A 70371-nucleotide genomic window follows, 5' to 3' on the forward strand; every position below is an offset into this window, starting at 1 on the left:
GGGGCATTTTGACTAGCTAGCTAGTGCACTAAGGGCATCTGTTGAGGCTATCTCTCTCGAGGTAGTTTTGGTGATTGATGACAACATGTTTGCGGACTAATCATGTGCTTTGAGTAGTTCACAGATTCATCCTTGGCACGAGATGTTTTCTTCCCTTCGGAGTGTCATTCAAGACGGTGTAGCTCTTTCGTTTCTCTTTCGGTGGACTAGTTGCGTAGAGGGCACCGTACTATCAAGAGGGGGTCCGCTGGGGTATTGCTTGGGTGGAATCAACACGTACACATCAGCTTCTCACCCTCAGAGCTCTTCCACTTCATTGCAGAGATCTCTTCTCTTTCTGTGTCCTGTCTGGGTTCCAGCGGTAGTACCGCGCAACCCAACGGTAGTACCGTCGAGGAGCCACAAGCGGCAGTACCGCTCCGCAGCGGTAGTACCGCCGGTGACTCCACAGCAGTACTACCGCTGGCCTGCCTGGCACCACCGCCTCGTCCTCAGCCTCGACGGAGAGATCTTCTCTCTCTCTTGACTGTGTCCCAGCGGTAGTACCGCCGAAGGGTCACAAGCGGCAGTACCGCTCCCCAGCGGTAGTACCGCCGGTGACCCCGCAATTGTACTACCGCTGGGCTGTCTGGCCCCTACCGCCTCGACTCGAGGGCTCTTTTTCTCGTGTCGGGTTTTGCGGCACTAGTTGCGGCAGTAGTACCGCTTTGGAGCGGTAGTACCGCCCTTACCACCGCGGTAGTACCGCGCTGGGTCCAGATCCCTGCTGCTCTTCTCTGCGCGGCAGTACCGCTAGCTGAAGCGGCAGTACCGCTGGCTCAGCGGTAGTATCGCCCCCCCCCTTAGCGGTACTACCGCCCTGTGCGGGGCTGCTTGGTGGGGCAAGGGTTGGGTTGTTGCCCCCACTATAAAGGGGGTCCCCTTCTTTTCCTTTGACTTACCCCTTCCCCCTCAAGCTCCATTAATGCTCCAAGCTCCATTTTCGCCCGATCTATCTCTCTAGCCAATCAAACTTGTTGATTTGCTCGGGAGTGGTTGAGAAGGCCCCGATCTACATTTCCACCAAGGGATTTTCGATTCCCCCACTCATCCCTAGCGGATCTTGTTACTCTTGGGTGTTTGAGCACCCTAGACGGTTGAGGTCACCACGGAGCCATAGTCCATTGTGGTGAAGCTTCGTGGTATTGTTGGGAGCCTCCAATTAAGTTGTAGAGATTGCCCCAACCTTGTTTGTAAATGTCCGGTTGCCGCCTTCAAGGGCACCAATAGTGGAATCACAGCATCTCGCATTGTGTGAGGGCGTGATGAGAATACGGTGGCCCTAGTGGCTTCTTGGGGAGCATTGTGCCTCCACACCGCTCTAACGGAGACGTACTTCCCCTCAAAAGGAAGGAACTTCAGTAACACATCCTCGTCTTCACCGGATCCACTCTTGGTTATCTCTTACCTTTACTTGTGCAAACTCTTTAGTGTTACTTCTCTTGCTTGCTTGTATGCTTGTTGTTATTGCATCATATAGGTTACTCACCTAGTTGCACATCTAGACAACCTACTTTGATGCAAAGTTTAATTTGGTAAAGAAAAGTTAAAAATTGGTAGTTGCCTATTCACCCCCCCTCTAGTCATCCATATCGATCCTTTCAATTGGTATCAGAGCCCCATCTCTTTATTAAAGACTTTACCATCCAAAGAGTATGGTTGATACCGTAGACGGTGTGGAGGAACACTCCGATGTGAATCCGACCTCGTCTACGGGCGATGGGGGAATCTCGGTCTCTCGTGAGGAGTTCAATGTGGCCTTGGAGACATTGAAAACCTCCATGACCACCGAGGTTGAAAGCATGTTTACTAAATTTCTTGAGGGCTTTAAACTATCCACCACACCGTTGAAAGTGGGTGACCCCACCGACAAGGTGACGGATGCTATCCCCGACAAGGGGGAAGCTAGTAGTGAAAAGGCTCCTTCTTCTAGTGGTAAAAATGGCATCGACATCTTTGCTCATGTGGAACCACCACTTGTTTATGGTGGACCGGTTCCTTCTACTCATTTGAATCATGCCGGTCCTCCCCCTAAGATTGTGAAAAATGAGGACTTTGATTCTTGGGTTTACCGCTTTAAATGTCATTTAAATCATGTGAACGCTAACCTTTGGAGAATCATTGAAGAAGGTTTCTATCCACATGATCCAAGCAACTTCACTCCTCGAGAAGCCGCAGATAATCAATTCAATGAGAATGCTCTCTTCATCATTCAAGATGCAATCTCACCCGAAGACCTACCTCATCTTCGGCCCTTCGCCTTGGCCAAAGACGTGTGGATTTGTGTTGTCTCCCTCTACCGGGGAAGCGCAAGCATTCAACGCTCCAACTATGAAGTGGTGCAAGATGAGGCCGATGAGTTTGCAATGAAAGAAGATGAAGAACCTCGTGAGCTTTATGAGAGGGTAACCAAACTCGCGGTCTCACTCCGAGATCACGGGAGCAAGGACACGGATGACAATTGGATCAAGCGCAAATTCCTCAAGGCAATGATGCCCTACCACAAGACCATGTCCTCCGTCATTCGTCAAAGACCGGACTTCCACACTTTGACCTCAAGCGAAGTGTTGGATGAGTTTGTGGCCATGAACATTTTGAACAAGACCGCCGACAATGCGGTGCTTCGTTCTCAAAGGGCAAAGAATCCCAACCTTGCATTGAAGGCCAAGCTCTCCGTTGAAGAAGAATAAGAGGAAGAAGAGGAGAGCAACCCCGAGGATACGAAGTATGCATATCATGAACACATGGCACTCGCTTCGAGGCAATTTTGGAGCAAGAAAAACTCAAGGCCAAACTTTAACAAGAACAACTCAAGTGGCACGAAGAGCAAGCAACGTTTATGGACTTGCTAAAATTATGGCAACGTGAGTCATTTTGTTGCGGAGTGCCCGTATGAGAAGAGGGAAGACAATGGTGGCAAGCTCATCCGAAAGGACAAGGCCAAGTCGTTCCCCAACAAGAGCAACTTCACCAAGAAGACTCCTCCCAAGGCATTGGTGGTACAAGAAGAGTACAATGAGGATGACGACAATGATGAAGGTGATGAGTCGGTTGCCATGGCCTCCGTTGCCATTGCGATGACTCCACGGGTGTCCCTCTTCGACTCACCCAATGAGAGCATCACCGCCAAATGCCTCATGGCTAAAGCCACCAACAAGGTAACCCCCAACATCAAAACTACCATCATTAATCATCCTTCTCCGATGGATAGCATTAATGAACTTGAGGGAGCGAATGTGGAGACAAATGAGTTTGAGGCCTTTATGGGCAAACTTAAGGGAAAAATCCAAGAAGCACTTTGTTGCTCTATTGGAACAACTTGGTGAAGTCAATGACATGATCGAGGCTCACGAAGACACCATCACTAAGATGGAAGAGCATAGTCGTGACTATGCCGATGAGATTTCGGATCTTTCCAATGCTCTTGAGGAAGAGTGTGGTCTTCGTTTGGCTTTTGAGGAGTCACACAATGTTGATCATGCTAAGTTAAAGAAAGATTATGATCATGTCCTTATTGTTTCTCATGTGCTAAACTCCGAGAAGGCCGAACTTGAGGTTGATCTTGCTAGACTCAAAGAGGAGTTTGATCTACTTGACAATGCTCACAAGGTCTTGAAGGGTGCTCATGCTAGCCTCAAAGAGTCTCATGATCAACTTCAAGTAAAGCTAACCAAGGAAAAAGCCACTTTTCCTCGTATGATGTTAATTGATAATGCAAATGCTACTAACCCGTGTTGTGAGCATGTGCATCTCGTTGAGGAGAACGCTAAGCTAAAGGGGCAACTTGAGAGAGGTCTTGAGACTTGCATACAAGGCAAGAAGAACCTCAACGACCTCTTGATCAACCAAAAGGGAGTGGTGGCCAAGGAAGGGGTTGGGTACGTGCCCGACTCCAAGAATAAGAAGAAGAATGACAAGACCAAACGACCTCCTCCTCTCATGCAAACCTTTGTGAAGGAGGGATAGAGTGCCTCCGAGGAGAAGAAGAATAAGAACAATGAGAAGGGTGGCGTTGTCAAAAAGGGCAATGCCACTCCTCGCATCAAAGCCGGCGACTTTAATCCTTCATATGTGTTATGCCGTGCTAGTGATGGGCATGTCTATGCCAAATTCGTTGGTTCTCCTCATGAATACATTGAATGGTCTATTTGGGTTCCAAAGATCCTTGTTACTAACATCAAAGGACCCATTACAAAATGGGTACCTAAAACCAAGCATTAATCTCTTGTAGGTGTTTGCTTCCGGTGGGGGATCATGGTTGCTCGATAGCGGAGCTACAAATCATTTAACCGAAAGCAAGGACTTGGTGGTGGATGTGCACAAGATTCCATCTATGCCCACCAATGTCGAGTGGGGTGATGCCTCATCCTCTAAGGTATTGGGACTTGGCAAGGTGGTCATCTCTCATGATCTCACGATCGAGAAGGTCATGCTTGTTGAGTCCCTTGCATACAATTTACTTTTCGTTTGTCAACTTGCAATCATGGGCTTTGCCACTTTCTTTGATATCGATACCATGGCCCTCTTGTGGAGCAAGACTCTTAAAGTAGCCTTTGTTGGGCATGTCGAGAACGGTCTATATGTGATTAAATTTTCGGAGCGACCCACTAAGACCGCGACATGCCTAATGGTAAAGTTGATGTGGGATGGCTTTGGCATCGCCGTCTAGCCCATGTCAATATGAGATCTTTGCAAAGTCTTCTCAAGGGGGACCATGTCCGTGGACTAACGAATGTTAGTTTTGCTAAAGATCGTGCTTACAGTGCTTGTATCGAAGGAAAGCTACATGAGAAGGCTCACCCTCCCACGACTATCATTTACTCAAAGAGGCCTTTGGAGCTCCTTCACATGGATCTCTTTGGTCCTCCATCTTTCGATAGTCTTGGAGGTAGGAAGTATTGCTTGGTGATTGTGGGTGACTACTCAAGATACACGTGGGTGTATTTCTTCAAGAGGAAGAGCGAGACCCAACAAACCGTCATTGAATTTGCAAATGAAGCACCACGTCAACACAATGCAAAGATCTTGACAATAAGAAGTGACAACGGCACCGAGTTCAAGAACTACACCTTGGATGAGTTTCTTAGTGATGAGGGGATCAAGCATCAATATTCCGCACCTTACACCCCTCAACAAAACGGTGTTGCGGAGAGGAAGAACCGGACGTTGATGGATGCGGCAAGGACCATGATGGCGGAGTTCAAGTCTCCGTACAACTTTTGGGCCGAAGCCATCAACACCCCGTGTCATGCATCCAATCGGCTCTACCTCCGCAAGGGCTTGAACAAGACTCCATATGAGATACTCACCAGTAACAAGCCCAATCTCAAGTACTTTCGGGTGTTCGGGTGTAAGTGTTTCATTCTCAAGAAAGGTGTTCGGTTGTCTAAATTTGAGGCTAGAGCTTATGAGGGCATACTTGTTGGTTATGCTACAAACTCTCATGCTTACCGTGTCCTCAATAAATCCACGAGACTTATTGAGGAGACATGTAACGTGGAGTTTGATGAGAATAACGGCTCCCAAGTGGAGCAAAGTGGCACTTGTGATGTAGGTGATGAAATTCCTCCTCAAGCCATAAGAAGAATGGGTGTTGGTTTTATCCTACCCATTGAGGAACCCCTTGTGGCCGAAGGAGAAGGACAATGCTCCACTCAAGTGGAGCCATCACCAACCCAAGGCCCACACGCTTCCAAAGAACAACATGAAGGCCCTCGTCCTCGAGAACATGACCAAGGGCAAGATCATGTTCAAGACATTGTTGACACATCAAGTGATGCACAAGGTCAAGTTCTCTCCTCCGAGCAAGTTCAAGAACAAGAACAAGCTAAAGACGACGCTCAAGATAATCAAGTGATCACTCCTCGTCTCACCCCGAGGAGGATTTGGAGCGTCGTGCCGCCAAGGTTGCTTCCAAGCTCTCCACCAAGGATCATCTCATGACGAATGTGCTTGGAAGCTTAAGAAAGGGGGTAAGCACTCGTAGACAATTAGCAAACTATTGTGAGCATCACGCATTTGTCTCTTGTGTCGAACCCCACAAGGTCTATGAGGCGCTAGAAGATCCGGATTGGCTCAATGCCATGCATGAAGAACTCAACAACTTCGAGCTCAACAAAGTGTGGAGATTGGTGCCAAGACCGATGGGGAACCACAATGTCATTGGAACCAAGTGGATATTTAAGAACAAGCAAGATGCCCATGGGATTATCATTCGCAACAAGACCCGTTTAGTAGCACAAGGCTACTCCCAAGTCGAGGGTATCGACTACGGTGAAACCTTTGCTCCCGTTGCTCGTCTTAAATCCATTCGCATGTTGATTGCATATGCTTCTCATCATAACTTTAAGTTACAACAAATGGATGTGAAGAGTGCTTTTCTTAATGGTCCTATTAATGAATTGGTTTACGTCAAGCAACCCCCCGGGTTCGAGGATCCCTACTTTCCCGATCATGTGTATCGACTCGATAAGGCACTCTATGGCCTTAAACAAGCCCCACGTGCATGGTATGACCACCTTACCGAGTTGTTACAAGACCGTGGTTTTGAAGTTGGGCTAATCGACCCCACTCTTTTTACTAAGAAGGTCAAAGGGGAGTTGTTTGTGTGCCAATTATATGTTGATCATATTATCTTTGGTTCACCTAACAAAGCTTTCAATGAGGAATTTGCCGCTCTCATGACCTCAAAGTTCGATATGTCTTCCATGGGAGAGTTGAAGTTCTTTCTAGGGTTCGAAGTGAAGCAAAAAAGAGAAGGAACCTTCATCAACCAATCCAAATACACTCAAGACATGCTCAAGAGATTCAAGCTAAGTGACGTCAAGCCGGCTTCCACTCCAATGCCCACCAAGTGCCAACTTGACATAGATCCCAATGGTAAAGTGGTGGATCAAAAGGTATATCGCTCCATGATTGGATCCTTGCTTTACCTTTGTGCATCTAGACCGGATATCATGTTGAGTGTGGGAATTTGTGCACGGTTTCAAGCCGCACCTAAGGAAAGTCACTATGTGGCGGTCAAACGAATCTTTCGATATTTGGCTCATACCCCAAACTTTGGCTTATGGTACCCAAGAGGATCAAACTTCAAGCTTGTAGGGTACTCGGATTTCGATTGGGCGGGAGAAAAAGTGGATAGGAAGTCCACTTCCGGAGGGTGCCAATTCCTTGGTTGCTCTTTGGTAAGTTGGTCTTCCAAAAAGCAAAGTTGTGTGTCTCTCTCGTCCACCGAAGCGGAGTATGTAGCAGCCGGTAGTTGTTGTGCACAACTCCTATGGATGAGGCAAACTTTAAAGGATTACGGTGTCACTTGTGACAAAGTGCCTCTTTGGTGTGACAATGAAAGTGCCATCAAGATCTCTCTCAACCCGGTGCAACACTTCAAGACGAAGCATATTGAGATTCGGTATCACTTCATCCGGGATCACATTAGGCGAGGAGAGATTGAGCTCAACTATGTCAACACTCATGATAACCTTGCAGATATTTTCACGAAGCCCTTGGATGAAGCAAGATTTCGTGAGTTAAGGCATGAGCTAAATATCATTGATTCGAGCAATGTGGCTTGAACCCTTGCACACCCCACCACGCTCAATTTGTTGTCTAGTTTAGGTGTAGGCATGGACATAGGGGGAGTGTTGTTCTCTAAATGAACTCTTCCTCCCCCCATTATGCATAAATTGATCGAGTCTTTCACTTTAGCCATTGTTGATGGTACTTGTGTTTCAAAGACGAGTTTTGGTCATGGGCCCAAGGTTAAAATTTTCGTGGCGCCGTACCTCTTGACTCAAACATAGGTGGCCTCGGCCACCGCCCTCTCTTGAAGAGGTGTGTCTTGGCCGTTTGCTGGTGTGCTCTCTCTTCTTGCCTTTTTGTTTTTTTGAGCTAAGCCTTGTTGTTTGGTTGCCGTGGCGTCCTGGGCGGTACTACCGCTTATAAGCGGTACTACCGCCCCAGCGCGGTACTACCGCTGAGGGACGGGACCAGGGGGTTATATCGGGGCAGGGGGAGGTTTCTTCTCCCCCATACCCATTCACTTTGCCCCCTCGTTCCTCTTCCTCTCTCTCCAGCCTCGCCACGCCGCGGGAGGGCTCCGACGGATCTTCGTCTCCGGGGCATCCCTCTCCATTTCCTTCGGTGGAGTTGATCCCCACCTCGTTCTCTTGCCATGGATGCCGGTATTGCCCCCGTTCCTTCTCTCCCTTTGTCTTGTTTTCAGATCTTGCTTCTTAGGGGGAATGGTGATTGCATCTCTAGATTTTTGGCTAAATCTAGGCTTGAGTAGGTTGGAGAAGGCAACTAGACTATCTAGATTAGAGTTTGGTAGGAATATTTTTGAATTTGGCAGGCCGGTAGTGTCGGAACTGACCACGGTAGTAGGAAACCGCTGTTTCCCCGCCTCGAGCGGTACTACCGCTCTCGTTGGAGCGGTACTACCGCTTGAACTCGAGCGGTACTACCGCTCTCTTTGGAGCGGTACTACCGCTTGGGCGATACTGCCGCGGGCATGTCACAGTACTACCGCTGCCTGCCAAGTTCCATCATGTTCTTGCCTTACCTTGATCCTTTTGTTGTGTTTGTTGGCTTATGCTCGTTCTTTCTGGTTGTTTTGCGTGTTCTTGTGTTTGGCTCCAGGTGATGAACATCATGAGCATCAAGCTCGCCGTATCAACCCCGGGCGTGCAACATCAAAGCGCTACCGCACCTCTGAGCCAGCCGGTGGTTCCTCTAGCACCCAACCGCCACCAGCAGGTGCATCCGCAAGTGTTCCTCCACCTCCTCAGCAGTCGAAGAGATCCGCCAACAAGCCAAAAGGAAAGACTGTGACTGAGATGACTGCCAAGGAGTTTTGGGAAAGGCGTTGCCGCAATCCCTATGAGGTGGACCAAGATCCCACTTTGGTCAACTGCCCGTTCTGGAACCGATTTCAGTTTGCCATCTATTTTGATGTGATCAAGTCCAAGAAGAATCTCTATGTTGATGTTCGCTCCATTGACACTGATGCCATGGAGAAGGACCCTGAGTACTTTGGCGAAGCCCTTCAGATGTGCACTCAGCTGAACATTCTCAGGATCATGCAGTTCAACAAGGATTTCGATGCAGATTTGGTGGCTCAATTCTATGCTACCGTTCATCTTGGAACGGATGCCGACAGGACTCTGACTTGGATGACCAATGGCAAGTTGCTTTCCGTCAAGTGGAAGGCCTTCATAGAGTTACTTGATGTGGAAGATCGCGGGCCTGATACTTCAGTAGGTTTCTGCCCTCACCGCAATACTACATCCACTCACAAGCAAGCCCTTTGGCCCTACTGCACTGTGAAGGTTCACCCAGTGACTAAGAAGGAAACCTATGAGCTGTCTACGTATCTGGACATTCTTCATCGTGTCTTCCGTGAGACTCTCTTCCCTCGCATCGGGAATCTGGATATGATCCACTCATATCTCGTAGACATGCTTCTTTTCTGTCAGCATGAGAAGGAAGCAAACACTGGAGAGAGCCTGGATATTTCTCATGTTATGTGGTCTGAACTTCTCTCTGCCGTTTCTGAGCACAAGTGCCCGATATATGGTCCATTCATCATGAGGCTCATTGAGAGGGCCTGGGCATAGATCTATCCCAGAGTGATGCTGGAAACTGGAGACTTGGTTTCCCATGAGATCAAGCGTCTGAGGAAGAAGGACAATTGGGTCACCCCAGCGCCTAAACTCGGGGGTCCGTCTGCTGCTGCTGCCATGGAGACCGAGGGTGGGGCTGCCACTGATGATCACAAGGAGGACTTTGGGCCCTCTAGTGCAGAACCTTCATGGGCGAAGAAGCTTAAACGCAAGATGAAGAAGCTTTTCTGCATGGAGTCTCATGGTCAGTACATGACTCATGTGACGGAGAAGCATGCCAGGGTGCGCCACAAGGAGCTCATGCGTCACCTGGGAGGGACAGTTGCCAGTGGTTCTGAGGGACAGGTCACTGAAGAGGAGGAATGGATTCATCAGCATTGCCCTTGGACCGACTTCGACGCTGAGCAGTTTCCGACCAACGACGAAGATGTAGACGATCACGCTGAGATGTGATGTTCGAGATCCTCAGCTTGCCATCACCTGAAATCGTAGCGTCGCTCTTTCCCCTTTTGGTGTCTCGATGCCAAAGGGGGAGAGAGTGTAGGGATTTGTGTTGTTGTCGTGCTTCGAGTGTGTCTTTGTGTCGTCTTGTGTTTTCTTGTGTGTTCTCTCGGTGTCTTTATTTGGTTTGGTTTGGTGCCTGTGAGACCTAAGTTCTAGACATATGTGTGAGACATATGCTCCCTATCGCTACCTTATTACTTATGTCTATTCAGTACTGTAGTATATTATGAGTTGCATGCTTGTCCTGTTTTATACTCTTCTCTCATATATCATGTGCTTAGAATTGTTGGACTATAAAATATAGCGGGAGTGTTGATCCGGATGTGTGTGTCTTGCTTTCCTTCTGCTCCTCTAACTAGGTGCACACATTCAGGGGGAGCCCGTCTATATTTTGTAATTCTTAGTTTTCTTACTTTTATATCTTTTCCTTGTGCAAATCCCTAGTTGTCATCAATCCACCAAAAAGGGGGAGATTGTTGAGGCATCTCTCTCGAGGTAGTTTTGGTGATTGATGACAACATGTTTGCGGACTAATCATGTGCTTTGACTAGTTCACAGATTCATTCTTGGCACGAGACGTTTTCTTCCCTTCGGAGTGTCATTCAAGACGGTGTAGCTCTTTCGTTTCTCTTTCGGTGGACTAGTTGCGTAGAGGGCACCGTACTATCAAGAGGGGGTCCGCTGGGGTATTGCTTGGGTGGAATCAACACGTACACATCAGCTTCTCACCCTTAGAGCTCTTCCACTTCATTGCAGAGTTCTATTCTCTTTCTGTGTCCTGTCTGGATTCCAGCGGTAGTACCGCGAAACCCAGCGGTAGTACCGTCGAGGAGCCACAAGCGGCAGTACCGCTCCGCAGTGGTAGTACCACCGGTGAATCCACAGCAGTACTACCGCTGGCCTGCCTGGCACCACCGCCTAGTCCTCAGCCTTGACGGAGAGATCTTCTCTCTCTCTTGACTGTGTCCCAGTGGTAGTATCGGACTACCAGCGGTAGTACCGCCGAAGGGTCACAAGCGGCAGTACCGCTCCCCAGCGGTAGTACCGCCGGTGACCCCGTAGCTGTACTACCGTTGGGCTGTCTGGCCCCTACCGCCTCGACTCGAGGGCTCTTTTTCTCGTGTTGGGTTTTGCGGCACTAGTTGCGGCAGTAGAGGTAGTAGTACCGCTTCAGAGCGGTAGTACCGCCCTTACCACCGCAGTAGTACCGCGCTTGGTCCAGATCCCTGCTGCTCTTCTCTGCGCGGCAGTACCGCTAGCTGGAGCGGCAGTACCGCTGGCTCAGCGGTAGTACCGCCCCCCCTAGCGGTACTACCGCCCTGTGCGGGGCTGGTTGGTGGGGCAACGGTTGGATTGTTGCCCCCACTATAAAAGGGGGTCCCCTTCTCCTTTGACTTACCTCTTCCCCCTCAAGCTCCATTAATGCTCAAGCTCCATTAATGCTCCAAGCTTCATTTTCGCCCGATCTATCTCTCTAGTGAATCAAACTTGTTGATTTGCTCGGGAGTGGTTGAGAAGGCCCCGATCTACACTTCCACCAAGGGATTTTCGATTCCCCCATGCATCCCTAGCGGATCTTATTACTCTTGGGTGTTTGAGCACCCTAGACGGTTGAGGTCACCACGGAGCCATAGTCCATTGTGGTGAAGCTTCATGGTATTGTTGGGAGCCTCCAATTAAGTTGTGGAGATTGCCCCACCCTTGTTTGTAAAGGTCCGGTTGTCGCCTTCAAGGGCACCAATAGTGGAATCACGACATCTCGCATTGTGTGAGGGCGTGAGGAGAATACGGTGGCCCTAGTGGCTTCTTGGGGAGCATTGTGCCTCCACACCGCTCTAACGGAGACGTACTTCCCCTCAAAAGGAAGGAACTTCGGTAACACATCCTCGTCTTCACCGGATCCACTCTTGGTTATCTCTTACCTTTACTTGTGCAAGATCTTTAGTGTTACTTCTCTTGCTTGCTTGTATACTTGTTGTTATTGCATCATATAGGTTGCTCACCTAGTTGCACATCTAGACAACCTACTTTCATGCAAAGTTTAATTTGGTAAAGAAAAGTTAAAAATTGGTAGTTGCCTATTCACCCCCCCCCCTCTAGTCAAGCATATCGATCCTTTCAGCATCTCTAGTTGATTCCTCAAAATCGGTTAGAGGAGTAGAAAAATTGGTTTTAAGGTGTTAAACCGGACCTAGCCGATCCCTTGACGGCTTTAGCCCCTCAAATTTTCACTCCTCGCATCTCTTGGTCCTCAAATATGCTCGGCCGAAGGAAGTTCTCAGGATAAATTTCATTTGCTCACTCGCCCATAGAGTAAATTTTTTGTTCTTGGGATATACAACCTCAAAGGAGGTCACAACATCTACAACTGGGTGCCCCAAAGCCCCCACAAACATCCGGGCGGGCCCTCCGGTCACTGATCGGTAAAAAAACCGACCCATGCTGGTGCCTCAAACCGGCCTCAATCGCCCGGATTGACTGGCACCCCTCATATTTAGCCTAAATCCGCGGAATACATGGAGATGCATGGGCACGGGCGCGTCCGCCACGTTGGACTGACGGCCAGGTCCCACACGGAATCGCCTGGAAACCCAACAGTAATGTGCTTCGATTCGAAGTAAGCTCTACACAAAAAAGATGCACATCAACGTTGTGGTTCCATTCTTCATGGATTGTATATATTGAATTTCATGCTAATTCAGAGGTTTTTAGACGAATTTTGGTAAAATCATTGCATCCGGTCGACCATATGAAATTTCCTTTGACCACTAGCTTCATATCACCATTTCACATGACTTTTTTGTTGCATGTTTTCTGTTTAGACGATCATAGACGAGTAGATCTATGGCTCCCTACTGATTATACAAACGTGTCACACCTGGGCGTCAGTCAGCTGAAAACATTTGCGCCTAGTTGATTTCGTGATCGTTGGATAAGCATCTAAGGGCTGCCACACCTTCTTCTACCTCTAGCCGGCCCTTCTCTTCTTCCTCCAACACCCCGTTTCTGCGTGAGGTAAGTTAACAACATGGATAAGATGTGAAATTAATCATCTGTGCGCATGTAACAAACATCAACACGTTGCATCTGAGAAGAAAATGCTTATAACCAAACAATCGTGTGTGTGTTTCTTCTCAGCCTAGCTGAGGAGGATGCAAGCTACCAAACTATCTACATAACATGGTTTCCTGGCATTCACTTAGCGAGGCCCAATTAAGCTAGGCTCATCGGAGACACGAAAATGCTCTAGGCTACCAAACAAGCCAAAAACACCCCTCCCCATTTGTATTCGTAGACCATCTAGCTCCACCATGCACTGCCCTAAATAAGTTTCAATAAGTCTATTGTGCATTTTCGTCCATTTTCCTTTTTATGTCGCTGAATTTCATAATTTACCTAAAGGTCAGCGTGAATAAAAACATATTAAGCTATAGCAACGGGTTGTCACAGGAGCACATGCTGAGTGTCCGTAATGCTAGTTGGTAATTATGCCCTGCAAAGATAATAGGTTTTCTAGACGATTCCGAGGACTATCCAGTTAACGAACTGTTGAATTGCTTCTTTATGTCTAAATTTGCTGAACTGCTTCTTAGTAGCTAAATTGCTAGGTGTTTATGTGCACATGTCACCGGTAAACTACTTTGTATTTGAATCGATGACGTCAGGAACTATGATACTATACCGTGCATAACATTTGATGCAAATATTTTACTAGTATGAATTGTTTAAGTCAAGAGTAAAATACTATGTCTAAATCAGAAAAAAAAATGTTCTCATTGTTTTCTAGAGGGTGGAGGAGGGGGGGGGGGGCAATTGTCCCCTCCCTTTTCTTCAACAATTATTTACACGAGTATTGCATAACTATTTTTGGTGGATGCAAAGCAAAAGGCTTGGAAGAGGAGGTTCCCTGGACTACCCTATGTCGTCCAGTGTGGCAGGGCAGTGGTGAAGATCATAGCTGGGACGCTGTCAAGCCAAGCAAAGACCGTCAATATCCCGCCGACCTTGAACCACCCGCAAGCCCCTCGGGGCAGTAGGCTGCAGTACCCGACGTCGTGCTCCAGAAGGTCTTGGACCGCACATATCATTGGAACGACGTAAAATGAAATATGTACCTAGTCAACGATGGCTATTGAGTCCAGTGCAGCAAGCCTGGGGTCCGATGTGGTAGAAAACAAGGGCTGCATCGTAACCGAGATGGAGGATGTCGATGATGATTTGTACTGGCAGTATGATCTTGAGGTACCTGCACTGTGAACATTTATAAAAAATTAAATGAGGTAATTTATGAAGTATGTATAATATATTTTGAAAAATATAAACAAATGTAAAAAATCACAAAAAGGGAAAGCAAAATGGACCAGCCCAGTAGCAATTGAATTGATGACGTCAAGAACTATGATACTATACTGTGCATAACATGTGATGCAAATATTTGTGTTTTTTTGTGGCGGCAGAATTGGGTTCCCATCCATCACAAATTTGGAGAGGCATTCTTGATGGGAGAGATGTGGTAGCACAAGGCATCATTCGTCGGATAGGAGATGGAGAAGATACGTACATCTGGGCTCATAACTAGATACCAAGGGAGAGTTACAAAAGGCCAATTACTTCACTGGTTCCGGACCCCCCTCGACGAGTTGCAGAACTAATAGAAACATCGATGACGGTGTGGTATGAACAGCTTGTCCGTACGGTGTTTACACCTTTTGATGCAGAGCCAATTCTACAGATCCCGTTATGCACTAGACGGTCTCAGACTTTTGGGCTTGGAGCGAGGAACCGCGGGGTCATTTTTCGGCAAGCTCGGCTTACTGTATGCTAGTCCGAACTAAACGGAACTGAGAGGCTTGGCTCGAAGGCAGGGAGGGCACATCAAATATAAAAGCAGAAGGAGCCGAATGGAAGTCTTTGTGGAAGGTGCAAGTTCCCTCGAAAATCAGGGTTTTTCTGTGGCGTTTGGCAAGAAATTTTGTCCCGTCGACTGCGGTATTACATGGGCGAAATATGGCTACATCATCATCCTGCAGATTATGTGGAGTACATGATTCATGGAGGCACGCGTTATTGGACTGTCCTGTGTCCCGGAGTACCTAGGCCCTATCAACTGACGCCATCCTGGATCAGCTAAGTGTCAACCAGCAGGACAGCTCCAAGGAGTGGATCTTTGCCATGGGAAAAGCTCTTTCGTCAGAGGAGTTCGTCAGATGTGTGACAACTCTATGGGCCATATGGGGGGCGAGGCGTAAGGCGTTATATGAAGATATTTTCAAAAGTCCGTATGCAATCCATGGTTTCGTCAACAGATATCGGGGGGAGATCCAGAATTCATCACAGGAGAAGGAAAATCATGGGACTACGTCCACTAGAAGCATGGGATGGCTTGCTCCACCGGAGCTTTATATAAAGATCAATGTGGATGCTGCAGTGAGCAGAGGAGGATGCCACAGAGCAGTTGGGGCAATTTGTAGAAGCAACGATGGCTCTTTCTCAGGCGCATCAATGATTGTCTTCACAAACCAAAGCGATCCGGCTACTCTTGAAGCAATGACGGTCAGGGAAGGTTTGGCGCTAGCCCAAGACTTGAATGTGCACCGAATACATCTAGCATCGGATTGCTAGGGAGTGGTGGCAGAAATCAAAGCTGGGAGCAGATCGGCTTATGGTGCTATCATAGAGGAGATTAAGTTGACTACCACTTCTTTTATTTCATGTAATATAGTTCATGAGCTTAGGAGCTCCAACAAGAAGGCTCACAATCTAGCGAAGCATGCATTAAGATTAGGGCCTGGGCGTCATGTATGGCTAGGCCATCCCGAAGGTCTTTCCTTTGTCCCTGTAAACATTGTGACGGGTTGAATAAAAGCTTCGTGAGATTGCCTCAAAAAAAATGTGAAGCAAATATTTTACCAATTTGAATTGTTTAACTCAAAAGTAAAATAACATGTCTAAATCAGAATAAAAAACGACCGTCCCTCTTTTTTCTTGAATAATTATTTACACGTGTATTGCATAACTATTTTTGGTGGATGCGAGGAAGATGCTTGGAAGACGAGGGAGCAGAGGATGTGTGTGCCTGCCATCCACCCGATCACCAAGTCCAGCTTTCCCTAACCAGGTTCCTACTGAACTCATAAAAATAAAAAGAAAATTGCAATCTTGTCCTCCAGATGTTCTATCTATCTAGAAAGAAAGGGAAGAAATCCATCTTTTCCGCCTCCGATCCTACTGATTATCGGAAAATAAAACCCTCAGATCCTACCGATCGAAGGAGGAGGAAGAGGAAAGGGATGATGACATATAATTAACCAGTAGGTTTTGGTGTTGATGTTGGTGTTGGGAGGAGGACCGGCCAGGGTGGATGCGATCGATCATGCCGTCCCGAACACCAAGACCAGCGCCTTGGCCTCCCCGCGTATAGTCCAAAGTGTACTATCACCAAGTCCGCGTACATCGCTTGTGGTGGAACGACGGAACCATTGGAACTATGACGTCGGCGATGAACGTGACGATCGATCTCTAATCTTGCACTACGGCGTCTACGAAGAACATGCAGCTTACGGCGGTACTACCGATCTTGTTGTTTAAACAGATGATGACATTTTTATTTTGAGATTTGAACACAGTACAACGCAAAAGCCCACATACACGCACATGCACTCTCACATGTGATGAACGCTTAGAATACAGGACTCGACGACAGGTGTAAAAGAGGCAGGTGATCTTACACATACGCGTTTAAGTGATGGTCTCCTCCTATCCCAATCATGGACACCGCCAGGACTGCGAGGGCTAGCTTCGTCGCCCTACACATGCCATCGCCTCGACCGCCAGCTTATGGCGTGCCACCATCATCGCTCCTCGCGCTACCTTCCTCTGCTCTTTCCTCGCTGAATCCGATCATGTCATGTGTCTGCTCTGCCTCCTAGTACCACTTGGCTAACGATCCTTTGACCTTCCTGCTCTGCTCGGTTCGCTCCCTTAATACAATTGTTGCTGCCCTTAACATCACTTGCGTGTTGATTAAACTGCTCTGGTCCCATAGTTCATATACGGAACTCAACCAACGACGCTGGTTCATTAGTCGGTGCGGGCAACATGCAGAGCATGGGATGCCAACAAACACACCGTAAAAGAAGATTACATCGGATAGAACTTTAAAAATATCGAGGAGAATATGGTATTGAATATCAAAGAGAGCGAAGAAGTCACCTAGCTACTAGCTATGGACCCGTAGATCTATGGTGAACTACTCACGCATTATCGGAAGACAGCAAGGATGATGTAGAAACCCTCTGTGATCGATTTCCCCTCTGACAGAGTATTGGAAAAGGCCTTCGGATGGGATCGCGGAAGAACAAAGACTTGCCGCGGCGAAAAAAGTGTTTCGGATAGCTCTCTGTTGGTTCCGGAATATTTGTGAATTTATAGAAGTAGAATTAGGTCAAACAAAATTGCATGAGGCCCACGAGCTCAGGGGCTGCATCTATCCCGAGGCGCGCCCTGTGAGCTCGTGGCTCTCTCGTAGCTCTTCTAGCCTCCTCCCAAACCTTCTAGATCTTCCAACGAGAAAAACAGTACATGCATCTGAACCGTGTGCTACTCTTCAGACTAGATAAGCCCAACGCCCCAACCTCAACCACCTTCACTTACGAGGACTCCCGACCCCCTCGTGTCGGCGGCACCACCTTGGGCAGCTGCAGATTCGCCCACCTGCGCCATACAAGACAATGATGGCTGCATCAACGCCGTGATGCAGATACACCAGCCGAGTAGTACCTTATAAGGAGGATGAGTTCTTCTGCTAAAGAATCTCCTATGATTAACACTGTCATCATAAGGTATTACAGACAACGATGCACACTGTCCTCTAGCCTCTATAACCTACTACCCGTTAAGTTGATTTCACTCATATGCATGTAGTTAGATTGGAGTTGTACGTTACTAAGTGCGCATTAAATTCATTAAGCTACGCGTGAAGGGCGGCCAATCAGCTATGCCAGGTGGCACAAGCTGGTTAACCGTGGTGAAAAAGCTTTTGGGATATTATTTTTAGATAGAGGCAAGGAATTTTTTAAATGTTTTTTCCTTTTTAGATGGAGGTGATGCCCCATATTTTTTTTAAATAAATGGAGGGCTACGCAAAGTAGCGCTAGCTGGTAGGCTGCGTTGATGATTTTTTATTTCTTTTGTACTTTTTTTCCTACATGGAGGTGAGGATTTTAATTTTTTTTCTAGATGGAGGTGAGGAGTACATGTATTTTTTTAAATGAAAACATGCGCACAACTTTCTCTCAAACGGCGTCACCGGGTGGCGCCCCAAACGCTAGTGTTCTTCATAGGTGTTCATTTGCATTAGTGCTTTCAACTATTGAGTCATGCTCCGTGTATCCTTCAAGTCAGTAGGTCTATTTTTGTATTCTTGATTCCTTCATATTCATTTGCTACACTTAAATACTTCTTTAGCTTTTTATACTAATCTTCGTCATTGTTCGATAATCTAAAAGGAGAACTTCTCGCAGACAGGAAAATTCTATTTCTTGCCAAGGTCAGTCGAATTATCAATGTATACACATTGTTTATATCAACCAATCTGTTTTAGCAGATTGCACATATTTGCTTCAATTGTTAAAAAGGCAATCTAAGCAAGTTTTCATTGTGTTGTGTTCAAACTTTCTAATATTATTGGAACAAATTTACTACTAATTGGTGCTAATCTCAGACAACTTTTAATTGGAGAATCTCATTTTTTGGGATAGACATGTTGGGAATTTAGGCGCAAAAATAATAATATGGTAAATGATCCTTAAGATTGTTTATTACTATTTTTCATATTTTCTCTCTCTATGCACATCTCTACTTATTTTGGAGCAAATTTTCACATATCTACATATTTTGGAGCAAATGTTCCGCAACAACGCGCAGGGAATTATCTAGTTTCCTTAGTGCTTAAGCCGGCTTTGCCCCCTTGTCCGATTAGGATAGTGAACACACGATGCCCGCGGTTCTAACTTTTATGTTTTTTTTTGCAACAACACTTGTAATGTTGTTTCTGATGTGGTAATGTGAAGGATATCAAGACGATGAAGTTTGGTGACCTCGTCAAGTGTGGGGTGGGAGGAGGGGAGGTGGGAGTCTTGACGAGTCATTGGGTTAGGGGCCGTGATTTTTTTCTTGCTATACTCCCTCCGTTTACAAATATAACATGTTTTTAATATCTTAATATATATGGATTACATACTGAATGAAACGAGTGAACAAATACACTAAACTATATATATATCCTATTCAAAAAGGATAGGACATTTTATATTTGTGAAAGGGAGGGAGTAGTATTTATTTATTATGCGTGTATTTCATGGTAGGGGTATCAAGCAAACACACGATGCGATGCAGGCATCAGGCAGATATCTACCTAGCTAGAACTGGGCCAAAGTCTGACTTGTGGAGGCTTCTTCTCCTAAAAAAGTCTCCGAATTTGCGTAGAACGGACCTCCTCTTCCTCTGCTTCATGGCATGCTCCAGGCCACCGTACTGTCTCCCGTCATCGAAGTGGTCGAACTCGTAGTAATCGTCCATGGCCGCCGCCGCCGCGGCGGACCTTAGCTCCGCGAGGTTGCTGATGGACGCGAACATCCGACGATCCTTCCGGCTCGCGGCGGCCATCACCCTGCCGGAGTCCAGGAACGCCGCCGCGCTAAGCTTCCCATGCGCATCGGTCTTCCACTCCTCCAACAGCAGCCCCGCAGCGCATGCCTTCTCCCCACTGCCGGCGCCACCATCGGCCGTCTTGGTTGCCTCTGTGAGCTGATTCTGCAGATCCGTGGCACGCCCCTGCGCGGCAGCCTCGCTGGCCTTGAGCGACTCGTTCTCCAGCCTCAGGGACTCCATGGCGTCCTCTTTCCCGGCGACGGCGTCGCGCAGCTTGGAGTTCTCGCCGCTGGCGAACTCGAGCGACTCGCTGGCCGCGTTGGCTTCCTCCGCCGCCCGCTCGAGCGCGCGCCGCAGGCCGTCGTTGTCGTGGTCGACCGCCCGGTGCATCTCGGCGAGCTCGGCGTTCTCACGCCGGGCGGCGGCGGCGTCCTCCTCGGCCGCGCGGGCGCGTGCGAGCAGCGCCTTCTCCCTGGCGCGCCAAGCGGCCGCGGCCTCCTTCCAGTCCGACATGACGCCGTCGAGCTGCTCGGTGGCCGACCACAGGTCCGCCTCGTTGGCGCGCAGCAGGCCCTCGAGCCGGCCGGCCTCGGCGTTGGCGCGCTCGAGGTCGGCCTGCGCGTCGGAGAGCCACGTCTTCACCTGCTTGGCCTCCATGGTGACGGCGGAGAGCGCGGCGGCGAGGTCGTCGGCGGCCTTCCGGGTCCTCTCCTCGGCGGCCAGCGCGGACCGCAGCCTGGCCCGCAGCCCGTTGATCTCCTCGTCGACGCCGCCGAACATGAGGTCCCTGACGCTCCACTGGCCCTGCTGCGCTGACCCCGCCTGCCGCAGCGTGGCGGCCTCGAGCTTGGCCTCCTCGAGCGCCATCTTGGCCTGCTCCAGCTCCTTGGTCTGGCTGATCAGCGACTCCAGCATCTTGGTCTCGGTCTGCTTCGCCGTGGCCACCTCTCGCTCCAGAAGCCACACCCGCGCCGACGCCGGCGACGTTGGCGTGGCGCCGTCGCTCCGCGGCTCCATGAGGTCCTGGAGTTGGAGTGCGTCTTCCTTCTCCAGTTGCGCTGCCACTATCTGCTCCGTCATGTCGCCACTGCTGCTGGCACGCTGCATGCAGTGAGCCCATATGTAAGTATTCAGAATGTTTATGCGGCATGCAACTCTGTGGGCATGCACCTCAGAAGATTGCATGGAGTACGTGGTGGTGCTGGTAGCAAGGACGTGCTGCGCTCGTGCGGAGGCGTGGCTTTGGAACTGGAAGCCGGAGGAGTCCTCGGCCCAGCGCCCCACGACCCGGATCTGCTGCACGGCGAATATATACCTAGTCGTCAGATCGATCGGGATGCTCTCCCGGCCGGGTTCAAAAATTTCTCCGGGGCCAAGAATTGTAATGATCTAAATACACTCATTCGAGTAACAAGTAACGGACGGAGACAGTAATACTGTGAGCAAATTGAAGAACTGACAGCCAAACCTGAAATGCAGCGCTGTCTAGCGATCCGGCAGCCCACCTCGGCCTGGATGGCAGCATCAGGCCGCGCTCGGAGCACCACTGGAGCTAGCCGGGAACTGCCAGTGCAGTGCTTCCTTGCACCTTTGTCAGAAACCGGTCTAGAGTACACCAGATTTATAGTGGATCACGCACGCACGCTAGACAAAAGAATACTGCTCGGGGTGTGGAGCAGGTGGAAGAAGGAAAGAGACGGCGGGCTTGATCTGCACCGTCGCGTGCGATCCCACGCCAATTTACAATGCCGTGCGCGCGTAGGGTGTGACGGGTGTACAATGACGAGTTTACTTTTTTAGCCGTCCGCAACTTCTTAACCGCCCATTATCATAACTACTACTCCCTCCATTCGGAATTACTTGTCTCGGATATAGATGTATCTAAAACTAAAATACATCTAGATACATCCATTTCTGCGACAAGTAATTCCGAACAAAGGAAGTACTACTCTAGATTATATCATAACTACTCTAGATATTCTACTCACATGAAAGAGCCAACGATCAAGGATCTGATGCCTATCGCCGCGGCAGTTTCAGGCGGTCCAGTAGCAAAGCAGTCAGCGTGTAAATTATTTCTCAGCCGACGTCGCTCCTAATGGTCACCATAACTGATGTGTCGGGCTGCCATTGATTGGATCGGCAACTCGTGAGTTGAAAAATAATTATATAGCTTATGGATTTCTTTTACTTTTGTCCCGGTATGCTTGTTTTATTTTACTATCATATCATGAGAATGCAGAACTAGTAAACACATTTCTTTTCCAAGAGAAAGGCTTAAACCAATCTCTCGAGGGAAAACACAACACACACACACGCAAAACCCCTGCCCCGGACCTTTGTGGCCGTGCCGCTCCTCGGGACAAGGCGACCTGGGTGGAACTCTTGCCCACTACCAATCGCCATCGAAGGGTGTCGCCAAGCAAAGCTCACACGACATCATCGGCGATGGGGCTGTTGTTTGGCTTTGTGGCGTAGGTCAGGTGCCATGATCCATATAGGGTTGCGGCGGCGTTCTCCAACGAGCTACTATGCAGGCTCGACACAGGGGCAATGGCAGGTGTCAGCGTTCAAGGCGGTTGCAGGAAGTGATACCAATATGTTGTAGATGTGTTGCACTCATGCTGAAGGCAGTGGAATGTGCCTTGGCGGTGATGGCTAGCATGCACACGTAGGAGCCCATAACCCGAGGCAATGGCCCCGGATGGGGCTGGTGGTGTACGACAGTGTAGACACGTCGACATTGTGGGCTACGCAAGGGGAAGACCGGAGTGGGCATCATCCTCGGGGCAAAGGTGATGCGGTCGCGCAAGGCTGTTGTGGTGGTGTCGGCCCCATGGTGTGACAATGCACCCTCACTCGGATCTAGCTAACGATTGAGGACTCATTTGGTTGGGGCACCGGCCCTGATTGTAGATAGTGGTGGAGGTAGTCGTGGGCATTGCCCTGCGACTATGTCGATCCAAATTTGCATGGGCTCCCGTGCAACATTGGGAGCTCGACGGTTGTCCATCGGCTATGACATGTCGTGTGCTAGGTGTGTGTATCGTGTTAGGCCGATTGGTTCAGCGCAGAGGCGGCTGGATGGTCTGGGCATGATGGCTCGAGCTATGGTAGGCTCCTCGATGGTTGTGACAGCGTTCTTAGAAAGAAAGGCGTCCCACCCATCCGCTAGTGTCACTACTACCTCCCTTAATACAAGCGGCGGGGGGACAATCCTCCCCCAGATGTGGTTGGTTGGGTTGGGTGGCTCCTTCAGGCATGTGCTTTATTGCTGCATGGTTGCGTAGAGTACCGGGAGAGGCATGCGGCCTCCTCCGGGGGGCACCATAGTGGTTATTCTCGGAGTATTGGCTGGTGCAACTATCAGACGGTCCGTTCGCAAATAGTGCTTGGAGCACACTTCATGTCCGGGGTAAAAGAACTCTTGTTCTGGCTTTCAGTAGTCATTCAGAGCATTGACGAATTTGCGTCGTTACCTTACTATAGGCGGCGTCCCCATGCCGATGTTCTAGCTTTCTTTGCTTGGTTTTCGCATCCACAATGAAAATTCTCGTCATGGATGTCTCTGGCCAGACACGGCGATGGTGAGGCAAGGGTGTTATCCCATCTTGAAGGTGTTGCTATGGACGAAGTCGACTTAGTTATAGGTATATTTTGTGGCTTGTACTATGCGTGTTGATATTTGTGGTCTCCTTGCGTTGCATCAATTTAAATAATTTATGATTGTGTGCATCTGAGGATGCAAAGTCCGGAAGGTTACCCATCTTTTTCAAAAAATAAATAAACCAGGAAAAGGGTAGTTTGAAATGAGCGAAACCAAGTTGAAGCTTGCAAATGTTGCCTTACTTTCATGGAAGTGGATTTAGACCTGCACTTCTTCAATGGATGGATATGGCTCTGCACTTACTTTAGCTTTCTTTTTTCTTCGGACAGCCGTGAAGAAAATGCAAGCAGGGTTCTGAAGAAACGAATAGAACAAGGACGTAGGGTCAGCCAAAAAGCGTCATCAAGCTGTGGCAGTTGTGTTTCCGTCATCCATTGAACTATTCAATCAACTTGCTGCGTCATTACACCAACTAAAAGTGATAAGCTTGGTTAAAGCAATGCGAACGTGACAGAGAGCAGAAACGCTATCGAACATGGTGGCTGATTTTATTTTATTTTCTGAAACGAGGCACAAGCTCTGCCTATTTCATTCAATAAGAAGATAAATGTTTAACAAATTCGGTAACCAAAGATACAAACGAGATAGTACAAAATAATTTCTCACCCATTATGATATTTCTCAAATGTGTGAGCTCCTGGATAGGGTCAGGTCTGAAGAAAGGTTATGGTCGATAGCCGGCAAGTTTAAAGGGAATATGGACCCCTTCTTCCTTAGACTAGAGCGGTGGACGAGTGGTGAGGAGTAGCGTTGTAAAGAGACCTTTGTAAATTGGTGGTGGAGGCATTTTTTGCCTTCTTTAATATATGATATGCACACTCGTGTATATTTGAGAAAAAAAATATGTGTCTCCCGCCTTCACCCATATATATAGCCGCCTCTTCTTTACCTTTTGGCATGATCACCGTTGAAATTTTTTTCATATTGTTTCGAAAAGAAGGTTACCCCCCGGCTTCTGCATTATTATGATGCAGACAACCATTTTTTAGTTATTAAACAAAGTACATAACAAAGACAATTACGGCTGAAACATCACAAGATATAAAATAAACACATATGACTAAGTCTACTTTTATCTTGAAAGACTCGCACTGCGCTCATGGGAAAAACAGTTGGTGTGGCATGCGGCCAATATCACCCGCACTAATAGAGAGAAAGACGACATGAAGGGGCGGGGGTGGACGAGATAATTCTAGAAAGAGATCAAGTGGTATATGGGGTTCGTGGAGACACGTGCCAATAGACGGAGGCGGCAGACGCAAGCGATCAAATCTGTCGGTTGAAGGGAAGTGTTTCCCGAAAAAACAAGGAAATCAACCTTGATCACTAGTTGGCATGGCGAAATTCTACAACTACGCATGTTATCACTTCTTTTTCGGTACAACCCCCCAGAAACACATTAACGGACGAGATCTGTCCACACCCCTTCATAATAAAGGGTAAGATGGTCTTTCTAGAAAATACGTCGGAGATCTGGCCTGTTCTGAGTCCGCCTTGGGCCGACCCATTAGTGATTGTGTACTGTCGCACGCACGGATCGAAAATCCAAAAAAACAGTGCTATTAGTAGGTATAGAACACAAGACCTCCAGGGTCGTGAAATTTCTACTAGCCACCAGAACCATCACGAGTTGGTGATAATTGTGTGGCGCAGTAATTTATCACCTAGAATTGACGTACTGTAGGTGTTTTTTTATGAGGAATACTGTAGAAGATCAAAACTGGTATACAACCGGACCGGACATTCTAGCAAAAGCGTCTTTTATAGCTAAAATAACTAATGTGTTTTTTCAACTTTTGGATTTTTAAAAAAATATGAAATTCTTTTGGAAACGTGATTTTTTTCAAATTTCTGATCCTTTTTTTGAAAAATACTTTGATATTGTGAATATTTTCCAAATCTTGAGAACAGTTTTTCAGAATTGTAAAAAAAATTCTGAAACTGTAGACATTTTTTAAAAAGATGAATAATTTATCAAATTTGTAAACATTTTCTTGAAAACATGACAAATTTTCAATTTTCGAAAATTAAAAAAAATGCAAACACTTTTTCAAATTGGCAAGCATTATTGGAAAACAAACCACAAACATTTTTTTCAAATTGGAAAAAAGTGTTCAAGTTAGTACAATTTTCATACACACTTTGAAATTCCAAAACTGTTGACAATTTTCTGGAAATTGTTAGGAAAAAATAAAAAAGTTTATGTTGAGTGATAATGACGGGAATTACAAATACACTCATCTAACTGGTATATTTTAGGCTATGGATAAATGATCCCAGCATCTTGTAAGAGCCTGGCATGGACATATGAGGCATCCATGTCAGGTTTGAACGACTTCCAATATCATTTACATGTTGCAACACGTCTGACCATTTATCACCCTATTTTCACGGAGAAAACTCTAGAAAATGCAAAACTTCTCAAAGATCTAAACAACTTGGCATTGTGTCTTGATTGGTCATAAAAGTTGGTGGAAAATATTGGAGGTTATTTGACGGATGTCGAAAAGCAACAAGCTTTCAAACGGACCCTTCTAGCCTATCCGAACACCCTCCATTGAACATAGTCTATTTTTGGACATCCTTAAAATGAATACCACTTTTGAAAGAAGGTAGGCATGCCTGGTTTGGATGATTTTCGACACCATATGCTAGTAGTGACACATCCGGTCATTTATCGGCCTTCTTAACCAAGAAAACTTCAAAAAAAATGCAAAATTAGGCGAAACCCCAAATAATTTGGCATGGTGCCTTGAATTGGTCATACAAGGCCATGAAAAATGGGGCAATTTAAGGGCAAGTCGGCATGTCCATTTTAGGCATCCATGCCTGGTTTGAACGACTTCCGACACTGTATGCACGTTTTGACACGTTTTGCCATTAATAGGACTTTTTCACTGAGAAACTCCAAAAAAGACAAAACTTGGCAAAAACCCATACCATTTGGCATGGTGCCTTGAATACAAGGCCATGAAAAAATGGGTTCATTTACGGGATGTCGAGAAATGAGTTGCTCCCAAACAGATCCTTCTGGCCTATTCGAACACTCTTCATTGAACATGATATTTCTTTGGAAATATCAAGACTGCCCCAACTTTTGCAAGCAAGTGGGCATGCCCATGTAAGGCATCCATACCTGGTTTGAATTATTTCCGACACTGTATGCACGTTGCGACATGTTCTGTCATTAATTGTCATTTTTTCACCGAGAAAACTCCAGTAAATGCACAACTTGTCGAAAACCCAAAAAACTTTTTATGATGCCTTGAATTGTTCATACGAGGCCCTTAAAATTTCAAGGATGTCGAAAAATAACATGCTCTTAGGCGGAGCCTTCTGGCCTCAGAACATACTTTGTCCAATGTAGTCTATTTTTGTTCATCCTTGAAATGATCCCAACTATTGCCACCAGGTGTGCATGCCCCTCATAGGCATCCATGCCATGTTTGAACAATTTCTGACACCGTATGCAAGTTGCGACACGTCCAACCTTTTTTTGCATTTTCTTACTGAGAAAACTCTAGAAAAATGCAAAACTTGTCGAACACCATGGAAGATTTGAACTACTTCCGACACCATATGCAAGTTGCGACACGTCTAGCCATTTATCGATCTTTTTTGACCGAGAAAACTTTAGAAAATGCAAAACTTGTCGAAAACCCATGCAACTTGGATTGGTGCCTTTAATTTGTCATACAAGGCCATGGAAAAAATATTAGAGGCATGGATGCCTACCATGGGCATACCACCTACTCGCAAATGTTTAGGTCATTTCAAGAATGTCCAAAAAATACACCATGTTCAACATAGCATGCCCAAGTAGTCATCCATGCCAGGTTTGAAGGAAAAATGTATTTAAAATCAATAATTTATATAGATAATTAAAACTGTCATTTTAAGTTTCTAACATAACTAGTAAATACAAAATGATAGAATTCAAAACAACAAATGTTTTTTAAAAACATTTAATAAATATATAAACAAAAAAAGAATTAAAATCATGATTTCAATTAGTTACTTTAAACTGTAACTTTGGTATTTCAAGTTTTGTACAGGTTTAAAAAGTTTAAAAAGGAAAAAAAGATAAATTAACAAAAAATGAGAAAAACAAAAAATAGAATAGAAAATAAAATCTTAGGCCTTGCCCAACTAAGTGGCGACATCGCTCCTGTTAAGCGACTATTGAAATTTGTTCGGAAATAAAAAAATTCTCATTTTTTAAAAAAATTCACAAATCCAAAAAATGTTCAGGCAGATTTAGAACACTTTTTTGATATCATATATTTAGTCTCATTTCTGAAAAATGTTTTGAAATTTATTTTTTGTCCATGCTCTGAGAAAATGTTTGTTTTCACAAATTTGTTTGTGCTTTTAAAAAAATATTTGAATTTTGACATTTTGAAAAAAAGTTAAAGACACAAACATTTTATGAAATTACCTTACAATTTTCAAAAATGCAAATAATTTTTAATTTATGAATAAAATATGGACATAACGAACCTTTTGAAATTTTGGGCAACATTTTGAAAGCATGACCATTTTTTGAACAAGAAAGAAGAAATGTAACAGGGAAAGGAAATTAAATAAATAAAAAGAAATTATGGAAAAATGACCAGTTCACAAAGTGTTCGTAAAATCTTTTGAGTGGTCGTGGGTTCGATTCCCAGCTTGTGCGATCGTTTTTCGCCATTTTTCATCCGCATGGCACCGCAAGTGGGCCGGCCCAATTAAGCTCCCCGGTGTATAAGTTACTACAAAGATAGATACAAATTGCGAAATGCCTATAATACCCTTTATACGTATTGCGAGGGGGTTGTACCGAAGCGGGACTCGCATGTTATATTATCGGTGCTCCCACGTGCAAAAGCGATCTCTGTCAACTTCCGGGCTGCAGCTTCAGGGCCCATCTCGTCCTTCACAAATGCAACGGCGTGCTGCAAAACCACACTTACTATATATGAGCACAAATTTGGCAACCGACAATGGATTTAAGTGCAAGATCAAATGAGTTGTGGGAAAGAAAATCATTTCTTGTCAAATGAAGAGAATAAGAGATAGTAACTTTGCACAAGTAAACAAATTGTAGATCGTAAAATGACATGTATATTAATTGATTGAATAAGGCTCAAACCAAATTGGTTTGCGTAACTGCGTTCTGACAATGGTTCACACTAGACATGTCAAGTTCAATACATCACATCCGCAAGTATGACATATACATGTCCCTATTTGTTGTAACTCATACTACTCACTTTGTTCCAAAATATTTGAAGTTCTACATTCGTCCTAAGTCAATCTTCCTTAAGTTGACTAGGTTTATAGAAAATTATGGTAAGATATACAATATTAAATATACATGGCATGTATGTTTATTTTCTAAAAATTCTAATGAAACTAATTTGGTGTTCTAGATATGAGGTAATATCACCAAGAGTCACATAACTTGCGCTGGGTGTTCAGTTTAGTGCTAGAACTTTGAAAATATGAATTTGTGGTTATCTAACTTGACCAAACGTTCAGATACGGTCGCAACACACGTATACAGACGCATTAGTATGTATGGACCCATCTGCCGCTGAGTGAGCGATGCATTTTTTCCAGAGAACACCCTTGTATTACTTTTTTTTTGAGAAAAGCCAAACACTGCAATGAATTTTTGCATGAAACCCTGTCAACTTTCTTTATTTGTGCAAAAGACAGACCACTGTACTGCTCATAAAAGAGCAAATTAACACAAAAACGTGGAAGCCAGGTTTCGAACACGCAACCAAAAATTATTAAACGAGTCGTTATAACTACTACACCATTCACGTTGTACTCTCTATAAAGGATAACAAAATCTATTGAACCAAGCGGTGCGTGGACCTCAGCAGGTACTGCAACCTTTTTTGCACTCGCTATTTTCTTTAAGATAATTGTAAAACGCAGGTTATGCTCATATATTTGTGTGTTAAAAATATACATACAGACGATGATAAGTAAATAAAACATTTAAATATTGTTCTTGACTTACCATATACAATTATGATCTTAGTAATAAAAATAACGTTTAAATATTCATGTATTATAAATATTGTAAACACCACTGAAATAACTTACTTTTAATTTGTTCATGTATTATTATTTTAAAATTTATATATACTTAAAAACATTTATGAATTTTAAAAATGTTTGTATAATTTCAAATAATACAAATATTTGTAAAATTACAATTCAAACATATTAATTTAATTATACGAATATTTCAATAATTGTACGCACATTTTTGTAGTCCAGTGTTTGTATAATTAAAATATTCCAAAACTTAAAATTTGAACTGCTGATATGGATATTCAATCTTGTCCAATATTGAAATTACATAATTTTTTAGGATACATTAAACATATTAATTAAAAAAATTAAACTGTTGATATGGATATTCAATGGTGTCATGAGTAAAAAAATCCATATTAACTTCACATTCTATTTTTTTGTACATTAAACATAATTATTCAATAAACATTTTAAATGTCCGTATTAACTAAACATTTTTTATACAATACACAGGTTTATATTTAATTTTTTATTTACTAATCATTGTTTGTATGTATATTTGTAACACACAAATATTTGGGCATAACTTATTTCCTATGGTTTACAGTTTCTTTAAGAAAATAGCGCGTGCAAGTTAGAGGTTGGAGTATGTGCAGCCGTTTAAGCTCCACAATAGGCTTGGTTCAATAGATATAGTTATCCATTTTAGACAGTAGAACTGGACTCGTGTAGTGGCTGTAGCGGGCAGGGCCGGCCCTGGGGAGGGGCAGGGGGGGCGGCCGCCCCGGGCCCCCCAAATCCAGGGGCCCCCTCCCAGGTTCGCAGGTAGCCTAGGCGATGCAGGGATGCAAAAACGTAGTATGCTCAGATTACCATTCAGTCAACATGTAGCCATGCACGTAGTAGCCCACGAGGCCACGACCAGTGCTCTTTTTCTCGTGATTGCAGGGGCCAAGGGGCCCTCGGGTGTAGCGAACAAAGATATTGGGCCTAGCCCAGCGCACAAGGGGCATGTTGTAGCACACGACGCCCACGCCAAACTCTAGCCCTAACGCAGCAAGACCATCGCCTTTATGCGGTCGCGGCGGCGGCGACCATGGAGAAGGAGCAGGCCTGTGGACTCACATCGTGGGGCTGTGGTAAGATTGGATCGCCCTTTTTTGATCGAATCCAATGAGGTTCTATGCAGCCCCTGCCCCTGGTTGTATGGATTTTGAGATTTGCCCTTCCTTGCTCCCGGCCGGAAAAGTTGTAGTCACCATGAGCAGAATCCTTTACTTGGTATTACAAAATTAGGAGCCGTGACGTTATTGTTCGATTATGAATTAGTTGTTGTTGCTATTGAATCGAATAGCAAGTCGAGTAAGTACCTTAGCCAATATGGTGTGTTTACGCAATGCACAATTTATTGTTATAACTCGGTTATGATTGACACTTATGATTTAGTGTAGAAAATGTTAGTAGCACAAAATAGGTCCGAAGCACATGTTGGATTTTGAGTAATAAACATTATGTATACTTTGTAATTCAGAATCTGGAAAAATTGGCAAATGAAGTAAATGTGGTGGAGGATATAATAGCTACCGAATCTGAAGCGAGATGGATATTCTACATAGTTATGTTCCTTGATTCTGAGACGATGTCTACTGAAAGAAGATTAACCACTAAGGTGCGCCAAATTCTCTAAGAACTCGCTGTTTAACCTGATGATCAATTCTATGATTTTATAGCGCTGCTGCAAAAACTTATCTCAAAGCATTCAGATGGTTCCTTCCCTGTGGAAGATTTAAACTTAAATCTCCAATATCAAAGTGGATAGAAAATATGTAGATTGTATATTATTTTGAAACTTCTATCAAGGGGCCCCGGATTTTATTTTCGCCCCGGGCCCCCAAACTCTCAGGACCGGCCCTGGTAGCGGGGCTCGTTTGTTGATTGTTGGACGCGGGTGTTGGAGACCTAGTGTCCCCCCTTTTTTTTGTTAATTTGCTCATTTATGAGCACTCCACAAAAAAAATGTGACGCTGTTTCGTGCAAAAAGTCATCGCAACATTTGACTTTTTTCGCAATAATAATAATACAAGGGTGTTTTGGGCAAAAATACATCGCGCACTCACTGACAGCTGGGGTCGTACACACAAATCCGTCCACATACGCGTGTTGTGACCGTATTTGCATGCTTGAGTCAAGTTAGATAACCACAAATCCGTATTTCCAAAGTTCTAACATCAAACTGAACATCCAACGCAAGTTCTATGACTCTTGGTGATATTAGCTCTCTAGATATTGACATCTTTTTCTACAAAGTGGACAAATCTAGAACTTCATTTTTTTTGAACGGAGGGCAATATAGTTCCCCAAGAAAGTGCACTAGAGATTTTACTATTGCCAGCCATAGTGCAAAAACGGGAAGGTAAAATGTGTACGTAACCGTGTATGGAATTTGGTATTACTCGACATACTAACGTCATTTGACACCACGTCCCACAGGCCATCACTAGCCAAAATCAGATACTCCAATTCATCATCTATTTCTTGTTCCTGACAAATAATTTGCAAATGCTTGAGTAAATTGCCCTATGGCCAAGCGCATTCATGAAATCTATCAGGACCTAGGGCATTATTGTGTAATGGTCTCTTTGCAGTCGGTATACATAATAGCATGTTAATGTGTATTGCTTGATCACCTGAATCTCAGGCTCTGCAACAACAAACCGCTTCAACAAACGATCTCCAAATGACCGAGACATTGCAAGTACACCACCTACCCTCCATGTTCCTGCAAACCAAACATTTGGCATTATCAGATAATAGATCTTTCAACAAACACGTGCTTGGTTTTCAACACAGTAAATCACCACATAACCAGTGTTAGGATTACCACTAAATGTAACAACTCCTCCAGCATTCTCAATCCGTTCCCGCTCATCACTTCTGTCTGGTTTGTGATCATCCGAGAGCGCAATAGCTGCAAAGAAGACAGACCGAACTGATTTACCAATATGTTATATGATCCTTATGTGTATTCCTATATCAACAGATACTGGTAGATAAGCTGCTCGTGCAATATAATCTTGCTTTCTTGCACAAATGTAATTTGCAAGCCAACCACGAAATTTAGGCAACAAGGTCATAGATGCATTATCCAATGAAATACTAACAGTGATAAAATGTTAGCCAACACAATTCCGATTCGGTCTTGGTGTTTTCCATATAGGCATTTTCAGGTGCTGTTTTACATGTATATGCATTTTCTCAAATACACTACCAGTTTGCACCCTTGTACATACCTAAAAAAAGATACGTCCAGTACTCCATTTGACAGAGAAAAGTGAATGTAAAATTAACTAGCGTGCATTACTGACATGATACAAAATAAATACTAACTCTAATAACATATAAATTGCTCCATGACACACCATCTCGACGAGATTCATCGGAAATTTGAATAACACACCAGGATCATGATAATAAGTAATGTATGCAAACATTTATTACAATAACATATAATGCATGGTTAACACTAATTGGGATAAAAGTTTCGGAAAAAAAATCACACCTTTGCCCGCCTTCGATATTACAGCCCGTGAATCACCAACATTTGCCACATAAAGATGGTTGCCAATCAAAATTGCGGTTGATGCAGTTGACCCGTCCTCTCTATGAATATTGGTTTCAGCATCCAAGAAATCTGAGTCAGTCTTCGTATAGCTCTCACCTGAGAATTACCATTAGTTAGTATGGCTGATTACCTACTAGATGCATTGAATGATTTTGAAATAACACTCATGAGTAGACATCATACTTATTGCTGTTTTTGTATCACTAATGAAAGCTGGATGTTTCAAGAGATTTTCAAATAAGTGCTCCTTGAGATACTCAGCGGCACATGAACCACCATGTCCTGTGATGACAAAAGAATTTTAGTCTGAACAATAAACGAGACAGAATGAAGTGCTCGAACAGTGAATTTCTCACCATCAAATACTCCAAAGAGGTTTATATGTTTAGCATCTATTTTAGATGATTTCATGTCGTAGAAGTCTTCCATACTTGCTCTTCTCCCTCTGAAGCTAGAATATCCGCAATGCAAGCTTCCATCCTCACTGCAACCACAGGTGCTCGCAAGGGAAGAATTAAGGAATATTATAGATGAAGAATAGGCTTACAGTTGCCACATGCACTATCAAGGTTAAACAGCTCATATGGTTTGGTAATTGCTGGCAAGAGCATCTCCAAGTGGTGGTTTTATAACCTTATAGGTGCTTGATAGTGTCACAGTAACACACATCACCAAGCACCGCTTAAAAGAAAGAGAAAAGTATACTTTTCGTCCCTTAACTTTTGTCCAAGTCTAGATTTGGTCCCTCATCTTCGAAACCGGACAACATGCACCCCCAACTACTGAAACCGGACAAGATTCGTCCCTGGTCTCGATTTTGAGCGGTTTTGGTGCTGGCTCACCCCGGTTTTGACCGGTGCTAACTTAAATACGTGTATATCTTTCAAATATGTGAATCTTCTGAATTCATGTACTTTTTCCAAATCTCTGTACTTTTTCACGTTTGCGTAAAATTTCAAATTTACATACCTTTTTGAAATCCGCACTATTTTCAAATCCACGTACTTTTTCAAGTTCACATAATTTTCCAAATCCTCATACTTTTTCTAGTTCGCGTATTTTTCTTCAATCCGCGTACTTTTTTCATGTTCGTGTACTGCTTTCAAATCCATGTACTTTTTCAAATTCATGAACTTTTACAGAAAGTACGCATATTTGAAAAAAAAGCACTTGAAAATGGTATGGAGACCTGAATAAAATAAACGTATTTGAAGAAAGTACACGAATTTGAGTCAAAACACGGGCAAAACCGGCAAAAGTCAGCACCAAAACTGGTCAAAACCATGTCCAGGGACGAACCTTGTCCGGTTTTAGTAGTTCAGGGTGCAAGTTGTCCGGTTTCGGAGTTGAGGGACCAAATCTAGACTCTGCCAAGAGTTGAGGGACGAAAAATATACTTTTCTCTAAAAGAAAATACCAGTGTAGGTACAATTGTACAGATCACACTCTGAGTAAACTAACAACAAAAACTATGCATTGTATGTTCGTTTATTAAAATGGTTTATAGCAGTTTTTTCACACAAAAAGGCTCAGTGAGAGAGAGGGAGAGAGAAATAAAGACACAAGCAATTGATGCCCACACTATTGATCACATCCCAATTAACATCACACTCTTATCCATGGTAAAACATAGTACTAATTACAACATATTACATGAGATGTTTCTGCATTTCTCACCAAGTTAGATAATTTGGGGAACATCGATCGATGACTCAGAGGCATGACTAATTCAATAGGCAACCTTTGAAAAAGTTTATATAATCCAGTTTTAAGTATTTCTAACCTTTTCTTCTGATAACGTCATAGTGGTCGCACGGCCCACATGGTAATTTACTATGATGTGCCAACAGTGATTGTGTATACGGACCACCGTTGAAGCATGCTCTTGACACGAGGGATTTCTCTATAACCATGTCAGCAACTCAGCATACAATGCATCTACATATATACACCTAACAATCGCTACATTAGAGCATCTTGAACAGGCACCCCAAAACTACCTCACGTGCTAAAAACCAGCGTTTTTGTGCGCCGGAGGAAAAAAAAAGCGCTCCAGCAGGCGTTGTAAAGTAGAGGGCGCTAAAAAAACTTCAGCGCACGGGTGTGCGCGCGGGCTATGGGGCTGCAAATTTGAGGCACCGGATTGTGCGCGGGGGCTGCTGCAGGTGGGGCCGCCGCATTGGGCATCGTGTTTTTGTCATAGTTTTAAATAGCCGGCTATAGCTCCGCTATAGCCCGCTATAGCCTTTTCAGCAGGGTGCCACTAAATGGACTCATGTATAAATTTCCCGCTATAGCCTGCTATAGCCCGCTATAGCTCCGCTATAGCTGATTTTGAGGTCCGCTGCTATTTGGCATAGCCCGCTATTTAAAACATTGCTTTTGTGCGTCTGGAAAACCTCCCGCGCGCAAAAACGCTATTTCGGCGCTGCAAAACTTTTTTATTAGCGCGTCGCGCTACCGCGCGTCTGTTGGAGATGCTCTTACAAGTTGCGGCAAAGAGCGACAACAAGTGAGGACTGAGGAGTGACAAGGAACCAAGCTACGTAATCTTTCCCAGTGACCATCTTACTTTTGTGGTACGAAAGTGCTTAGGTTGTTTCATCTACACCCCAGGGAAACAATGCCATTGTTAACTTAGCCTAGAACTAGAAGTACAGATTCTAGCATGCAAAGACCTAGAGAGTTGTAGCTAGGGTCATCCGAGAGAGCATGAGGTTACCTCTTCCAGCCGCCGCATATGTGCTCCTTCCCGTCCTCCTGCTCACTCTCCTTGGGCGCCGTCGCCACCGCCGTGGTCACATCCCCGGCTCCCCTTGCCGCCCAAGCGGACGATGATGCGTCGACCATCGTCTTGGTGGCCCACACGCGGAACCGGTGGTACTTCAGCGGGTGCCACCTGGCGATCTTCTTAAACCTCACTGGCCTAGGCGGCCGCGCAGCCATCGTTATCGCGGCAGCCGGTGGAGACGGCGAGCTCGAGGTGGAGGCCTCCTGGTCCTTCACGCCTCCGTCGGGCACCATCTAAATATCTTCAAACAGCCAACAATCAAGCTTCTCCGGTCTGGACTTGGGCGGTGGCCGGCGAGCGTGGGTAAGTTGTAGGGGGGCGAGTTGAACCGATGGAAAACGGAGGAGAGAGTCCGGGTGTGATTTCCTGGCTTTTTGGAAGAAAATTTTTTTGTAGGGGTTTTGGGAAGAAATCGAGTCCTTTTTTTTTAGTAAAGGAATAAATCGAGTCCTTGGCTCCTTGTTCCCCCCCTCGATCGCGCTTGGACGAGCGGATGGGCTTGGCCTATCCGAATCCGATACATATTGCGATCGTGGAGACCCACTCGCCTACAAGTAAACAAGTCAACCTGAACAGAACACGCACACCCTCTCGCCATCGATCGCCGGCCGGTAGATTGAGATGGAGGGCTCAGCGTGCAAACCAGCGACCGCGGAGACGCCGGCGCCGATGGGCCCGGACGATGCCGACGAGGAGAGTTGCGTATGAGGCGAAGAAATTCGCTTCGCACGTTCGTGTCTGGGAATCTGCATGGGGCGAAACCTGCGGTTTCTTCACGGACTCGAGTGAGTTACCAACGAGTCAATCAATCAATCTCGTTTAACTAGCACTAACTATTCATCCATGCATGCTAGAACATCTTTATTTTCTGACATGCGCTTCACTTGCTTGCAGCGGCGCTAAGCTCCATGCAGTTTACACACTACACGCCCGGACACATATCTTCCCAGGGAGCCGGGTCCAACCCGGCGACCTTGCAGGTCCTCTCCATCAAGCTCGTAAAAGTAGCCGGTGGCCTCCAGTGGCCATTGTTCGTTTACGGCATGGTTGCCGTCCGCGACGTCGCGGATCACAACCGCAACATTCTCTTCTCCCGCGGCAGGAGCGAGGCCCTGGAACTCACACAAGATGTAAGCATTGCTACAATCCTCATTTCTCTTTTCTTTGGAGATCTTGATTATTGCACAGGCTTCTCTTGTGTCAACCTCTCTGTTATTATTTCCTTTCTTGGGGGTACCTATATATCTTGCTTATTAATGGCGTGATTGATCGATGATGCTTGCAGGATCCTTTTTTTCCCTTGATTGGCCCGTCACGTGCCATTGTGTTTACTGACTTGGTTGACATTGAAATCCAACTAAAAGTAAAAGGTGGAGGCACAAAAGCGTCTCAAGATAAAGCATTGATAAATTATGTGTCCAACTATGGCGGTGCATATGGCCCTGGTGCATCTACACTTTCCGTTGAGAACTCTTTTTGCACGCTAGAGTTATGCTTGCAGACTGTCAAACGAACCGTCCAGGCCACTATCATGCTTGTCCAGGTCGTCAAACATGGGTCATGGCCTTTCAAATATGGTGGCCGAGTTGCTTGCTCCCCACTATCTGGGGAACTTATGTTCAATGATAGTGGATTCACTCATATCATTAATCCCTCGTCTAACCAAATTGTATTGCTTGATTCAAAAATTGAAGCAATGCCGGAGTGTTTTGATGGTTACCTATATCTATCGAGGCAAGTTGTTTCTGTAGAAATTGAAGGAGTGTTGGACATTGTCATACAAACCTACTCCAAATCTGGCGACATAGCGGCACATGGTCATGTTCGTTTCAGGCCCAACTATTGCGGCATAAGCCAGGATAAATTTGCCCTTGGTGATGCTCAGGTATTGGTTACTGTTGCTTGGTCCCTCGTGGCTACGAGCAAGAGGGAAATTGTGGCAGAACGAAGCATTGTTTGAATACTAAGATATGATATTTGGCTGTGGAACACCAACCAAACCCTTACTCTGATTTCCATGTAATTTGTCCAGCTATTTGTACTTTAAGTTATACTGTGTGTAGTGCTTCAGTTTTCATTAATCAACATCATCATTGTCAATTAGTTGTGCATTGGTCCTCTTGTTGAATTTAATTCTGGTAGAATACTTGGTTTCATGAACGATTCATCATTCACTAGATAAGAGGCGTGGGTGAACCCTTATCACAAAAGTATGGGCAAAACTTTTACAGCAGAATACATTTGGGCATAAGCTTCCTAGTCATTTATACCACGAAATTATCCACGACAATTTGCACAGATTTTGTGCCACTCAACCTCTACTGTAAATAGGGTGTGTGAACTGTGATACAACCATGTGTTGCACTAACAGATCAATCAATCAATCTTGTTTAACCAGAAGTGTTCATGTTATGTCAGATCGCCGTTGTATAAAGCAAAAGGGAAGGGCTTGGTTATCTAGTAGTATAGTTCATGCATGCTAGAACATTCATCACACATCCTAAATATCACACAGAGATTTGTGTTCCTTCCAATCAGTCTTTTTCTATCGGTGCAACCATTTTTAGCTCCCGACGATTTATCATTTTATTTTATTTTATTAGGGAAAAGGCCCAAGTTCATACATTAAATAAGTCAGGCCCTACAAGACCTTCCTTCCAAGAGTATGAATTGTAGAAAAATCTTGAAGAAATCAGTGTCGTCTTACTTTTCCATCCACCTGCAGCGAGCTATAAGCGGAGCTTGTTCTGCCTACGGGTCTTCATCTTATCGGAGCAACGTTGATGAAACCTATAACTGGTAGAAGCAGCGGATATGAAGTCATCGACATAGACTAGAAGATGTCGTGACCAGGATATGAAAAGTTCATCTTCTGAGCAAAGATACCACAGGGGAGGGCCAGATGAAAATCCCAATTCAGGCTAGAGGGAGGAAGGGGACACAAACCTCACAAGTTTCCTAATGAAAACATATGAAGTTGAGCTTCATCGAATGGAGAAGGACCTGGGGAAGAAAAACACCTCGCGATGCCATCCCCATCGCATGACATCCCTGCCATGGACGGATGCTAATCACGCAAGACCAAATGGCCGATGATCGATATCGTCCCAAACTCGTCCACAACCCACTGAGGAAGATCATAGACATGGGAAAAGCCGAGAAACTATTATTCTCATCGTTGCTGCTGCACCAACTTAATTGGTATAAAAAAAACTCAAAACCCCTACTGGGCGCGAACCGAACTCACAAATCTAGGGTTTTAGCACCCTTCTACCAACATAGTGGTCCATGGAAGGTAGGGAACTTGCGGCGGCACAGGTGGGTGGAGGGGGAGTACAGTTACCTCCTTACCCCCTACTATTGAACCCGAGAAAAAAATGATTCGTTGGTGTGCAACTAAAAACAGATCTATTGGTACGGTGTGATGAGATCATTTATCATTTATATGATTTTGTTTTGCGATTAAAATCATGTCAATCGGTGTGGTGTGCTGGGAAGGACGTGTGAAACGATGTACATACAGGTCCTTTGCCTTTTAGAAATAATAGTACCATGTAAGCTTCTTTCGGTTGTCCACAACTACCGTACTTTGGCAACATATATCCACACTGTTGTGAAATTCTACAAGTGATTTAGAGTAAAAGTAAGTTCCCTAGCTTGGTGGCATTTCCTTTTTCGAAAAGATTAGATCTATTATAAAGATTCACCTGAAGTACAAAACACCTCAAACATAATTAAAATTTCATCGAGGTTCATGGACCACCGAACGATCATTGCCGCCGCTAGTAGCTTGGTAGCATTTGATCACCACTTCCATGGTGTTTGATGTCATTCCCACACTCATATGTAGGTGATAGGGTCATGGAAAGTGAAAGCAACAACACATAATCGACTTTGATCCAATGATGCTTCTCTAGTACCCTGTCACGAGCTTCGGGCTAAACACTCTATAGGCGATGTTTATTTTTCTTAGTAGTGCTAGGTCCGGCCCTAATTATTTATACTTGGTGATGGAAATGTTTTCCCTCATTACCTTGTTGGAGGTTTTGCTTGGAGTTTTCGGACTTGATCCTCAGGGTGAAAACCATCGATCTAGCCTTCGGTGGTTGCATCCGATGAGCGCGCCGTTCCCTTCCTTGAGGTGGTTCTTTTGAAGAATATTCTCGTAGTATTTTGTGTTGTCATGATATGGCTTGTGCCAATGATTCTTGTTGTATTGTTTCATCAATCATCGTTTTTATCATTTTGGGATTTTTGTCGTTTGCCCAGAAAAACTTTGATTTTGTATGACTTTGCTCTTTGTACGCCTGACCATATATGTGTTTCCGTTGGTATTGGTTGTGTCCATCCTAGTCACACAACGGTAGGGTATCTTTTTTTTGAAGTTAAAGGTAGGGTATCTAAACATTATGTTTTTATTCACTTGATGTTCTGTAAGTCAATAAACAACGCCCCTTACTGGAAATCCATTTTGCTAGCATTTAGTCTAAGTGCAGGGTTTACTAGAGCATCTACAACCGCAATTGCCTAATTCCGACCCCGAAACACACGCGAACAATGACCGGACAACAAACAAAAATTTGATTCCACAACCACAGACACGATTTCGAAATCACCAAATCCATATTATTACATGCAACGAAAAACCTAATCTAAGCGGATCTCGGCCGGCTCCGCTATGCCCATGTCCGACGGCCGGCCAGCCCTCAGAGTGTTGGCCCGGTCGATAATGAGGTAGAGTAAGACATGAGACACTAGCTGGATCATGGGAGGAAGTGTGGGCTACTTTTTTGGGCCACGTCATAGGTGGGCTACGTGGAAGGGAGAACCGATCGTACGTCGGGAGGAGGTCGAACCGTGTAAATTGATTCAAATCGGAGATGGAGTACTCCGTCCAAGTTTAGAAAAGGAACGGGAGTCAATCTCAACCGTGTAACCTGCAGGACTCCGAATCCGATTACGGTTCCGGTCGAGGAGAACCTAGCTGGCACATATAAGTACGTACGTACGAGTCAATTATCAAACTGACCCCAAACACGCCCTCTCACCAGCGCCGTCGCCGTCCCTTGAGTCTTCTGCCTATTTAGATGGAGGGATCAGCCGGCAGATCAACGAGCACGGAGACGCAGGCGCCCAAGGAATCAGAGACGTTGGCACCGATGGGTCGGGATGGTAGCCACGAGGAGCAGGTGACGCGGAGTGACTCTGAATTCAAATCAGAGGTGGGGGCAGAGTCAGTGAAGTGTTCGGATACCAACGAGGGGATGTCCATGGTCAAATCAGACAAGTTGATACTCGAACCTGCAGAGCCCAGCACCACCAATGCAATGACCAGATTGGAACAGTACTCCGTCCAAGATGACACCGATCATGACAAGATGGACATAGGCAAATCAGGCACACTATTGACCATGGAGGCCAAGGAGAAGGCCGCTGAGGAGATGGCTCACGAGGCCGAGATGTTCGCTTGGTACATTGAGGGTTGGGAATCGGAATGGGGTAAAACCTGCGGTTCCTTCACAGACCAAAGTGAGCAACTAACCCCATCCCTTTTTCCTTGGAACTTCAGCAAGGGATCGATTTACTTAATTTGCTGCTTAATTACTTATAAAGTGGTACTTCATGCATGTTAATTACTAGAGAACATTTAATTTCTAACACACGCCTCACTTGCTTGTGTGCTGCATGCAGCGGTGCTGAGTTCCACGTGTTTTGTACACTACACACCTGGACGCATGCCACACATCCGTAGAGGGTCTACCCCGGACACCTTGCAGGTCTTCTCCATCAAGCTTGCAGAAATAACCGGTGGCCTCCGATGGCCATTGTCTGTGTACGGCGTGGTCGCCACCCGAGACACCGTGGTCTCTTCGGCGGCGGCCGCTGCTGCGCCGGGTCCCGCTTCTGCGCGTGCGGCACCTCCGTCCCGGGCGGTTCCGCTGCCGCATCGTGCTGCTCCTCCGCCGCCTCGGGCGGCGCCCCCACCACCTGCTCGGGCCCTGTCCCCGCCGCCACAGCCTAGGGCTGACCCGCCGCCTCCGCCTAGGGCTGAGCCGAGGCCGTGGCCGAGGGAAATGGCGGCCGGCCGCGGTGGCCCTGGCCAAGGTCCGCTCGGCCGTGGTGTTGGGGCGTCGCCGGGAGATAACCGGAATCCCCCGCGTGGCCAGTGGGGAGATGACGGTTACGACGCCTACGGTGCTGGTTTGCATCGGGGATCTTCGTCCTCCGGCGGGGGCCGTGGCTATGCTTGGACGGACGACGGCACTGCCAACCGGGGCTTTCAGGGTCCGCCCGGTAACTTCGTGGAGGGGGCGGTTGCTCCTAATAACCGCCCCTTCCGGGGCTGATTCCACGGAGGTCGGGGTGGGCACAGACGTAACTACCCGCCTAGGAATCCGAAGGCTACGGTTGAGACTGAGGTGGTGGCCGACGAAGGTTCGGTTCTACCGCAGGTGGCTGAGATGGTGGCTGAAGTCACATTGCCGGAAACCATGCAGACTGGTGATTCGGCTTCTGAGCATGGTACGGACAGATCAGAGGCTGACAAGTTGTCCAAGTGGGCGGCTAAGAAGAAGAAGCTTAATTGTTTTCGATGTGGTGACACGGGACACTTTATGGCGGAGTGCACTGCGGAATTATGTGACCTGTGCCGGAAACCGAAGCATGCTGCTGCTGAGTGCCCTCTTATGCTTGGGCCTAAGCCGACTGTTCAGATATACGGGGTCTGCTGCTCGGAGTTGATGTTCTTCGAGTCTCCCAGTGTGGCACCTCTGGCACCAGCGGTAGAGACTTCTTTTCCAGGGGTGGTGAAAATAGTTCACAGACCGTTGACCGAGGCGCAAATCATTCAGCAGCTGCGGGAACTCGCTCCGGGTAACTTTCAGTGGTCGTTACTCAAGCTTAATGATACGTCTTACAAAGTTGATTTTCCGACTAAAGAGGATCAGGTGCGAATCCTCAAGTTTGGTATGAGCAGGGTCACAGGCACTAGTTTTGTGTTGCAGTTTGATGAGTGGAAGAAGAAGGAGCCACAGGGCATGCCTTTGAGGCAGATTTGGGTTCGTTTCTCCGGGGCGCCATCCGATCCCTTGGATAGCTTCTTGGTGACGTGGAGTTTGGGGTCTTTGATCGGCAAGATTGAACAGGTGGATATGCCATTCACTAGGGCCAACGGAGTGGCGCGTTTACTCGTCAGTGTGGCTAATATTGAGTTCTTGCCGAATGTGGTGCCTTGGACGTACGATGGTGTTATGTATCAGCTGGATGTTCTGTATGAGGATCCTAATTTGTTCGACGAGTTTGAGGATGACAACCCTATGGACACGACCGAGGGAGGAGGTGCCCCGGGAAACCAGGATGATTCGGCTATGGGTGATGATAACGGGGCCAAGGGTCCGGTAGGTCCGTCTGAGTCTACTAATATTGCGCCTGCTAGTTCTTCTGGGGTGGCTCCGACGTCCACGTTGCAGATTGGGTCCTTGGGACCTTTCTCTGCTCCGCCTCGCCTTCGGGGTGTTTCTCCGGGTTCCGTGGATCCCGTGGCTCCTCTTTGTGCGCCTGCGGTTGAGGTGGGAGATCCCGAGGGGCAGGCGGCCCTTCCCATATCTCCTACTTCGCTGTTGCCTTCTGTGGATGGTGCAGCGCTTGCGGTCGTGGCTACAGGTGATGGGCAGGAGGCCCGGTCTCCTGTGATGCCGTCGACGCCGGCGCCCCCCGAGGACTCGGCGCTCTTCTCCACATCGCCGCGCGCGGGAGGAGGGGTGGCCGTGCAGGTGGCCGCCGGCCCTCTTTGCCCCGCTGCGGTGGTCGGGTCAGGTGGTGTGTCCATCTCCCCGGCTCCCTCTCCGGAGCGCCGTGCGCAGGTCTCCCCCGCTCCTGCTGTCGGCGGATCGCCCGTGGACAGGACGCGGGTGTCGTCGCCGTGTTGTTCTCCTGCCCCGGTGGCTAAGGCCCGGGGTGCCGCTACTGGGGGATGGGCAGGAGGCCTTTCCTCTAGCAGAGCTTCACACGAGGAGGTCATCGCCTTTGGCGGTATCCCGGACCCAGTTTCTCAGGGGAGGCGGGTCAGCGGGAGGCTGCAGGAGCAGCCGGACGTTGATGATATGCAGCTGAGGTCTGCTTTGAGAGCTGCCAAGCTGCACGACGTCGAATCCTCCACTGGTATGTCGATTAATCAGTCCAATTCCATTTTGCATTTTACTGATGCTGAAATTATTCATAATGCAAATCAAATAGGAGTTTCACTTGGTAATAATGAGTTAGAGGTCTCTAGGTCGGTTAATGACATTCTTGATTTGGAAGCTGATCGTGCGGTAGATATGATCCGTCACATTGCTGCTGTTAAACCTATGAACGACTCGGAGATAGATGCACTGGGGGTTAGGGTTCTTGATGGCCTGTGTGCCGATCTTGACCCTGCACTACCCGAGACGGAGGAAGATACCATTCCTGAGGTGCCTCTCTATGTAGATGAGCCCGAGGAGCAGAGATTACCTGTGCTGACCAGGCTGATGGTCACATTAAGCCAAAGCGGACGTGGAAACGGAAGGTTTATCCAGTCTCGGCTGCACGTAGGAGTGCTAGGATCCGCACTGCAAAAAAAAAATTCATGATGAGTTATGAGAGGCATTTTCTGGAATAGCAGAGGTCTTAGAGACTTGGCTAAAAGAAGATTTCTAGCGGAAGCTTCTCTTGAGCATCGTTTAGATTTTATTGCTTTGTCTGAGACTGGAAGAAGCAACTTCACTTCTCAATTTCTTGCCACTTTGTCCGGGGGGGTAGAGTTTGATTGGCATTGCCTCCCCCCTCGAGGAAGATCCGGTGGGGTTTTACTTGCGGTTAAGTGCGAAACGTTGGAAGTCCGGAGTGTAGTTTTGGGGGATTTTGCCGTCAAGTTCCGAGTTCGAACTAAGGCAGATGGGTTTGATTGGGCTTTGGTGGCGGTGTACGGAGCTGCGCAACCAGAGCTCAAGCCAGACTTTTTGGCGGATCTGGTTCGTATTTGTGGTAACGAACAGCTACCCCTCTTAGTGGGGGGGGGGGGGGGATTTCAACATTATTCGTAGGAAGGAGGAGAAGAATAATGACAATTTTGACGGCCGATGGTCGTTTATGTTCAGCACTATTACCGAAAGTTTGGATCTCAGAGAGATAGAGCTTTCGGGTAGGAAATTCACTTGGGCTAATTCGTTACCGGTCCCGACGTTTGAGAAACTTGACCGTGTCTTAGCAAGTGTCGAGTGGGAACATAAGTTTCCTCTGGTAACCATGCAGGCATTGACAAGGGGTGTCTCTGACCATACACCGTTACTAGTCGATTCAGGGGTTCAAACGTTTGTGGGAAACAAGAACATTTTCTCGTTTGAACTTGCCTGGTTTGAAAGAGAAGGTTTCATTGAGTTGTTAGCTCGGGAGTGGGCTAAAGACTCAGGAGGAAGGACGCCTATCGAGCGATGGCAATGTAAGATTCGTCATCTCCGAAGGTTCTTTCGAGGATGGGCTAAGCATACGCATGGTATTTATAAGGCGGAGAAGGAGCGACTTCTTCTACTTATTCAAAACCTTGAAGTTAAAGCTGAAACTTCTATCTTAGATTCCAGTGAGTTGGAAACAAAGATAGAGGCGGAGATGCGTCTTAAACAGCTTCTTCGCGAGGAGGAATTGAAGTGGGCGTTGCGAGCTAAGGTTCGCAAGATAGTACAAGGAGAGGACAATACTCAATTCTTTCATATGATTGCTAATGGGAAGCATCGTAAAAAGAGAATTTTTCAGTTAGAACAAGATGAAGGGACGATAGTTGGTCAAGACAATCTGAAAGTCTATATTACCAATTATTATAAGCAGTTGTTTGGTCCCCCGGAAGAGAATTTTGTGTCTTTAGATGAGTCTAGGGTTCAGGATGTTCCTCAACTTGAGACTGCCGAGAATGAGCTCCTGACTGCTCCTTTCTCTGAGAAAGAGGTGTTTGAAGCCATTGCACATATGGAGAATAATAAGGCTCCAGGACCGGATGGGTTTCTAGCGGAGTTCTACAAAAAGTGCTGGCACTTTATTAAGGGTGATTTGTTGCCCATGTTCCACGAGTTTTTTGAGGGACGGCTTCAGTTGTTTATGCTGAATTTTGGAACGATAACTCTTCTTCCTAAGAAGACAGACGCGGTTCGCATTGAGCAGTTCAGACCCATATGTCTGCTTAATGTGAGTTTCAAAATCTTCACCAAGGTCGGGACGAACAGACTTACGCAGATTGCGCACTCTGTGGTTCATCCATCTCAGACTGCTTTCATGCCTGATCGAAACATCCTTGAAGGGGTTGTTGTCTTGCATGAAACGCTCCATGAACTCCACTCAAAAAAACTTGATGGCGTAGTTTTTAAAGTGGATTTTGAAAAACCATATGATAAAGTTAAATGGCCTTTCCTTCAACAAGCTTTGCGTATGAAAGGTTTTGATCCGGCCTGGAGAAACCAGATTGATTCCTTTACACAAAAAGGGAGTGTAGGGATTAAAGTGAATGACGACATAGGTCACTATTTCCGAACACACAAGGGGCTAAGGCAAGGAGACCCGATGTCACCGATCCTGTTTAATATAGTGGCTGATATGCTCACTATCTTAATAGGTCGGGCCAAGGATGCAGGGCAGGTAGGTGGCCTGGTCCCACATCTAGTTGACGGAGGGATTTCCATTCTTCAGTATGCTGATGATACAATCATCTTTATGGAGCACGACTTGGCGAAAGCAAGAAACATGAAGCTGCTATTATGCTTATGTGAACAACTATCTGGCCTCAAAATTAACTTTCACAAGAGCGAATTGTTTTGCTTTGGAAGAGCAAAGGAGGACCAGGACACGTATAAACAATTGTTCGGATGTGAATTGGGTTCCTTACCGTTTACGTACTTAGGTATACCCATTCATCATCGTAAGCTGACTAACAGTGAGTGGAAATGCATCGAGGATCGCTTTGAAAAGAAACTGAGCTATTGGAAAGGAAAGCTCATGTCATACGGAGGACGATTGATTCTGATTAATTCGGTCCTTACCAGTATGCCTATGTTTCTCTTATCCTTTTTCCAGGTTCCGGTGGGAGTCAGGAAAAGGTTAGATTTCTACCGATCTCGGTTCTTTTGGCAGAATGACGACCTCAAACGAAAGTATAGGCTTGCTAAGTGGGATATAATATGTAGGCCGAAGGACCAAGGGGGTCTAGGCATTGAAAATTTGGAAGTTAAAAACATATGTCTCCTTAGCAAATGGCTTTTTAAACTTTCGTCTGAGACGGAAGCTACTTGGGCTCAGATTTTGCGTAATAAGTATCTTTATGCTAAAACCCTGGCCCAGGTAAATGTGAGGCCTTCCGACTCACCCTTTTGGAAGGGTTTGATGAGAGTCAAACAGCTTTTTTTCAACAAGTCAAAATTTATTGTCGGGAATGGAGCCACTGCGAGATTTTGGGAGGATACGTGGCTTGGGGAGACTCCCCTTGCACTTCAATATCCTACTTTGTACAACATTGTGCGACGTAGAGAAGCCTACGTTGCATCTGTTCTACAATCCACTCCCCTCAATATTAGTTTTCGGAGGACGCTAGTCGGAAATCGTTGGGAGGCTTGGCTCCACCTTGTTAGACGTTTAATGGAGGTTGGGCTGAACCAGCAACCAGATCAATTGCGTTGGAAACTTACTAAGACCGGTGCGTTCTCGGTTAAGTCTATGTATCTGGATGTCATTAACTCTAGCGTTGTCCCTTCCTCGATTCACGTTTGGAAAGTAAAGGTTCCCTTACGCATCAAAGTGTTTATGTGGTTTGTGCATAAACAGGTCATTTTGACTAAGGATAACCTGACAAAACGCAACTGGATGGGCTCATCTAGGTGTAGCTTTTGCAATAATAATGAAAACATCAAACACCTCTTCCTCGATTGTCCGTTGGCTAAGATTCTGTGGCGGTCAATTCATATTGCGTTTAATATTAATCAGTCCACCTCTATCAACATGTTATTTGGACCATGGCTTGATGGGGTTGATTCCGATATTGCAAGACACATTCGTGTTGGCGTTTGTGCTTTACTTTGGGCAGTATGGAACTGCAGAAATGATTTAGTATTTAACAGATCAACAAACATTCACTTTTTGCAGGTGATCTTCAGGGCCACGGCATTCATCCGTATGTGGCCGCTACTCACTCCGACGGAGGCCAGGGAGCGTTTGGTTACTGCGTCTACCCGATGGGAGATGGTAGCGCGGGATATTTTCAACCGGTTTGGATGGCAGTCATGTAATAGGATAGGCATGTAGTGCTCTTATTGTGTTTGCCAGCCGGTTGTGGCTTAGGATTTCAGCTCTTTCGAGCTTTTGCTTTTTTGTCGCACATCGATACTTGGAGACTTTGTTACTGGATTCTATTTTTAATAATATGAGCCATATGCATTTTTCTGATGCAGAGGTTGGGGTAAACCCCTTTTTTGAAAAAAAAACAACCGCAATCTTATCTTCTCTTGCGATAGGAGCCATGCCCAAGAACTGAAACAAGATGTGCGTATATGCTACTATCCTTTTATTTTATTTCAAAGATCTTGTGCATGCATGGCGTCGATTAATAGTGTTAAACTGATGATGCTTGCAGGATCCTTTTTTGCACTTGATTGGCCCGTCCCGTGCAATTGTGTTTGAGGACATGCTCGACTTCGAAATCCAATTAAAAGTGAAAGGTACAACCCAGTCTGAAGATGAAGCACTGATCAGACATGTATGCAGTTACGCGGGAGGAGGATATGGTCCTGGTGTAACTATTAAGAACTGTTTCTGCTCGCTGGAGTTATGCCTGCAGCGAGTTACTCGATCGGTCCAGGCCAGTATTGTGAGTGTCCAGGTTGTGAAAGGGTCATGGCCCTTTGAATATGGCGGACGAGTTGCTTGCTACTCGCTGTCAGGAGAATTTGTGCCCACGGATAGGGGAGTTGTCCGTGCTATTGATCCCTCGTCCAGCCAAATTGTGCTGCATGATTCAAAAGATGGAGCGGAACTGAAAGGTTTCCATGGTTATGTGCATCTTTCGAGGCGGGTTGTTTCGGTAGGAATTAGAGGAATGTTGGATGTTGAGATACAAGCCTACTCCAAATCTGGTGATACCGCTACACGAGGTCATGTCAGTTTCCTGCCCAAACTTTGCAACATAAGCCATGAGAAATGTGACCTAGATGGCGCTGAGGTAGTGGTTACTGTTGCTTGGTCTCTTGTCCCTACGGACAAGCGGGACATCATGGCAGAGGGATGGAGCGGTGCGAAGGTTATTTGAAGCTTGCGGGTGGAAGATCAATAGTGGGGAAGGCAAAAAGGAGTGGCAAAATTAAGAGAACACCAACTGATTTCCATGTAGTTTATTGGAGTTTGATATAATTTATGTACTCCCTCCTTTTTTGTTTACTCTGTATATTAGTTTTACCTTAACTCAAACTTTGTAAATTTTGATCAAGTTTATTATTGAAAATATATTAGCATCTACAATAGTAAATCAACACCAATATTAGATTCATCATTGAATATATTTTCACATAATTAAAAGAGGACGCGCGCATGCTGTGTATGTAAGTGGTAATTAAGTAGTCATGAACGTTCACAAATCAAAACAACAAGAAACTTGCATGGCTCTTCTATTCTTTTTTTACTATATTATACCCACACCATCTTGTGTGTGCAATGACCATGACAGCTATATACCCTTCTACTCTGTCTGAACGGGCAGTTTACACAACAAAACATCACATTCCAATAAGACTGCATTGATGAATGTGAAGAAACTCGTTGTCCGGGGTCTACTGGATGAGTTCCGTGAGTGAGGAGGAGGACAATAGGGCGTAGGTCTCAAGGGCCAAGATAGAGAAGCGTGTGGAGAAGTTGATGCCAACTAGGACGAGGAGACGAGGATGGACGGAAATAAGGAGGCATGGGACGAATATAATAATGTCTTTCGTTGCAACGCGCGGGCATTTGTATAACGCTTAGAGCATCTATAGCCGGACATGGCAAATCTGGCCCCTCAAACGCCCGCGGAGGCAGACGCGTCCGCGGGTACTAACCGGGCATGCCTCATATGTTGGCTTCCAGACCTGCGTCCCTCATATCCGAAACCTCAAGCCCATGCCACCCATGCAATGCTACGTATAAACACAATCAACTAGCCGGATTATCATTGCATCGCCGGACAAAAGCACAAAGTTCATTGAAGGTTCATCGGTGGACAGTGCAAATTCATACTACAAATACTTAGAACATAGATAAAACATAAATAAACGTGGAAGTGGAGGAAATCACCATTTCCTCGCCGGCCCCTTCCCCTTCCGGTTGTAGGCGCGGCTGTTCCCCTCCTCCATGTAGGCATCGAACGTTCGAAGGTGCATCGTCGATCGAGCTACAGGTGGAGCCGTCCATCAGGCTGGAGTCGGAGTTGCACCTTTTGCCCAACAGCCTACGGAGCAGGCGGTCCTGCTCCTTCGCATGGCGGTCCGTCTTTGCCTTCGTCGCCGCCTTCTTCTTTGCCTCGCCTTCCGACAACTCGATGGCGAGTCGGAGCGCCTTGGCATTCTTACGACGTAGATGTCGCGCATCCGTCTCCGTCGTTGTGAGAAAGCGGCGGAGGTCCGACGCGAGGAGCGTGGCCTCGGGATCGACCGGCGCGCGAACATCCCTCCCCCGCCGCTGCCCTCTCCCTCGCCCGTTGCCGCTTACGTTGGGCTGCTCGTGCCTCAGACTCGGGCGTCCTCGTGCCCGTCGGCCCCGGCAAGGGCACAGGGACCCAGCGGTGGCCGGGTACCACTTCCGGAGCAGAGCTGAAGGAGCGGAGCGGCCAGAGCTGCGCGCTGGGCGGGACGGGCCGGTGACGTTGCCGGGCGCTGGCGAAGTAGAACCGCCGCTGCCGGATCCTCCTTGATCGAGCTGCGAATGCCTCAACTCAATGCGGAGGGCGACCTCCTCCACACCGCCGGGCTCCGCTTCACGCAGCATGCTTGCCCAGTCGTCGTCGTAGCCGAAATCCCCACCAGAGCTAGCGCTGCTTTGGTCGCCCGCCATTGAATAGGTTCAGGGATCGGAAGTGGATTGTCCGGAGAGGGGACTGAAGTGGACTGCGGTCTATGGTTTTCCGGATGAGGATATTTATGAGGCACACATGGGCTAGGCTGGGCCAAGCCGACGTGGCGGACACGCCCGGGCCGCCCCAAATTTGGACTGGGTATGAGGGACACCGGACAGTCCGGACGTTTGAGAACGATTTAAAGCGCCCGGCTGGGTTTGGTTTTTCACGACCGATCAGTGACCAGGCCGTCCGTTCGGACATTTGGCAACGGTTTGGGGTGGCCGGTTGTAGATGAATCTGTGTCTATGGTGGTGTGGTTTGGGCCCTGGGAGATTTCAGTTTGCTTGGTGCGGGCATCTTTCTTTTCCCCGAATTGGCGCGGGTGTGACATATACTGTACGTACGCATGCTTGTGGGTCTGGCGGTTTTTCCAAAAAAAAAAATTACGATATGAAAAGAAAAAAAAAATCAAACTAACCAGCCTCCAGATTGTAACCGACTCGGACTCCGGTCGAGAAGAACCTAGCTTGCGCCTATAACTGACTCCAGACACCGGAGTAGATTCGGTCAGAGGGTGTCTATTCCACGAAAAAAGGAAGCTAAAATCAACCGAACCGGCCGGGCTCCAAATAAGTTTGTAGCCGACCCCAACTCCAAGTCCCATCGAGGTGACCCCCAGCTCTGCAGCTCGCACCTATAAGTACTTACGAGTCAAAGAAGAAGAGCACGTGTATCCTCTCGCCAGCGCCGCCGCTGCCGCCTCAGTTTTGTGTATTCGATCGACCAGTGAGACGATCTCCGAGGGCCTTGGGAGTAAGCAGTTTTGTGCGCGATCGATCAGTGGAGTGAGACGATGGAGGGCAAACCAGCGAGTACGGAGACGCAAACGCCCATGCGTCCGGACGGTGCCGACGAGGAGATGGCTCATGAGGCGGAGAGATTCGCTTCCTACATTAGTTACTGGGAGTCTGCATGGAGCAGAACCTGCGGTTTCTTCATAGACCAAAGTGAGTATAGTAACTAACATATCGCATTGTTTGGTTTAGCTATAGATAGATCATGGCTAACAAAATTACCCACAACAACCCACACCCTATGATGTAGTAGTCCTTCTAATTAAATCTAAGAGTTTTTTTGCGGGTAATTAAATCTAAAAGTTGGCATTGCTTACTTGGTTTGTCATCCAATCTAAGAGTTTATATTCAATGTTCCGCCACAACTTCACACACGTCATTGCCTCAATCACATAGGCACGACCTCCCTCGCACAACCCAATATGCATGCTAGCGCTAATCAATTAATTATATCATATCTAATGTCAGCATGCGATTGAGATCTTGTCAAATATTAGTGTGCAATGCAATTAAGACCTTGTCAAATATTGTATTAGTGTGCAATGCAATTAATATATTGTCTAATATTAACGTGTCTAATGCATGCTTCACCTTTCTATAGCTGCACTGACTTCCATGCAATATACACACTACACCCCCGGACGCATCCCAACCAATAGTGCCGGGTCAACCCCGGAGACCTTGCAGATCTTGTCCATCAAGCTCGCGGAAATAGCTGGTGGCTTTAAGTGGCCATTGTCAGTGTATGGCGTGGTTGCTGCCCGTGACATCGTGGATCACAACCGCAACATTCTCTTCTCCTGCATTAGGAGCCAGGCCCAGGAATTGAAACATGATGTAAGTATTGCTACTATCTTTTGATTTTCCTTTTGAGATTGTGTGCCCCCCTACCTTAGTCCTCTCTTGTTGATTAAAATATATTGACTGGTGGTGCTTGCAGGATCCTTTTTTGCGATTGACTGGCCCAACCCGTGCAATTGTGTGTTCGGACACGGTCGAATTTGAAATCCAACTAAAAGTAAAAGGTACAACACAGTCTCAAGATGAAGCATTGATCAGATGTGCACGTGATTGCAGTGGAGGATTTGGTCATGGTGTATCTACAGTTTGCTATAAGAACTCTCGGTGCACACTTGAGTTATGTTTGCAGCGAGTTGCTCAAACGGTCCAGGCCACTATCTTGGGTATCCAAGTTGTGAAGGGGTCATGGCCTTTTGAACATGGCGCACGAGTTGCTTGCTCCTCGCTATCAGGTGAAATTGTGTGCACTGATGCTGGACTCGCCCGTATTATTAATCCCTCGTCTAGCCAAATTGTGCTGCTTGATTCAAAAGATGGAGCAAAACTGAAAGGTTTTGATGGTCACCTGCATGTGTGGAGGCAAGTTGTCTCTGTAGGAACCAGAGGAGAATTGGGCGTTGAGATACAAGCCTACTCCAAATCTGGTGATATTGCTACACGGGGTCATGTTAGTTTCATGACCAAATTTTGCAACATAAGCCAGGAGAAATGTGCCCTTGATGGCGCCGAGGTGTTGATTACTGTTGCTTGGTCTCTTGTCCCTACGGAAAGGTGTTTAATCGTGGATGATGGAAGCCGCAGAGGGAATCTTGTTTGAAGCTAGAAGATATCAGTCGGGGAAGACTAAAAGGAGAGAGCAAATCAACAGAACACCAAGCAAACCCCTACTCTAATTTACATGTACTAGCTTATTAGAGGTTGCTAGTATATCTGTATTTGTTAGCTATGTAATTTGACCAACTATTTGTGTACAGACTGTAAAGTCTAGGTTATGTTGTGTGTAAATGCCACATATGCATGACCATTTGCATAGATTGTGTGCCAATGCTACTCAACCTCTACTCAAATTAGGGCGTGTGGCACAACATGTGCCTTAACTAAGAAATCAATCAAGCAATCTTGTTTAACAAGCGATTCAGGCACGTCAGATAGCCCTTGTATAATGCAAAAGGGGAGACGTCTTTTTTTCACGAAACTTTTGCAGGGATGGCACCAAGCTACTTAATTAATTTGCTGCTTATCAAGTTATATTGTAATTTCCGTGAATTGTTCTTTCTTTGCACATTCAATAAAATGTTGTATGATGGCACTTATCATGATTAATTAGTGAAGTTGTCTAGCTTTATCTTGCTGGCATATGCATGCGTTGTTTTTCTACCTAATTATGGGAAATGAAGAATGCTACATTTGTAGTACTACATCTTCAGATCTGGTTGGCAGATGACGTTTTTGGACATTCAGGTGAACTGCATTGGCGACAGCCATGTAGGATTATCCGACCGGCCCTGCGTCTCTCCTGTAGGAGCGACTAGGGGGGGGGGGTCATTGCCCATCGCCGGCGCCATGGGGCCACCGGTGATGGTTGCGGTGAGGATCTGGTCGCGCCATCACCCCGCGGGGGGCTCCGAAATCATGGTGGCGGCGACAGGTGGTGGTGCATCGCTGGCTTCGCAGCTAGCGGGAGCTTCTGGTTCTGGCCGACAACCTTGGCTGCACAGGCATCGAGGTCAATGCCCCCCTGCACGATGTCCCATGTTGCTCGCGTGTGCCCGCAAGAGATCGTCCTCCGGAGGTGCGGTGACAAGATCGAAGGCATGTGGATCGCGGGGCTTCCCCCGGTTGGGCGGCGCCGCCCTGCTGATCCGATGAGGTGGCTCTGCTCGAGATTCGTGGCTAGCAGACTACGGTGCCCCTTGCTGGTGCTATCATGATGGTGGGCTTGGGGTCATGGGTGCTGCAGGGAGGAGGTCCATGGCGCCTTGGTTCCTGTTTGCCGAAAAATCTGCCTTTTGTACTCCTAGATCCAGCCATGTCGGCATCGGGGCCGATGGGCCTCAATAGGGGTCTCTCCGGCAAGACAACAATCAGAAGTGGTGTTCTTCATCATCGTTGTTGATCCGTATGCATGGTGATCACTCCAGCCTACATCGGCGGCCTCGCTGCGGAATGTGGTGATCACCAAAAGGTTTTCATGTGGGTTTCTCCCTCCAGATCTGGTGTTTGCCTTCGTCCATGAGATGCAGTCTATGGACCACGGTTTGACGCAGTGGCTATAATTGTGCAACGGTGGCGGGTCATCGCATGTAGATGTTGGGATAGTAGAAAAGTGATTGCGGTAACACATGATGGACTTCGAGGTCGATGCTACTCGTGCACCCGGTCTTGAGCTCCAGGGTGAAAACCTAGGTCATACCCGATAATGATGATGTTTTTTACGGCATTACCTTTTTGAAGGCATTGTTCGGATATGCTCAAATTGGTTCTTCAAGGTGAGAACCTAGAATCTGGCCTTTGATAATTGGATCCATGTGACAACAACGTTTAAGCATCGCTCCCTTTCTGAAGGCATTACCATTGAAAAATCTTGTCATACTTGTGGTGTCATGAGATGTTTGGTGCGGATATGATCATTGATGTAGTTTGTTGATCGCGGATTTGATCGCTTCGGAGTTTCCTCCTTTCCCTCGCTTAGGCATAACCTTGATCTTTTACAATGTTGTTATTTGTCGGCCTGTTTTTTATGTGTGTTTGTGTTGGTCGTGTGCATCCTATCTATGTAGAGGCCGGTTGTGTGCTCATTTTGTTTGTATTATGTTGATGCTTTATTTTGTGTCTACGAAATCAACCCTTTGTAAAAAAAAAGTTGATCTATATGTACTCATCTCCTTTCGGAGTAAAAAAGAGACGTATTTCGGGTGTGTGATTATTGTGTTTGTTTATCTTGACGCTTCATTCTGCACCAAGATTCATGCGCTTGATCCAACGACGGCCACCACATTGGCTGCGAATTGATGTCATTGTGTTTGTATTATCTTATGCGAGAGGGTCCACGTTTAAAGCGCTAATCCAACGAGACTAGTTGATTGGCGTCGCGCTGGTCCGACTGAACGTACGATATATAGGGATCCTAATCCTAGTAGTTCTTCCATAATTATGCCAACTATTTTGTGTCCAATCCGGAGGCGGACTCTGGAAAGAAACGATTTATATATTGTTTGCAGATCGTTCGATTGACCGTGGAGTCGATCGATCGAGCCATGGCCGCCGCGCAGCGCTACCGCACCCGACTGTTTGTGGCGGCGCCGGACGACGGTGAAGGAGGCTACCTCCTCTTCAGCCTCGACCTCAACTGTCTCTTCTCCTCCCAGGAGAAACCGCAACCCCAGCCCGACGTCGACTGCCCGCCGCCGCCGCTGCTCAGCCTGCCCGACCCCGTCGCCTGCTTTAGGAGAATCCACTCCAATGAGTATATGGTGTTCTCGGACTCTCCGTGCGGCGACCTCATTGCCGGCATCGGCGCCAACGGACGGACCCTGCTCTACGACGGCGCCGCCTTCACCCGCGGCCCCGACATGATCTCCCCTAAGCGTTTCGTGTTCTTCCTAGTCCCCGTGCGCTGCCGCATGTTCTTCGCCATCACCGCCTACCCCGAATACGACTCGGGACCCCGGTTCGAGGCTCTCCAGCAGCAGCCGAGCCCTGGCGACGGCAGCCGCTGGGCCTGGAGCGCCGTCCCGGACCCGCCGGGCCTCGCCTGCCGCCCGGCGGAAGTCAAGGCCTACTTTGTGTCGGGTGCGCGCGTCTGGGTCTCCGTGCGGTACCAGGGCACCTACTCCTATCACACGGCGCGCCGCCGGTGGCGCGCGGAGGGTGCCTGGGAGCTGCCCATCTACCGGAGGGGCGTGCTAGTTTCGGACTTCCTCGGCACCGGCCGGCGGCTGCTCTTCGGCTTCCGTGCTTTAGATAAGTATGACAATGAGAATCCCTTCTGCGCCGTCGACATGGACGCCAGTCCGCCAACGGTCGTCGCGACCTGGCCGGAAGCATGTCCTGCTAAGCAGCTGTGGCGCGCTGGATATGGAACATGCGGGCAAATGGCCCAGGTCGGGTACTATGGAGGTGGTAGGTTTTGCCTCTGGGTAACCAATCACGACAACACCAAGAAGCAGCGACGCAGCATTCTCAGTTTCATGGCTGTTCAGCTCTCCCGGGAGCTGCTCCTGCTGGAGCGCCAACTCGGCGACTACATGCTACCCCTAAGCTCACGCCATTTTGGTTCTCATGTAATAATGTAGCCAACTCAGAACAGACTAGGCAAGTAGGCAAAGATACCCTGCTCGGGCGACCGGTGGTGTGGGGCTCCAATTCTACTCAATTTTTTTCCACCACAGCGGAATGGATCAAGCTTTGGCGTAGATTCTTGTTGTCTTCTTGGGTGGCGAGGCTAGGCTTTCTCGCCGTCCGAGCGGACAGCCAGATTTGTGTGAGACACTTTAGATCATTTCAAGGTTTGATGGTGACAGTTGCAACTCTGGACATTTTGATACTTAGAGGTACGTGCACTAAGATTTTATAACTGTCATCGACAAGGTTAGACTGGAGCAGCAACAATGGATCGTCGATGACTCATTCCGGCAGCGGTAGTGGTAGTTTGATGATGTAGGGTACTCGATGTAATTTTTATGTTTAGTGTGCTTTGTAACTCTTTTAAACCTTCCTAATAAATGCGGGTCTTTTTGTTAAAAATAAGAAAATGATGTTGCCAACTTAGTTTTAAAATTTTAACCTACGTTCATGCTTAATTTTCATTTTTACTGTTTTTTCTTTTAGTGCCTATCCTCCTGGGTCTCAACTGTAATAATATAGTCAACTCACATTTTGCCCATCAACCCTCAAAAAGGTGATTCATCAATTGTTTTCCCCCGTGGTCTATCCTACTGGGTCCCCATCTCATCCCTCTCTTCCTCTTGGGATGTCGGCATTATACCAAATGACATATTTACCCCCCTCCCTCTCTAGCAGCATGATATTGCCAGTTCATGACAACCTACCTCCTCTCATCTCTTTACCCGGACGACAACGACTCTGCTCCCTGGCTCCGCACGCCCATCAACGATGAGCACAAGATGGGCAACGAGCCTCAGCCTCGAGATTGTCGCGCGGTCGTGGCGCCGCGAGGCTGCGGGAGGCCAGCATGGGTTCACCGACATGCTTTTCTCTCTCTTCCGATGATGAGATCGACGAGAATGCTATGGTAGAGCTCGGCATGAGATTAAGGAGAAGAAGAGAAGTAGCCGAAGGAGGGCGCGGAGACTGTTAGCTTAATCTAATCTAATCCGCGTAGATTTTTTAAAAAGGAGGATGACCTCGGCCTCTGCATCAACCTAATTCATGTAGCTATGGGATAAGCCATTCCGCGAGTAGATCAATTAGGTTAAACTGGACGTACTAATAAGTATAGTTCGTGTTTAAGTCTGGTTAGGATTAGTAGAACGGTGATCAAGCTTGACGGGGTTTTTTTTTTATAGAAGGGCTATACGGCCCCCATTTTCATTACCCAAATGGAGTTATACATCATCCAACCTACCACTTTAATTTTGTGACACTTAACTGATGCAACAAACAACCACACTAAGAACGACAACATACATCCTCAGATATCTGGCTATCTCTAGGATGCTCTCATCAGAGAAAACAACCTTCTACTACTAAGCACCGAAGAACCTCCAATCAACACAAATAAGCAGAGAACAACAAAAAGACTAAAGTGTATAAACCTGAAAGCCACGCTGAAATAACCTTGCCGATTAATTTTGGTAAGTGTCCGTGTACATGCGTATGCATGGCTTGCATGCCATAGCATTGGTTTGTGTTCGGGTCGGCTTAATTAGTTCACCGAGCCTAGTTACGAGTCAGCGGTTGAGTTTAGGTTGCGGCTATATATATATATATATATATATATATATATATATATATATATATATATATATATATATATATATATATATATAAGCAACACGAGTCCATGGTTTTAAATATCAAAATGTTGATAAATAAAGAAAATGAAAGGAAGGCGCGATACCAGTCCTTTCCTAGAAGCTTTTTTTACTGCATATGTTCTTGGTTTGTTGATGTGATTGATCCATGGGTGAAAGCCAATAAAAGATGTAGCTGCAGCAGGGAAGTTAGAGATAAATGTAGGCCTACACTTAGCAATATGATATATTTTAGAGATGAGCATTCAGAGGCTTTGTCGAACAACAACTGCATGTAGACTCGGTTTGAATTGAAACCTATTTGGTTAAAACCAACGTTTTGGCACCGCGACCGGACTGTACAATTTTCACCCAAGTGCACCTCTGAGCTATTCTCAGAAGTAAGCACAGAAGGTTTGATATCCAGACCCATTGTGTCAACCGAACCATGCAGAGCTGTGGCATTTCTGATTACTGCAACTGTGGCTTGATGCACTCTTGTTTAACATCCACCGATGCTGGGAAACAAGGATGGCATACTCTGGAATTGCGCCAAGTCCACAACCCGATAGACATGGTTTTGTAGAACCAACTGATGATCGCTCAACAAACACATCTGGCCTCTTTTCTATCAGTGACTCGGCTGCTGCATCAGCAACGTTTTGGGTCAATAAGTTGTCCGCGTCTGCCTTTTCTATTAGTGACACCGCTACTGTATCATCAACATTTTGGTTGGGTCGATGAGTCCTCCGTCTTGCGTATGTTAGTTTGTCGGAGAGATGCACAGATGCCAGCACAACCCACTGTCAGCATCAATCATTCTCGAACGTTGGAGGCGGACGTTTGGTCTATGGAAACATCTACACCTTATATGGAAAAAAATTAGTAATTCAACAAAAAGTCAAAAAATTCTGAAAATATTTTTTGACATAAACTTGACCCTCCATTGTGCTCGTGAGAAAAATTCCACAAAAAGAAAATCGCCCTTTGACCTCTTTTTAAAAAAAGAGAATTTTTTGGCCAAAATAGCATAGCAAATGAATTTGGTCTTTTTCGCTGTGAAGTCAACGTTGGTTTTTTTTCATGAAAAATTATACACTAGTGCAAAAGTAAGTCAAGTTTATTCTAAAAATAGTTCTTACATATTTTGACTTTTTATTTAGTTATAAAAAAAAATCCCCATATAGGTTTATCTACAACCGGGAACCAAAGTTTATTTCCCTTCCAACGTTGTGCTAATTAGCTCCGTGATTTCATCACATTGTTCTGCTTTAACAGATGTCACTAGATCCACCATAAAGTTAATAATTTTAAACAGAAATTCGCTCATATTTAACAAAAGTATTCCGGACAGCGAAGAGAAAAGTATACAGGAAGTGTGCACTGTCAAGAAAAAAAACGGGAAGCGTGGCCTCCTGCCGGGCCGGGCCCGTCCGGCACGGCCTTTTGCCTCCCTTCCTTACCCACCTACGTGTTTCTTTCTTAAGCCCCAAGAAGAAGAAGAAGAAAAAGAGGCACGGACGGCCACCGCGCGGCCGCCGTCGACACATAAAACCCACCCGCCGGAGCCGGACCGACCGCCCGCGGCGCACACACCAAGACGACAGTCGGCAGCGGCGCTCCCCCCCTTCAACAATCTACTTCCTCGTTTCCGTCCAGGCAAGTTTCTCCGGCTTCGATCCCCGCACGCATCTCTGTTTAGTCCCCGCGGTCGGGCGTCCGTGCGGGCTCTGCAAATATACTCGGTTTAGTCTTTTTGTTGTTCGCTTTTTTGTGTTGATTTAGGCCTTCGAGTAGCGGAGCAGGATCTTCGTGGTTATCTCTGCTCATTCGAGTAGCGGAGCAAGATTTGCTCCATGGTTTAGGCCTTCAGGCGGGCGGTTTCTGAAAAGAAATTCAGATAGCCGATTTCTCATACTGTAGGAGTAGTTATCATCAAGATCTGGAATTTAATCCGGAGGCTTGACGCTTGCACCTTGGTGCATGAGATCAGGTTATTATCTCCAGTTTTGCTAGAACTCATCTAGATGAGATTTAATTTGGTCGCATTCATCTTTTATAGCCATTGGATGTGATGCTATAAGATGCGTGTGTGCTGACGTGGGTTGTATCCATTCTTGTTTTTTAGGTGAATGAGACCAAATTACGTCTCATCTAGATGAGTTCTAAGTACTCCCTATTATCTCATCTCCCTGTTGCGTCCATTTGCTGCACCGAAATGATCAGATAAAATTTACGGGAAATATTATCAGTTTTTGTTCGTCAGCAAGTTTAGAGGACAACATAATATTTCTGCTACATATGATCCTAGTGTAGAGTGCTCGGCCTTTACTAGCTATAATCTTTTGTGGCTTGTGGAGGTTGTAGTGAGTAGTCTTTCCAGTGTTCCCCGTTGTATCGTTCTGACCGTTGTAAGTTGGTTTGTCTGCTGTAATTCCTGGCCGATTGATGGCTTTGTTAATTCAAAGCCGGGCTCCTCGCGAGCCTTCGTTCTAAAAAAAATCAATGGAGACTGAAGTGAATTTTCTCTTTTCCCCGCCCCCCAATTTGCAGGTCATACCCGAGTTGCTGCTGTTGAAATGGGTAGCACGGAAGCCCCAACGCCCGTGCAGGCACCTGTGTGCTCCATTGTGAACGAAGGCCCACCAGCTCCAGCTGCTTGCTCCATTGTGAACGAAGCCCCAGCTCCTGCCACTGACTCCAAGCCCAAGAAGAAGATATGCTGCGCTTGCCCCGACACCAAGAGGCTGAGAGACGAGTGCATCGTCGAGTACGGGGAGTCTGCGTGCACCAAGTGGATCGAGGCTCACAAGCAATGCCTCCGTGCCGAGGGCTTCAAAGTCTGATTCTTCTCTTGTACCCTGATCATGGATGTTGCAGAACATGCTATTTGAGATTCCGTCAGAGGAGTTGTCTTGTTTTTCAATGCTGTGCCTGTATGGTTTAATGGTTAGCGAGCTTGATGCCTGTTTCCATGGGAAATAAATTACTGATACTATATGAGAAATTTTCTTGGTGTTATTATTGTCCATCTCTGCTTTGTTTGGCATGGAAGATACAATATTCCTGATGTGGAAATTTGATAGTACCGGAGTACAATATTCTTGATATGGAAATTTCAGTGAAAACTGACAAGACAACATCAAGAATATAGACTTCCAAGTTTATTTGCTCGTTGCTGCAAATGCCCATGGTTTCCATGGCATAATCACCCTTGTTCTCTTCTCATCCTTTTCCTCAGCACCAAAACAATCACTCCTCACCTATGAACTAGTAGTTATTTTCTACTACTTCTGAGCACTCTACATCACTCTCTCCGTCCATCTTACAACAGTTTTCAGACCCTTAGCTAGGCATCACGCTGCAGAGCTTGAGGATGGCCCTGTAGGTGCCGCCGGAGATCATGGCGTGCATCCACCAGTAGGTCACCGCGCCGATGTTGTCGTGGTAGTTGTCGGTCACCGCCTTCCCCACCTGAGTAGTACATCATCACAATCCACAGAGACATAAAAGTTGACATGAGAATGCGATCCACCCACTGCGGAATGCTGCAGCAGAGCTTTTGAGTGTGGTGCTCACAAGGATTCCCTCCAGGTTGATGAAGGGATTCGGTGAACCTTGTTGTACTCGACGATCTTCCTTCCAACTGGGGCACGTAGTGGCCTGGAGATAAAAGGAACTGAATGAAAGTTACTTGCCAGGTGACACTGGTAATACTTCCTGTCATTGTGCTACTGTGACGGTAATCATAGATTTTCTTCTTCTGGCGCTCTGCTCTGAAAGCCAGAACAAAAGCTACCATACTGGGTTCCCAATGCTACACACACTCACCGGCGTAGCTTTCTCCGGCAATGTAGAAGTCCCGGTGCCGGTACTGTGGGAACCGCAACATCAAGCTGATCAAGAACTGCAGCGAGTCTTGAGCTGCATCACATCCAGAGGCACATGAAAATTACTAGATTTCAACAATCAAAATCTTACATGACCCAAAAATGTTATATATGGCTGCGGCCAGCTCAGATCTGCTTCGCCCCAGCGGTCCTCCCTCGGCCCCGGTCTCAACGCTGCATCGCCAGGCGTCAACGGTCCGCTCCGGCCCCTCGCCGCAAATCCTGCTGCAGGGCGGGTGCTCCAACCAGGCGCCCCCATCCCCCCAGCGGTCCGAGCGGCGGATCCCTCCGGGGGGCAGCCCAAGCTCAAATCCATTGTGGTAAGGCCTTCACCTTCGCCCCCCCTTTCCCCTTCTGGAGATGGAGATGGATGGACGGTGGTCAAGTCCAAGAAAGAGCGCGCTGCTGCGCGAAAGGCGGCGAGGAGTTTACTGCTGCGCGACGGGCGCCACCGGCCGCGCCGCTCGCCCAGGGACGCCGCCATTAATGGCTGGGATGGGCGTGCTGCCTTTTTAAGCCGCTTCGACGGCCTCTGTTTCCGCTGCCTCAGCACCGAGCATCGCCGAATAGATTGTAGGGATCCGCTTAGATGCATAGTCTGCAAGCAGCCTGGCCACTACGGTAGAGAGTGCCCGCAGAAGCGCCAGTTGCTAGGTAGAAAGGGGGGCGGCGGCTCCAAGCCGCGGTCACCACGGGGTAGAGGGCCGGTGCATGGGAGGCTGCGCTTCCCCTCCCCGCCGGCTTCCATGGAGCGTCTGCACCGCCATGTCGATCCCTCCCGCCGGGCTCGAGCAAGCCACAAGGTGCTCATCTCCACCCCAGCCATGGAGCACCAGGAGTTCCTGTTCCGCAAGCACGCCGCTCTCCTCACGGTGGAATCGCCGCAGCACATGGCTAGCCCCCTGTCCATCGGGCGGGCCATCGACGAGCAGCTGCGCATCCCTCCTCACCTGCTGCGGGTGACGAGCCACGACCCTGAAGACTTCCTCATCTACTTCGAGCTGCCGGCGCATCACGAGAACGCCATCCGCCGCGGCTCCATCACCGTCGACGGCGTCGCCTTCAACTTCAAGCCATGGCACGAGGACGACCACACCGTGCTCCAAGACTTCACGCTCCATGTCCGCGTCGTCATCGAGAAGGTCCCCATGCAACTCTGGTCGCTGGAGGGGGCGGCGGAGATCATTGGCGACAAGTGCATCGTCGATCGGCTCCACACGCGCACCCACGAGCGCGGCCACACCAAGACCTTCGCGTGCTGGGTGTGGGTGTGGGACGTCGCCAACATCCCCACCAGGTGCATCATTTGGCGGGCGAAGTGTGGGGCGGGGCGTGTTGAGGCCATGCTCGCGCACTCGCCGCCCAGCCGTGAAGTCGCCCCGCCACCTAGAGTACGAAGGCACGACATGCTGGTCCACGTCGACAGGGTGGAGGACTGGACCCCACCGTCCTCGCGCCCCTCCCGCTCCGCCCAGAGCGAGCTCCTCTCCTCGGGCTCTAACGACGGCGCCCCTTTCCCAGCCATCTACCCGAGCGCCTGGACCCGACAGGTGGAGGATGGGCAGGGCCACGCCAGGAGGCAGTCGCCGGCGGTGGCCCCTTTTGGTTGCCAGGGCCTGCAGCCGGGTGGCGCTCGCCGCGACCACGACGACCCCAACGGCGACGGCCACGGCAGCCGTCGCTCATGGAAGGACACGCTGTTGGGCCGGGGCCACGCTAGCCGCCCGCCTGCGGCATCGAAGGACCAGCCGCAGCAGCACCGTAAGCGCAGTAGAACCCCCCACCAGCAGGCACCGGGACAAGAGCTGCCGCGGCCGCGACGCGGCCATCCGCGTCACCCCTCCCCTTCCGCTATGTCGCGCGCCGTCCCCGACTCCTCCGCCACCACCGCCTCCTCCGCCCCCACCGCCTCCATCGGGGCCCTGCCGCGTCTAGGACCCGGTCGCGGAGTTCTTCCAGGGCGAACCAGCAGAGCTGTCCCTACCCGCGCGTGTCGACCACGGCCGCTGCGAGCTGGAGGCGGCCATCTCCGACGCGCTGGCAACCCCTCTCAAGTTCGATGGTGGGCCCGCCAACGCTCTCCAAGCTGGCAGCAAGGTCAAAGGGGGGCCGGCTGCATGCATGCAAGCGGATTCCATCCAAGCATGCCGCACGACCCCTCCCACGGCCACCATCGCCATGCAGCTCGGTGAAGTCACTCACCAGGTCCAGCAGCTGCAGCTCGGCATCGATGGCTCCGCAGCCCGACAGCTCTTCACCGACGCTCCGCCGCCCCTCCTCGCAGCCGCGCCGCCGCCCCTCCGCCCCTCCAAAGACACGGGCCCCGTCCGCTCCGGTCAGGCAGAGCGCCAGGCAGGCTGCAAACCACTCCCCCGTGTCGGTCGCGCAGCGGGCCACGCTTCGCCTCGTCCAGGAGCACGGTGTCCTCGGCCCAAGGGAGCGCATGACGGTTAAGGCGGCGGAGGCGCTGCTTCGACGCTTCGACGAGCCGCTGTCCGAAGACGACGTCAACTGCATCGCCAAGCTCACGCGCCTCAACGTCGACGCCCTTCGCACCATGGCCGGCCTGGCCAGCCCCGACGGAGCTGTTCAAGCTTAGTTATGGTAGACGCAGATTTAGCTAGTCTCCGGCGGCGGCTGGCTGTCAGCCAGTTCGAGTTAGGATCATTTGTAATGTGTAGTGTCAGGATTCAGGGGTTAGATCGTAGACAACGAGGTTTGGGGCCTATTGGTGGTCGCTGCTACGCCCATGCTAGCAGGGTGGTGTACCTGTTTTTCAACTTATCTAGTGCATCTGTTTGCCCCCGGAGCGAAAACACTTGTGCCCATGATTAGTACAAACTGTGCCACAATGAGCTGGAACGTGCGAGGGCTGAACTCGCCAGCCAGGAGAGCCACGGTCTGTGAGGTCGCGGACTCGCACAGGCTGGTCGTGCTGTGCCTCCAGGAGACCAAGATAGAAGCATGGTCGCCGGCGTTAGTGAAAGAAATAGGAGGTAGTCGACTTGACGCCGCCGCGGTCCTGCCGGCGGACGGCACGAGAGGGGGGGGGCGGCGATTCTGTGGGACTCCTCCAAGATCACCATCACCACACATGCGATCGGCCAATTCTGCATCATAGCCCACGCAACGCTCCTGCAGAGCAGCAGCACGTTCTGGATTAACACCGTCTACGGGCCTACCGACGACAACCGCAAGGAGGAGTTCCTTGCCGAGCTGGTCAGAGCCATGCCACCTGCCGGGGAGCCCTGGTTAATCAATGGTGACTTCAACATAATCTATGAGGCGAGGGACAAGAGCAACCTCAACCTAAACAGGCGGATCATGGGCAGATTCAGAGCGGACATTGACAGAGCTGGGCTGCGAGAGATCAAATGCAAGAACAGACGTTTTACTTGGAGCAATGAGAGGGAAAACCCCACGTTCGTCGCCATCGACAAAATGTTATGCAACCTGGAGTGGGAAACCCTGTTCCCCTCCTACATCCTGATGGCTGCATCCACAACATGCTCCGATCACTACCCTCTCCTGCTGTCCAACGCCACTACACCGTACCGCAAGGCAATTTTTAGGTTTGAGACGTTCTGGACGCGGTTCCCGCACTTCCAGCAGACGGTGGCTAGGGCCTGGCAGAGGCCGGTCAACCACAGTTGCCCTTTCACAAGACTGAAGATCAAAATGAAAAGAGCCACGGCTGACCTGAAGATCTGGGAAAAAACTCTGTTCAGCGAGACCAAGCTGCAGTTCCATCCGGCGTCGGAGGTTGTACTACGTCTGGATGTCGCACAAGAGAAGAGGCAGCTCACACGCAATGAGTTCTGGCTTCGGAAAACCCTGAAGCTGAAGATCGTCGGCCTTGCAGCCCTCGAGCGCGTCAGAAGGAGGCAGGCCTCACGAATCACTTGGCTGAAGGCGGGTGACGCTTCCACAACATTTTTTTAGGCAAAGCATGTTATGTTGGATATGCCCTAGAGGCAATAATAAAAGCATTATTATTATATTTCCTTGTTCATGATAATTGTCTTTATTCATGCTATAATTGTGTTATCCGGAAATCGTAATACATGTGTGAATAATAGACACCAACATGTCCCTAGTAAGCCTCTAGTTGACTAGCTCGTTGATCAACAGATAGTCATGATTTCCTGACTATGGACATTGGATGTCATTGATAACGAGATCACATCATTAGGAGAATGATGTGATGGACAAGACCCAATCCTAAACATAGCACAAGATCGTATAGTTCGTTTGCTAGAGTTTTCCAATGTCAAGTATCTTTTCCTTAGACCATGAGATCGTGTAACTCCCGGATACCGTAGGAGTGCTTTGGGTGTACCAAACGTCACAACGTAACTGGGTGACTATAAAGGTACTACGGGTATCTCCGAAAGTGTCTGTTGGGTTGACATGGATCAAGACTGGGATTTGTCACTCCGTATGACGGAGAGGTATCACTGGGCCCACTCGGTAATGCATCATCATAATGAGCTCAAAGTGACCAAGCCAAGTGTCTGGTCACGGGATCATGCATTACGGTACGAGTAAAGTGACTTGCCGGTAACGAGATTGAACGAGGTATTGGGATACCGACGATCGAATCTCGGGCAAGTAACATATCGATTGACAAAGGGAATTGCATACGGGGTTGATTGAATCCTCGACATCGTGGTTCATCCGATGAAATCATCGTGGAGCATGTGGGAGCCAACATGGGTATCCAGATCCCGCTGTTGGTTATTGACCGGAGAGTCGTCTCGGTCATGTCTGCTTGTCTCCCGAACCCGTAGGGTCTACACACTTAAGGTTCGGTGACGCTAGGGTTGTGAAGATATGTATATGCAGTAACCCGAATGTTGTTCGGAGTCCCGGATGAGATCCCGGATGTCACGAGGAGTTCCGGAATGGTCCGGAGGTAAAGAATTATATATAGGAAGTGCTGTTTTGGTCATCGGGACAAGTTTCGGGGTTATCGGTATTGTACCGGGACCACCGAAGGGGTCCCACGGGCCCACCGGGTGGGGCCACCTGTCCCGGGGGGGCACATGGGCTGTAGGGGGTGCGCCTTGGCCTAGATGGGCCAAGGGCACCAGCCCCAAAGGCCCATGCGCCTAGGGTTCCACTTAAAGGAAGAGTCCAAGTGGTGGAAGGCACCTCTAGGTGCCTTGGGGGGGAGGGAAACCTCCCCTTGGCAGCCGCACCTAGGAGATTGGATCTCCTAGGCTGCGCACCACCCCCCCTTGGCCCTCCTATATATAGTGGGGGAGAGGAGGGACTTGACACACCAGCCCCTGGCGCCTCCCTCTCTCCCCGTTACGTCTCTCTCTCGTAGTATAGGCGAAGCCCTGCTACTGTGACGCCCTGCATCCACCACCACGCCGTCGTGCTGCTGGATCTTCATCAACCTCTCCTTTCCCTTGCTGGATCAATAAGGAGGAGACGTCTCCCGTCCCATACGTGTGTTGAACGCGGAGGTGCCGTCCGTTCGGCGCTTGGTCATCGGTGATTTGGATCACGTCGTGTACGACTACATCATCACCGTTCTTTGAACGCTTCCACACGCGATCTACAAAGGTATGTAGATGCATCCGATGACTCGTTGCTAGATGAACTCCTAGATGGATCTTGGTGAAACGAGTAGGAAATTTTTTGTTTTCTGCAACGTTCCCCAACAAAGCAAACCTACAGGCGACGAAGAAACTTTATTCAGTGCATCCAAACGGCAGGCTGCCTCAAGACTAGCCACGCCGACAAGGTGGCTGATGTACATGAGCACTTCTCCTCCTTGCTGGGGCAGAGAAGAAATCGGCCTCGCACGATCAACTGGGAGGCGCTGGGGCTACCAAGGCTGCAAGCTGGGGGCGGGCTCGACAACCCCTTCTCGGAGGCAGAGGTCTGGGAAGCAATTTGTGCATCCCCGTCGGAGAAGGCGCCAGGCCCCGATGGCTTCAACGGCACCTTCTTCAGGGCATGCTGGCCAACTATCAAGGGGGATGTAATGGCTGTGTTTGAAAGCTTCTATCAGCTGGCTGACGGGGATTTTGGTGCTCTGAACCATGCCCTCATCGTGCTACTACCCAAAAAAGATGGTGCAATTCAAATGGGTGATTTCAGGCCCATCAGCCTGATACATTCAGTGGCTAAGTTGATCACAAAGGTGCTGTCCATCAAGCTCGCAGGTGTACTGGATCAACTCATCTCTCCAGCACAGAGCGCTTTCCAAAGGAAGAAAAGAATCCATGACAGTTTCCTCTACGTCCAGAACTGCGTCAGAAAGTTTCAGAGAAAGAGAAAACCAATGCTTCTGCTCAAATTAGACATTGCCAAAGCCTTCGACACCGTATCCTGGAAATATCTCCTTGAACTCATGCAGCAAATGGGTTTTCCCTCGAGATGGTGCGACTGGGTTGCACTCCTCCTCTCGTCTGCAACGTCCTCCTGCATGCTCAACGGAGACCCTGGGCCAAGCATCCTGCATCAATGTGGGCTAAGGCAAGGCGACCCCCTGTCCCCAATTCTGTTCATTCTTGCCATGGACCCGTTGCATCGGCTACTGGAAGCAGCTACAAGAAATGGCGCGCTCGCGCCGCTGCCAGAAAGAACGGCGAGGCTGCGGGCGACCCTGTACGCTGATGATGCAGTGATCTTTGCAAACCCCGAGCGGCAAGAAATGGACCTCCTCATGCAACTCCTCAGCGACTTCGCCGACGCATCCGGGCTGCGCATGAACCCGCAGAAATCTTCGGCTGCTCCGATTAGTTGCGAAGACGTAGACCTCAACCAGGTGCTGGAGGGTTTTGGCGGCTCCATCGTCAGCTTCCCCATTAGATACTTAGGGCTACCCGTATGCATCAGCAGGACTAGGTTAGTCCACTTGCAGTATCTCATCGACCGCATCCGAGCAAGACTGGCAGGCTGGAAGGGCCGGCTCTTGCCAATATCAGGCCGACGGGTGCTGGTGCGGTGCGTGCTCTCTGCACTACCAGCCTTCGCCTTCGCCGTCCTACGCGCCCCGAAGAAATTCCTCAAGGAGGTGGACAAAGCAAGACACCGGTTTCTCTGGGCCCAGGACGAGGAGATCTCAGGCGGTAAGTGCAAGGCCAACTGGAAGCTTGTAACCTCGCCGGTGGATCGCGGTGGGCTGGGCATACCAGACATGGAACGCTTCGCGCGCGCACTCCGGCTACGGTGGCTCTGGCTCGCATGGAGGCATCCGGACAGGCCATGGGTTGGCACGGGCTCGCCGTGCGACGACAAGGACAAAGAGTTGTTCGCCGCTGAAACTCGAGTCGACATAGGAAACGGAAGGAGGGCCACGTTCTGGAACTGCACCTGGCTCGGCGATCAGCCGCTCAAACTTCGGTTCCCTCTGCTGTTCGCCAACTCATCCAAAAAGAACCGATCGGTGGCCGAAGCGCTCCAGGACGACAGATGGATCCTCGACCTCCGGAGAGGCAATGCAATGGAGATCATCCCCCAGCTGGTCTCTCTGCGCCGCAGCATCCGCGAGGCCAACGTCACCCTGCAGGATGAGGCGGAGGATGAGATCTCCTGGCGAGCGGGCAGACAGTACAGTGCCAAATCAGCCTACGATGCTCAGTTCGCTGACCAACCAAGAGGTGCACTCCAGCAGCTCATCTGGAAGGTATGGGCGCCGGGAAAAATCAAGTTCTTCATGTGGCTGTTGCACCACGACCGGCTCTGGTGCAATGACCGGTTACAGCGGCGTGGCTGGAAAAATGGCTATTTCTGCCAGTTATGCCTTAGAAGCTTGGAGAGCTCGGCACACCTCCTTTGGAACTGCCCCACGTCGCAGCAGATTTGGGCAAAGGCAGCGGCATGGAAGGG

General features: G+C 47.8%; 5 protein-coding genes across 9 annotated transcripts; 3 read left to right on the plus strand and 2 right to left on the minus strand.

The window, feature by feature from the left end:
• Positions 1-19475: 19475 nt before the first annotated feature.
• LOC125515095 (adventurous-gliding motility protein Z-like) lies at positions 19476-21443 on the minus strand. Of its 5 annotated transcripts, none has more exons than XM_048680514.1 (3): positions 21283-21443; positions 20985-21107; positions 19476-20915 (listed from the first exon to the last, which is right to left on the minus strand). In XM_048680514.1, exons 1-3 carry the CDS (start codon positions 21337-21339, stop codon positions 19575-19577), a joined length of 1521 nt encoding a protein of 506 aa, XP_048536471.1. In that variant the 5' UTR covers positions 21340-21443; the 3' UTR covers positions 19476-19574. The 5 variants fall into 5 exon arrangements, with proteins under 5 accessions (XP_048536471.1, XP_048536470.1, XP_048536473.1 ...); XM_048680513.1 differs by having other exon boundaries at positions 20985-21110; positions 21283-21436; XM_048680516.1 differs by having other exon boundaries at positions 20985-21129; positions 21283-21413.
• Positions 21444-24807: 3364 nt separating this feature from the next.
• Positions 24808-36160, minus strand: LOC125516951 (probable protein phosphatase 2C 7). Its single transcript, XM_048682205.1, has 9 exons — positions 35859-36160; positions 33493-33620; positions 33320-33418; positions 33074-33232; positions 32396-32482; positions 32202-32293; positions 31981-32055; positions 28318-28415; positions 24808-24841 (listed from the first exon to the last, which is right to left on the minus strand). Exons 1-9 carry the CDS (start codon positions 36158-36160, stop codon positions 24808-24810), a joined length of 1074 nt encoding a protein of 357 aa, XP_048538162.1.
• Positions 36161-36609: 449 nt separating this feature from the next.
• LOC125516952 lies at positions 36610-37887 on the plus strand. Its single transcript, XM_048682206.1, has 3 exons — positions 36610-36712; positions 36822-37057; positions 37213-37887. The coding sequence occupies exons 1-3, from the start codon at positions 36610-36612 to the stop codon at positions 37885-37887; spliced, it is 1014 nt and encodes a 337-aa protein (XP_048538163.1).
• A 3481-nt stretch (positions 37888-41368) lies between these two features.
• LOC125516953 lies at positions 41369-49227 on the plus strand. The gene is made up of 4 exons (XM_048682207.1): positions 41369-41456; positions 41619-41792; positions 48403-48464; positions 48556-49227. The coding sequence occupies exons 1-4, from the start codon at positions 41369-41371 to the stop codon at positions 49225-49227; spliced, it is 996 nt and encodes a 331-aa protein (XP_048538164.1).
• Positions 49228-51922: 2695 nt separating this feature from the next.
• LOC125516954 lies at positions 51923-53475 on the plus strand. Its single transcript, XM_048682208.1, has 3 exons — positions 51923-52010; positions 52459-52694; positions 52798-53475. The coding sequence occupies exons 1-3, from the start codon at positions 51923-51925 to the stop codon at positions 53473-53475; spliced, it is 1002 nt and encodes a 333-aa protein (XP_048538165.1).
• The last annotated feature ends 16896 nt before the right edge of the window (positions 53476-70371 follow it).

Source organism: Triticum urartu, chromosome 6, assembly GCF_003073215.2.
Source record: "Triticum urartu cultivar G1812 chromosome 6, Tu2.1, whole genome shotgun sequence".
NCBI classification, from domain to species: domain Eukaryota; kingdom Viridiplantae; phylum Streptophyta; class Magnoliopsida; order Poales; family Poaceae; genus Triticum; species Triticum urartu.

Bases quoted from the DNA above. Each gene is read 5' to 3' on its own strand.
- LOC125515095 (XM_048680513.1), bottom strand. From the start codon at position 21,339: ATGCTGCCATCCAGGCCGAGGTGGGCTGCCGGATCGCTAGACAGCGCT. The intron at 21,111-21,282 runs GTTTGGCTGTCA...TTCGCCGTGCAG, and splicing joins TAGACAGCGCTGCATTTCAG to CAGATCCGGGTCGTGGGGCG. The intron at 20,916-20,984 runs GTGCATGCCCAC...CACTGCATGCAG, and splicing joins ACTCCATGCAATCTTCTGAG to CGTGCCAGCAGCAGTGGCGA.
- LOC125516951 (XM_048682205.1), bottom strand. From the start codon at position 36,160: ATGGTGCCCGACGGAGGCGTGAAGGACCAGGAGGCCTCCACCTCGAGC. The intron at 33,233-33,319 runs GTATGATGTCTA...GGTAATTCTCAG, and splicing joins TGATACAAAAACAGCAATAA to GTGAGAGCTATACGAAGACT. The intron at 28,416-31,980 runs GTTAGTATGTCG...GTGGTTTTGCAG, and splicing joins GGGACGTGGTGTCAAATGAC to CACGCCGTTGCATTTGTGAA.
- LOC125516952 (XM_048682206.1), top strand. From the start codon at position 36,610: ATGCCGACGAGGAGAGTTGCGTATGAGGCGAAGAAATTCGCTTCGCAC. The intron at 36,713-36,821 runs GTGAGTTACCAA...ACTTGCTTGCAG, and splicing joins CGGTTTCTTCACGGACTCGA to CGGCGCTAAGCTCCATGCAG. The intron at 37,058-37,212 runs GTAAGCATTGCT...TGATGCTTGCAG, and splicing joins CCCTGGAACTCACACAAGAT to GATCCTTTTTTTCCCTTGAT.
- LOC125516953 (XM_048682207.1), top strand. From the start codon at position 41,369: ATGGCTCACGAGGCCGAGATGTTCGCTTGGTACATTGAGGGTTGGGAA. The intron at 41,457-41,618 runs GTGAGCAACTAA...TGCTGCATGCAG, and splicing joins CGGTTCCTTCACAGACCAAA to CGGTGCTGAGTTCCACGTGT. The intron at 48,465-48,555 runs GTGCGTATATGC...TGATGCTTGCAG, and splicing joins CCCAAGAACTGAAACAAGAT to GATCCTTTTTTGCACTTGAT.
- LOC125516954 (XM_048682208.1), top strand. From the start codon at position 51,923: ATGGCTCATGAGGCGGAGAGATTCGCTTCCTACATTAGTTACTGGGAG. The intron at 52,011-52,458 runs GTGAGTATAGTA...ACCTTTCTATAG, and splicing joins CGGTTTCTTCATAGACCAAA to CTGCACTGACTTCCATGCAA. The intron at 52,695-52,797 runs GTAAGTATTGCT...TGGTGCTTGCAG, and splicing joins CCCAGGAATTGAAACATGAT to GATCCTTTTTTGCGATTGAC.